The following is a 71,849-nucleotide window of genomic DNA, read 5'->3' on the forward strand; positions in this document are numbered from 1 at the left end:
GCTCACTCCATCGCTCAAGTGACTCCATGTTGAAAGCGTCTGGTCTGGTGCACCAGATGACATCAGGATAATCTCAGATCATTTTCAGATCGCATCGATACTCAGTCAGTGACTTTACCGATCAGGATGTTGTACGTGATCAAACAGGTCAGTGGGTAGGCGATCCCCCACCTCTTAGTTCAAGTATCTCTACGAGAACTCCCTTGCTGGACGGTCCCTTGGAGACACTTCAACTGGACTTCATTGAGTTGTAGAAATGAGTTGAGTTGCTATAAATATGTTTTGCTTATTGCTGATGTCTTTTCGAAGTGGATTGAAGCCTACCCTCCTCCTAACGCTACTGCTGAGACTGTGGTGAAGATTTTGTTTAAAGGAAATAATTCCCCCCTTCAGTATACCTGCGTGTAGTAGCTCAGACAATGGACCACACTTTGCATGTAATATTAACGGAGAACTCTGTTCCCAGCTTTGTATTTGTCGGCAACTGCACGGTGCTTATCATCCTCAGGCGGCCGGCCTTGTTGAATATTTTAACCAGACTCAAGACTAACCTTGCCAAATTAATGGCCGAGTCTGGCCTCTCCTGGTTATGCTAATCCCTGTGGCCTTATTCCAGATGCGATCCATGTCTGTGGGCAAGACACGACTGTCTCCAGCTGAGAGTCTCTCTGGTCACCCCCTCCGTACCCCTTGGAACGATTCAGCTCCCTTCTCAGTCCACGTCCACCACGTGACCGAAGCAATGATTGGTTATGTTCTTGCTCTAACCAATGTTATGTGTGCCTTTCACTCCCAGGAGCGTGTGACCTACAGCGATGTTCCCTCCCTTTCAGCCTCGTCACGGGTAAAGCCTGGTTCATTGGTGCTCATCAAGAACTGGACTGGCAAAGGTCTCCAACCTCGTTGAGATGGCCCCTTCCAGGTTTTACTTCCCACCCCTACGGCGGTCACAGTCACTGGGCGCTCAGCTTGGGTCCAACTGCACCGTTGTAAATTGATTGACTGCACCAATCAAAAGGGGGAGAAGAGGAGGAGAGAATCCTGGAATCTGAAAAAAAGGAGTGGACCCTGTCCAGTTGGGTTTTTGAATCTTGCTGTTGTTCTAATGTTAATCTTATTACAGATACTTGAACTAAGAGGAGGGACATGTGGGGGATCACTTATCTCCTCACCTCTCTGATCACGTACAACATCCTGATGGGGAAAGCCACTAAGTATGGATGGGACCGGGAATGATCAGAGGTTATCACCACCCATACTGAGGAGATGTCGTCCAGTGCACCGGACCAGACCCCTTTGACGTGTGGAACGTGATGAAGATTGATTATTGTAATGGACTCTTCCATCAGAAAGACCAGATGGTCCATCTGGACAGTAGAAATCAGGGGGAGTTACCATGTCTTTACCGAACCTGTCTTTTTGATCTTACCTGCAGACGCAAGCCTAGTGAGGATAAAAATGATCAACCCCGTCATTATGGTAAATATTTTAAGGGCACCCAGGAACACCATCCCTTTTTGTAGGACGGGCCGACTCGAGAAAAGGGAAGCCTGATAGGGGAAACTCCTCAATCCACAAGGAACTTCTTTATACAGGCCCACAGAACGCTCTTCACCCCAGAGGCAGTAGTATGTTACTCCTCTCTATCGGGAGATGACTTACTTGCCCCGTCCCCAGTCCCCGATTCCATTCTATTCGTCAGACTCCCTACTGCCGACCCTCCGCAGAGAAATACAGTATCGCTTTCCAACACTGTATGAGCCTCCTCCTACCTGTTTGCTGACATCTTTTCACTCTACTGCAGGGTCGTGTGAGAATTGCTTTAATGGAACTGGCTATGGGTGTGCAATTGTTCATGTTCCACATAACACCGCCAGCCTACTTGAGACCTGTCCCGCCCACTCGCGTAAGACAAAAGGAGCCTTATACCTCCTGCCCATGTCCAAAGATGGCTTGTGTTCCACTGGCTGGGGGACAACTTCTGCGTCGTAAGTAACTATACCCATCTCCATGTACACACCCAGAATGGAACCCTTCCCTTGTGCATTTATAGGTCTTTTCTCATTTCAGAATGTGATACTGTCGCCAAGACCATGTGCAATAAAGTTAAGGGAGAGCCCAATGAGAACAGCATTGTGAGGACCATACAGCACAGAAATAGTCCCTTCAGTCCAACTCATCCATGTCGATCAGATATCCTAAATCACTAGTCCCATTTGACAGCACTTAGCCCATATCCCTCTAAACCCTTTCTCTTCATATACCCAGCGAGATGCCTTTTAAAGGCTGTAATTGTACCAGCCTCCGCCACTTCCTCTGGCAATTCACTCCTTACATGCACCACCCTCTGAATATAAGGGCCTTAGGGCCCTTTTAAATCTCCCCCCAACCCTAAACCTATTACCCTCTAGTTCTGGACTCCCCCATTCCAGGGAAACACCTTGTCTTTTTACCCTCTCCATGCCCCTCCTGATTTTATAAATGTTTGTAGGGTCACTCCTCAGCCTCTGGCGCTCGAGAGAAAACAGCCCCAGCCTGTTCAGCTCAAACCCTGACAACATCCTTGCCAATCTTTTCTGAACCCTTTCAAGTTTCACAACATCCTTCCTGCAGCAGAGAGACCAGTACTGCCACACAATATTCCAAATGTGGCCTAACCAATGTCCCGGACAGCTCCAACATAATCTCCCAAATCCTGTACTCAGACGATTGTGGGAAAGTTTTCAAAGCCCACAAAAGACAACCAGGGAAAACATTGAGGTGTCAACACCCGGGGGGTTGTGAGGGGGAAGAGTGGAGAAGGGAAAGGAAGCCAAAAGTGCTGCAGCCAAGGCAGAGGCAGAACAGAGGATGCACAGCCGGCTTGAAGCTGCATGTGCTGTACTTATACCTGTTGCATTTACTTGTGGAAATTGGGTGCATTTTGAAAAGGAAACCGGTAAAGATATCTACTCCTCCCAATCTCTGTCCTCCTCACCTGGTATTAACTCCCATCCCTGAGCTGACAGGGTCTGCTCCCGCCCTGGATTCACTCCCATTGCTCCAAGTGAACAGATTTTCCCGCCCCACCATTTGCCCAGACGGAGGGATTTTCATTCATTCAGTGTCACTTCCGCGTTGTGACGTCACGGAAGGAGCGGATGGGCGGGGCCATATTTACATATGTTTAGGACACCTCCTCCTACTGCCCCCTTGACCATGACCCCACCTCCCACCACTGAACCATCATCTCCCCAGACCGTCCATAACCTCAGGGGATCTCCCACCCACTGCCTCCAACCTCATAGTCCCACAACCCCGCACCGCCCGTTTCTACCTCCTGCCCAAAACCCACAAACCTGACTGCCCCGGGACGACCCATTGTCTCAGCCTGCTCCTGCCCCACCGAACTCATCTCTGCATACCTCGACACGGTCCTGTCCCCCTTAGTCCGAGAACTCCCCACATACGTTCGGGACACCACCCACGCCCTCCACCTTCTCCATGATTTTCACTTCCCCGGCCCCCAATGCCCTTTCTTCACCATGGACATCCAGTCCCTGTACACCTCCATCCCCCATCACAAAGGACTCAAAGCCCTCCGTTTCTTCCTTTCCCGCCGTACCAACCAGTACCCTTCCACTGACACCCTCCTTCGACTGAACTGGTCCTCACCCTGAACAACTTCTCTTTCCAATCCTCCCACTTCCTCCAAACCAAAGGAGTAGCCATGGGCACCCGCATGGGCCCCAGCTATGCCTGCCTCTTCGTAGGATATGTGGAACAGTCCATCTTCCGCAGCTACACTGGCCCCACCCCCCACCTTTTCCACCTCTACATCGATGACTGTATCGGCGCTGCCTCGTGCTCCCACGAGGAGGTTGAACAGTTCATCCACTTTACCAACACCTTCCACCCCGACCTCAAATTTACCTGGACCGTCTCAGACTCCTCCCTCCCCTTCCTAGACCTTTCCATTTCTATCTCGGGTGACCGAATCAACACGGACATTTACTATAAACCGACCGACTCCCACAGCTACCTAGACTACATCTCCTCCCACCCTGCCCCCTGTAAAAACGCCATCCCATATTCCCAATTCCTTTGTCTCTGCCGCATCTGCTCCCAGGAAGACCAGTTCCAAAACTGTACAACCCAGATGGCCTCCTTCTTCAAGGACCGCAAATTCCCCCCAGACGTGGTCAACGATGCCCTCCACCGCATCTCTTCTACTTCCCACTCATCCCCCCTTGAGCCCCGCCCCTCCAACCACCACCAGGAGAGAACCCCACTGGTCCTCACCTACCACCCCACCAACCTCTATGTCCAACATATCATCCGCCATCATTTCCGCCACCTCCAAACGGACCCCACCACCAGGAATATATTTCCCTCCCCTCCCCTATCAGTGTTTCGAAAAGACCACTCCCTCCGTGACTCCCTCGTCAGGTCCACACCTCCCACCAACCCAACCTCCACTCCCGGCACCTTCCCCTGCAACCGCAAGAAATGCAAAACTTGCGCCCACACCTCCCCCCTTACCTCCCTCCAAGGCCCCAAGGGACACTTCCATATCCGCCTCAAGTTCACCTGCACCTCTACACACATCATCTATTGCATCCGCTGCACCCGATGTGGCCTCCTCTATATTGGGGAGACAGGCCGCCTACTTGCGGAACGTTTCAGAGAACACCTCTGGGACACCCGCACCAACCAACCCAACCACCCCGTAGCTCAACACTTCAAATCCCCCCTCCCACTCCTCCAAGGACATGCAGGTCCTTGGACTCCTCCATTGCCAGACCATAGCAACACGACGGTTGGAGGAAGAGCGCCTCATCTTCCGCTTGGGAACCCTCCAACCACAAGGGATGAACTCAGATTTCTCCAGTTTCCTCATTTCCCCTACCCCGACCTTGTCTCAGTCAAATCCCTCCAACTCAGCACCGCCTTCCTAACCTGCAATCTTCTTCCTGACCTCTCCGCCCCCACCCCACTCCGGCCTATCACCCTCACCTTGACCTCCTTCCACCTATCGCATTTCCAACGCCCCTCCCCCAAGTCCCTCCTCCCTACCTTTTATCTTAGCCTGCTGGACGCACTTTCCTCATTCCTGAGGAAGGGCTTATGCCCAAAACGTCGATTCTCCTGCTCCTTGGATGCTGCCTGACCTGCTGCGCTTTTCCAGCAACACATTTTTCAGCTCTGATCTCCAGCATCTGCAGTCCTCACTTTCACGAGTCAATGAAGGCAAGCATGCAGATACAGCAGGTAGTGACGAAGGCTAATAGCATGCTGGCCTTCATAACAAGAGGAATTGAGTATAGAAGCAAAGAGGTGCTTCTGCAGCTGTACAGGGCCCTGGTGAGACCACACCTGGAGTACTGTGTGCAGTTCTGGTCTCCAAATTTGAGGAAAGACTTTCTGGCTATTGAGGGAGTGCAGCGTAGGTTCACGAGGTCAGTTCCTGGAATGGTTAATGGACAGGGGGCACTCGGGGTGGGGGGGGGATAATGAATAGGGGGTGCTTGATTGGCAGGGCAGAATGAATGGGGGTGCTGTGGGTGGCAGGAGAGAAATGGACAGGAAGCGCTGTGTGTGGCCAAGATCAAAAGGGTTAATGACAGTCAACACTTATCAGATTGTTCCTAGAACAGAAAAAACTTGCACTGAAAGCTCCCAGAAGAGGGTTGTCTCATATGTATTCCTTCAATTAGTTTTGAAATATTATTGTGTATCTTAAGTGTTAAGGTATACTTGGCATATAGAGAGATGGCTTTGGTTGTTGGAGGTCAGTCATCTCAGTTCCAGGACGTCTCTGCAGGAATTCATAGGGTCGTGTCTTCTTAGGCTCAACCATCTTCATCAGTGACCTTCCTCCATCATAAGGTCAGAGGTGGAGATATTCCCCAATAATTGGACAATGTTCGGCACGATTCACAACTCCTCACAAACTGAAGCAGTTGAGTTTGAAATGCCACAAGATCTTAACAATATCCAATGGGCTCAGGAGTGGCAAGTAACATGTATGCCATGCCAATGACAAACAATGACTCATCCCCAAAAGAGATAATCTGACCACTGCCCCGTGATATTCAACAGTGTTACTGTCACTAAACACCCCACTATCAACATCCTTGGGGTTTACCATTGACCAGAAACTCAACTAGACTAATCACAGACACAATGGCAACAAGAGCAGGCAACAGGTCAGGCATACTGTGACCCCCCAAACTCTGTCCATCTTCGACAAGGCACAAGTCAGCAGTGTAATGGAATACTCTCCCACCAGCTTGGATGGATGCAGCTTCAACAGCATCCAAAAAGCTTGATACCATCCAGGACAAAGTCGCCTGCTTGATTGGCACCATCTCCACATACATCCACTCCCTCTGTCCCACTGTTCAGAAGCAGGAATGTGTACGATCTACAAGACGCAACACAGAAATTCTCCAAATATCCTTAGAAAATACCTTCCAAACCAACAACCACTTCCATCTAGAAGGACCAAGGCAACAGATGCTTGGGAACACAACCTCTTGCAAGTACCCCTCCAATCCACTCACCATCTTGACTTGGAAACACATTGCTGTTCCTTCAGTGTTGCTGGGTCTAAATCCTGGAATTCTCTCCCTCAGGACATTGTGGGTCACCGTACAGCGTGTGGACCACAGCAGTTGAAGAAGGTGGGTCACCACCACCTTCTCAAGGGGAACTAAATGCTGGCCAGCCAGCGAAGCCCATGTAACACGAGTAACTTTTAATAAATGATTGAAACGGAGAGTTGGAACCCGCAAACTAAACAAAAATCAACGTTCAGGTGGAACAGATTTCGGGCTTTGATTCTGTCCTGATGTGAGGACAGATAAAGAGCGATATCCTGACACTGAACTGGAAATAGTGTTTAGAGTTGAATGCCTGTTGTGTTTTAGTCAGTGTATCAATCTAACATCGATTAAAGATTAGTCCCTGACGTATACGTCACCAACATACAAAAAAAGACGGTTAAAAAGGCATATGGGACTCTTGATTTCATCTCTTTAATGGCGGATGCAGCACCCACAATCCCATGCGATCAGTAAACCGTTCTATCGGCCGTGAGCAGTGCTGATGGTGCGCATGTGTGGAATCGATTTGGGGGCCCCGCTCCTCATTGCTCTGATGGACGGGGAGACGAACCTTTGGGAAAGCCTGAAGGACCGGAAGGAGCCTGGTCCTCCTGCCAATCAGAGCCCTTCTATTGTCTGAATGCGGATGGTTTTGACCATGAGCTTCTGAAGTTGCTGCTCCACCTCTCTCTCTGAATGAAGGTTAAGCTTTATCCCAGGTTGCAGCTTCCTTCCTCTGTTTAACATCTGGGAGGACCGCACTCTCTTTTCTCACCCTCTTTCCCATTTCTTTTCTCATCCTTGGGTTCAGCTGTTGGTTTGTAGGAGCTGAGGGGAAAAAGAAAGTCAATCGAGGTGAAGGGACAGACTCTGGAAAAGGTTGGTCTAGATCTGTGTCTATTAATGTTTGACAGGCTTTGTTTCCTGAGCTTGAGACATTTACTTGTCTGGCAAAAAAGGATGGTGTCTTGATCCATGTTGGGGATGGAAGTGGATTATGCTGTGGGTGACTTGCTCGTAGTAGTCCAATAAGCATTAGGTAAGTAATCATGACACACAAACCTTGGGTTATTGACTGTTTATTCGGAGCTCACGGGGAGAGCCAAGTCGACCTCATGGTCACAAGTCACTCTGACGAGAAACAGAGAGTTGTATGATTATATAGGTTACAATCATTTAACAATTAGCAAACTGTTAATTGCAGGAAATTGAGCAAACTGCGGCACTTTGCCCAGTCACGTAGTGTCTGGACAGTGTTGGTTAGTAGCTGATGTGTACAATAGGTCCTTGCAAAGAGAAGGATATACCCATGCAAGGAAAGAATTTGTTTATCAGGTAGCAGTACAGCTGCAAGGCCGAGTGTCTCTGTTGAGCCTGGGAAACACAATCTTAGCCTGGGAAACATAAGGTTTGGCAAGCAGGCACTAAGCTGAGATTGAAAGTGGTTTCCAGGTTTTTAATATGCGACTAAATGGCTGACTAGAATATAATAATTCTCCCACAATTCCTTCCTTCTTTTCTTTCACCAAATCAGGAGGTCAGTTCAGAGGAACCGGCAAAAGGAGGGATGTAGCAGTCCCAGTGGGGTTTGTTGGCGATGGGGGTTTAGAGTCGCCAAGGTAACCGTCATAGTCCAGGTCACCAGGATCAGGAGAGAGAGTGTCAGTGAAACCATCCATTGGTGCGGAAATGTCAGAAATGAGAAGCGGCACAGGTTGGGAAGATGCTGGGATATTCGGCATCAGAAGGCAGCTGAAATGGGCACAGCACTGTTTCTGGAAAATAATACTAAGTGCTCGCAGAACGAAACCAGCAATGAGAAGCACAAGGCCCTGGAAGAGAGCGGGAGCCCAAAAGCCAAGCCAGCCACCCATCCATGACCAAAGGTCCCAACGGGGAGTAGTGTCATGGAGGGAGGAGGCCGCCTCGCCAATGTGGGCGGCAATGTTAGTAATGTTGTCACTGGAGTCGGGGATGTAGATACAGCAGTCAGAGCCGATAAGGGCACAAGTGCCTGCTTTCTCAGCTAACAGGGCGTCGAGGGCCATGTGACTTTGGAGAGCAATGGTGCAGACAGTGACCATCCCTGCACTGAGCAGGTCAAAGGCTGAAGGTGTGGCATTGGCAATCTCTTCCAGAGTGGTAACAATTCGCTAACCTTCACCCTCAAGGTGGAGGGTAGCATAGGGAGGGGAGAAGGTAGAGAAAAGGTGCTGTAAAGTTGTCAGCGCTCTCTTGATTTGCGGTTTGGAAGTCTCAAAAGGCAAAGTGTGGGAGTGGTAAAGGAAAGGGACAACATAACCTAAATACCAGCTGCCAGTCCAGGAGGTAGGCAGCCAGGGGTAAGCCGTATGGCCACAAATGAAATCAGTGCCGTTGGAGGGCAACAAATGATTGCATTGGGTTCCAATCCAAAAGGTGGGAAGTGAGGAATTGATGGCGGTCTTGTCAGGACCCCTGAGGTTAAGTATGCTCCTGTCTGCAGTGGGCTGGTAAGCAGTTGAAGTAAGGAGTAGGGAGTGCAGACACTTACTGAAACCAGCCTGCCATCCTGAGGGATGCTTGCTCTTGATGCAAGTACTTCCTAGATGTGGAGTCATGGCAGTGAGATTGGTGAGGAACAGGGAGGGGGGTGTTCGGGCAGGGTTGTATTTTTTTTCTCTTCTCTACCCCCCCACCCTACCACCTTGCTGCAGGAGTGCTTATATTTCCCCCCGCACCCATGAGACGTGTGTAGGTGTGAGACACAGTGAAAGACAATAAGTGCACAAATCTTTATTCCACTTTCACCACCAGGAAGAAAGGAAACACCTGAGTGGCCAGTGACGAGCAGTGCCCTTCTCAGAGGGCAATGCTGCATGATCAAACAGTGAGGGGGAGGGCAGGGATCAAATCCAAATAGAGTTGGAGGGGGAAATAATACACTCCATTCCCTGCGGTACCCACCTCTCCCTGAACAGCCCAAAGGTGTTGGTGGGCACCGCGTGCTCCTTCTCCAGAGACACCCCGGCTCTGACATACCCACAGAGGAGGGGCAGGCAGTCGCCCTAACGACCCCCTCCATGGCCTGCTGCCTGGACCTGTCTATGGCCAATTTGGCCAGGCCTAGGAGCAGAGGAGGTCCTGTGACCTGTCCTCCCCACATCGCACTGGGTGCCCAAACATGACAGGAGTGATAGTATTGAGGCTGGAACCAACCCTTGAATGTATCCATTGTATATCCCACTGATTGCCAGCGGAGGTGGGTATTATCCCCGTCAGAGTTTGGGGCGCTCACCCACTTAGGAAACCAGGGGGATGTGAAAAGTTGTGACAGCAGCAGAGCGACCCTGATACAGCCCCCCCATTCAGCAGGGTCAGATTCATTAAAAGGTATGGATCTCAGGGGGAGTCCCTCCCTTGGAGTGGATGGGAATATGGGCACAAACCCAGCAGCTCGAGCGGCTGTCCTTTTCTGCATAAAGGTATGTCCTGTAAAGAAAAGTATGACACTGTAATTCCCATTTACTACAGATTACCAGGCTATCCATTGTGGCCCAATCAAACATAGTCAGTGAAAGAAAGATAAGGAAGAGTGGAGTGAAAGGCAGAATGATCAGGCTGAACCATTCACGATGAAGACTGAAGATGTGTCTCTGACGGGGGTCTTCTGGTGTTCCTCCAGGAGGTGGCGCTCGTTTTCATTGTGTTGTGTGTGTGTCCATGCGGCCTCCCCATGACCTTGACTGTTGACCGGGGAACCCCAGCAGGGACTAGGAACGGGCCTTTCCATCTCAGCCCCAATATGCCCCGGTCCTACAGGCAGGGAGGATTGGAAATGAGGGGTCGGGGCTGGGGAGGGAGTTGGGGATGGGAAGTGAGGGTTATTTGAAATTGGAGAACCCAATCCTGAGTCCTCCGAGCTGTAGGCTGCACAGGCGGGAGATGAGGTGTTGTTCCTCCAGGTTGTGGTTTGGTGTGGTGTGGTAACGGAGGAGGCCAAAGGTGGTCATGCCAGGAATGGAGTGGGGGAGGGGGATTAAAATGGGTGGTGACTGGGAGGTCCGGTCGGCCTCTGTGGACCCGGCTGCGATGCTCGGCGAACCGTTCCCCAAGTTTATGCTCGGTCTCCCCGATGTAGAGAAGACCACCATTGGCAAACACATGGCAAATGGAGTACCACAATGTGAAGTGAGAGCCTTTCTGTAGAAATAAAAGCTGAAAGGAGGTGTATTGTTTAAATGGTGATGGATTGGGATGTGGAGAAGGTGAGGACTGAGATCAGAGTCAAAGTGTGGGACTGGAAAAGCACACTAGGTCAGGTAGAATCCAGGGAGCGGCAGAGTCGACATTTCGGGCACCAGCCCTTTATTAGGAATGATGTGTGGACATACCAAGGGGCCTCGGCGTCCTCCTACACCAGTCACTGCCAGTTGTCAGACAGGTGCAGCAAGCAGTCAGCAAGGCAAGTGTTATATTAGCAAGAGGAATTGAGCTCAGAAGTGAGAATGTCTTTCTGCAGTTAGGGGATCATTGAATATATTCGAGGCTGAGCTCATCTGATTTTAGAACAACCATGAAGTGGATGTTTGTGGGGGAAGGCAAGAAAATGATTTTAAGACCAGTACAGAACAGTTACAGGGTCAGACAGCACAGAAACAGACCCTTCAGCCCAACTAGTCCATGCTGACTATATTCACAAACTGAACAAGTCCCACCTAGATTGGCCCAATTCCCTCTGAACCTTTCCTATTCATGTACTTATCCAAATATCTTTTAAATATTGTTACTGTACCTGCATCCACCACTTCCTTTGGACATTTATTCCACACACAAACCACTCTCTGTGTTGTAAAAAAAGGTGCCCCTCCTGCCTTTTTGAAATCTTTCTCCTCTCGCCTTCAAATTTGCTGCCTAATCTTGAACCACCCACCCGAGGGAAACAATACCTGGCAGTCACCTCATCTATCCCCCTCATGATTTTATAAACCTCTGTGCGGTCACCTCTCAACCTCCTGTGGTCCACTGAACAAGTCCCAACCTATTCATCTAGATGTCGGCAGAATCACAACCAATCCGTTGAATGTTGGTGCAGGTTTGTAAGCCCAGATGGCCTACTCCTGCTTCCAATTCTCTCTCGCTATCCAGGACAGCAAGAGAACATAAGACATGGGAGCAGAAATTTAGGCCATTCAGCCCATCAAGTCTGCTCCATCATTCAATCATGACTGATACGTTTCTCAATCACATTCTCCCACTTTGTCTCCATAACCCTCCATCGCCTAGATACTCAAGAGCGTCTCTATCTCAGTCTTAAATATCCTCAGTGACCTGGCCTCTACAGCCTACTGTGGCAGTGAATTCCATAGATCCACCACTCTCTGGCTGAAGAAGTTTCTCCTTACCTCCATTCTGAAAGGTCTTCCCTTTACTCTAAGGCTGTGCCCACTGGTTCCAGTCCCTCCAACCAATGGAAACATCTTCCTAACTTCCACTCTGTCCAGGCTGTTCAACATTCTGTATGTTTCAGTTAGACCCTCCCCCCTCCCGAGTGTGGGCCCGTTAATCAGCATGAACCAGACCCTTCAGGATGAGGTACAGCAGGGATTAGGATCAGCAAAGTGAGAATGGACGGAGTATGTGTGGGATGGAGATTTTCAGCTTCTAGGGAATAAGAGAGGAAAGAGAGTTCACTATAAATTAGAATTGTCCGGATGGGCTGATGGGCCAAGGAGGAACAGATGGAGTTGAATTTGGAGAAATGTCAGGTTTGCATTTTGGTCAAGTAATCCAGGCAGGACTGACATAGTTAAGGGAAGTGTTGCAGAACAAAGAGACCTTGGAGTGCAGGTTCATAGTTCCTTGAGAGTGGAGTCACAGGTAGACAGGATAATGAAGAAGGCATTTGGGATGCTTTCTTTTATTGGTCAAAGCATTGAGTAGATGAGTTGGGAGGTCATGTTGTGGCTGTACAGGACATTGTTTGGACCATCTTTGGAATACTGCATTCAGTTCTGGTCTCCCTGCTACAGGAAATGTGTTGTGAAACTTTGAAAGGGATTGGTAAAGATTTGCGAAGCTGTTGCCAGAGTAGGAGGGTTTGAGCTATAGGGAGAGTCTGAATGGACCAGGATATATTCTTGGTGCATCGGAGGCTGAGTGGTGACCTAACATATTTATAAGGGGCATGCATAGGGTGAAGGTCTTTTCCCCAGGGTATGGGAGTCCAGAACTAAGAGGGGCATAGGTTTAAGGTGAATGGGGAAAGGGAAGTGAGGGGCAACTTCTTCACACACAGGGTGGTGAATGTATGGAACAAGCTGCCAGAGGAAGTGGTGGAGGCTGGGGCAATGACAACATTTAAAAGGCATCTGGCTGGCTCCATGAATAGGAAGGGTTTAGAGGGATGTGGGCCAAATGCTGGCAAATGGGACGCGATTAATTTAGGAATTCTGGTCAGCATAGACGAATTGGGATGACTGGTCTGTTTCTGTGCTGTATGACTCAAATTGTCTTCAGTGAAAGCAGAAATGTGGTTGTGAAGACTGGATTTGCAGAGCAGCTTTCAAGGATATTTTGCCCTTAATGGGATCAGAAGAAGTTAAAATGAAATCTTTCATTTGTGAGCCAGCAACTGAGTGAGTGAGGGCATCTGGGATTTTGTTGGAAAGTGGGAATTGATTGCACTGTGGGGATGAAGCCCTACCCTATCCAGTCATTTCTGCTGGTGGGTGAGTCTAGGCCTCAAGGTTAGGGGGAGTGGATTTCAGACAGAGATGAGGACAAATTGCTTATCCCAGACAGTAGTGAATCTATGGAATTCTCTGGTCAAGGAAGCAGTAGAGGCAGCTTCATTAAATATATTCAAGACACAGTTGGATGGGTTTTTGCATGGTACGGGAATTAAGGGTCGTTGGGATAATACAGGGAGGATGAGTTAAGACGATGGATAGATCGACCATGATCTTAATGAATGGTGGAGCAGGCTGGATGGGCCAAATGGCCTACTCCTGCTTCTATTACTCCAAAACTATAACCCTGCATTTCCCATGGCTAACCCACCTAACCTGCACATCCCTGGACGCTCTGGTCAATTTAGCATGGCCAGTCCAAATCAGGCCTGGTGAGCAGTGAGGTGATGTGGAAAATGAACATCAGAGAATGATAGAAAGGGACAAGGAGAGTAAATGTACCAGCAATCAAAACTGGATTCTGAAGATCACAAAAATTGAATCTAAAAATGGTGTCTGAATGTTTGCTGCATTGTAACAAAAGTGAATGAATTAACTGCACACATTGAAGTGAATAATTATGATCTGAGACTCCTTACAGAGACATGGCTTCAGGATGACAAGGATTGGATCCTCAATAGCGAGGGGGTAATCAAATGGGAAGCTAGGTAAAGGTAGAGGGTTGGCACTGCTAATCCAAACACTGATCACAGGGTAGTCTGGTGTCAGCTCAGGTTTCAGGTCCTGATTTCTTTGTCCTCTGTTGATCTCCCTGTTCCCCAGGAGTATGATGTCGGTCTGTTCTCAGCTCTGCTGAATCTCTGCTGAAGTCTTGACCCCACTTTTACACCTTCCGGAAGAGTAAAACAACCCACAATCTCCCAGCCTGTCAACCATCCAGACACAGAGTGTAGTCATAGCAAGGAATCAAACAAGAAAAATGAAACCAAATTCAAAATAAATATGTGCTCGTGTTTAATGTTTGTTCATGAGGAAGTAAACCAGAAATAGGACTCTCCCAGAATTCTTATGGTGCCCTACTTAAGGAATTCTCTCTCCCTTCCATCGAACTATTTGTACCCAGCTAAGATTTACAACAATATTTACATCAACAGAAATAAACCATCTGTTACAAAATAGTCATAGAAATATACAGCACGGAAATAGACTTTTTCTCTCATGCACACACGAGTCCATGGGGATGAATTTGTATTTGCAGAATTATATTTACAAATACATTGTATTGTGCATTTTTTGAGCAAAATCTGCAGGCAGTCAATCCATGTCATATTTTGTAAATTCCACTTTGGAAATAGAACCAGTCTGACTCAAGATTGGGATACAGACAGATCCTCACCTCACACCTTTAATGCATCGTCTGAGCGGAGATGGCACCTTTTGTTATAAAACTTTTAAGTTCTCTCGAGAAGGTGCCTTACAGGACGTATCTTAATGATACCTGCAACCCATTCTGAAATATGAAAGCCTTAACAATCCAGGTTTGTTCAATATATCATTTCAGTGGCAGGACATTGTCATGTTTTTCCATAAATTCTGTGCGTTCTGATCTTATACTCCACAACCACCTGATGATAGAGCAGTGCTCCGAAAACTAGTAATTCCAGATAAACCTGTTGGGCTATAACCTGGTGTTATGTGATGTTTAACTTTGTCCAGGTTCGGGTGGATTGGCCATGCTAAATTACCCATAGTACCCAGGGATGTCCAGGTTCGGGTGGATTGGCCATGCTAAATTACCTATAATGCCCAGGGATGTGCAGGGTAGGGTGGATTGGCCATGCTAAATTACCCATAGTACCCAGGGACCTGCAGGGGAAGGTGGATTGCCGTGCTAAATTCCCCATAGTGCCCAGGGATGTGCAGGTTAGGGTGGATTGGCTATGCTAAATTACCCATAGTGCCCAGGGATGTGCAGGTTAGGGTGGATTGGCCATGCTAAATTGTCCCATAGTGCCCAGGAATGTGCAGATAAGGTGCATTACTCAGGGTTAACTGTCGAGCAATAGGGGTAGGGGAATGGGTGTGGGTGGGTTACCCTTCTAAGGGTCGGTGTGGACTCGTTGGGCCGAGTGGCCTGCTTCCACACTTTGGGGATTCTCTGAAGAGAAGGGGTTTGTCCAAACTGTACAGTGCAGCGCAGGCGCAGCGTTGAGCGGGCCAAGGGCGAGGGGGGAGGAGGGGAGAGGGGAGGGAGGGGAGGGGGGGAGGGGGAGGGAGGGGAAGGAGGGGAGGGGGATGGAGGGGGAAGGGGAGGGAGGGGGAGGGGGAGGGGGAGGGGGGAGGGGGAGGGGGAGAGGGAGGGGGAGGGGAAGGGGAAATCTGTTCACTTGTAGCAACTGGAGTGAATCCAGGGAGGGAGGAGACTCTGCAAACTCAGGTATGTGTCTTAGTTACCCGGGTGAGGTGAGGAGGGGAGATAGAGATTGGGAACTGGGTGGGATAGATATCTTTTCTACCCTGGACTGACAGTGGTGACCTTTAAAATCCCTTTTTACAGAGTATTTGAAGATCTGAAGTTGGAAGTTTCAAACTCAACGGATGAAGGGCTTATGCCCAAAACATTGACTCTCCTGCTCCTCAGATGCTGCCTGACCTGCTGTGCTTTTCCAGCGCCACACTTTCTGACTCTGACTCTCCAGCGTCTGTAGTCCTCACTTAGACGTCAATGTCTGACAGTCACTCAATCCATCGGGACCACAACGGTTTTCAACTCTGATTCTGTGAGAAGGAGCAAAGCTTTTTGGTTCCTGTTTGGGTACATTTTCAGCATCAGTGGGACTGGATGAGAGACCCCACTGTTGCAGTGCACTGAGTGTGGGGCCTGGAACGAGGACTTCACGGTGGGGAGGGGCTCCACATGTGTTTGTGTGTGGCTGAAGCTTAGACCATGGAGAAACCCAAGGAATCCCGCCCCGTAGAGGAACCGTGGAAGTGGGGGGACTGCGGGAAAGGCTTCTGTTTCCCGTCTGCCCTGGAGACTCAGAGACGCAGTCACACCGGGGAGAGGCCGTTCCCCTGCCCTGAGTGCGGGAAGGGCTTCATCAATTCCTCCCACCTGCTGACACAGCAGCAGATTCCCACTGGGGAGAGGCCATTCACCTGCCCCGTATGTGGGAAACATTCAGTCAGGTGGGCAACTTGCGCAAACACCAGCGGGTCCACACCAGAGAGAAGCCCTTCAGCTGCCCCAAGTGAGGGAAGAGCTTCACCTGCTCCTCCCACCTGCAGAGGCACCAGCGGGTTCACATGCCATCGCAGGGGGATTGAAGGAGCAACGGTTGAGTGCCATTATTGATTGGACTATCAACCCAGTTCCAGGGACTCCTGGGTTTGAATCCCACTGTGGCAGATGGTGGAATTGGAATTCGGTCAGAAATCTGGAGTTCAGAACCTAACAGTGAAACCACTTTCGGGGGGGTGGGGGTGGAGAAACCGCCATCTGATTCACTCACGTCCTTTTTGTTTTGGGAAGGAAACTGTCGTTGTGGGAAAGGATTCACTCAATCGTCCCAGCTCCATCCTTTACCCGGTCTGGCCTATACCTGACTCCAGACCCACAGCAGTCTGGTTGACTCTACACTGCCCCTTCCTGGCGAATGAGTGGGGAGAAAATTACTTGGAGACAGGGTATGGATTTAAATTGGTGAGTGAGGCAACACTTCCTACAGGTTAAGGATGTACCAAGGATCCAATTACAAAGGGACAACTTGGTGGTGACCAATAGTAAAGGAGTTGGGGGGAGTGTGTGCACTTTGAGCTTGAGCTGTTTAAAAAATATAACCTACTTTTTCTACACCTTTTTGCTGGGGGGATCTGAAGCTGTAACTTACCGCCGGGCTCAGACTCTTATTGAAAGCTTTGAGCTCCCAAGAGGTTTTTGTTTTAAAGCTGCTCATTTCTTGCAGCCTCCTGCACTAAGTTTCCAGTGCAGTGTATCAGATGGAGCAGTGAATGAGAAGCTAGTATTGTTAGAAATGGTAAATTTTTTTGTGAGTGCAGGTACTGCATCATTTCGTTAGCATTGTAAAGTTTACTGGCAGCACCAGGAGCTGTGGGCTGTGTTCACTAGAAACGATGTGGAAGTGCCAGTGTTGGACTGGGGTGGATAAAGTTTAAAAATCTCTCAATACCAGGTTATAGTCCAACAGGTTTGTTTGGAAGCACAAGCTTTCAAGTGCTGCTCCTTCATTCGGTGGTTGTGGAGAATAAGTTCATGATCATAGAATTTATAGTCAAAGCAGTCGAGTGTCATGGAGATGTGATTCATTAAACAATTTTAGATTTAAATATTTCATGGTTTAGAATTGGCTTCTGTTCTTTGGTATGTTAATCCCAGAACATAGTTTAACTGCAGAGCTTTTCTAACAAGCATGTCAGTCTGACTCGACATTGGGACCCAGACAGAATTCACACCTCCTGTCAGAAAACCTCTGCATTTAAATGACGTTCTGAAATGGCTGATCTTAAACATTGAGAATAGCTACAATTATATATTCAGAAACATCATTGAAGTCTGAAAGCATGTTCAATTTTATTTTACAGGAGCTGCTGAAATCTTTCTGAAACTTGCACTAAAAAAGTGTGCAGTGAGGCCACAGCTTGAGACAGGCTGGAAGGGGTGTATGGCTTATTCCTTGTTTTGTGAAATTGGTTCCAACTATGTAGAAATAGTCACAGAGCGGGAAACAAACCCTTCAGTCTATGCCGACCAGATTTCCTAAATTAATGTAGTGACGCATTTGTCCCATACCCTATAAATTCTTCCTTTTCATATACCCATCCCGATGCCTTTTAAATGTTGTAATTGTACCAGCCATCACCACTTCCTTTGGCAGCTCATTCCATACACACACCACACTCTGTGTTAAAAGGTTGCCCCTGAGGTCCCTCAAATCTTTCTGGTCTCACCCTAAATCTATGCCCTCTAGTTCTGAACTCTCCCTACCCTGGGGAAAAGACATACAAAAGTTGAGTAGCCATTAAAATGCAAAAAGAAAACAATATTGAGCCACAGAGGGAATAAAAAATTGTGACTTTTGAACTTCTATTGGCATTTGGACACTTAAAATCTGTCAGTAACACGAGCATCTCCACAGCGAATACTGCGCATGATCTTCGGTGTCAGCAAGCACTGCACATGCTTCTCGCTGACCGCAGAAAGGGCGCGTGACCTTCTTTTGACGAACCAATAGGACGCCCTGGAGGACCGGAAGGGGACGGGTCCTCCTGCCAATCAGAGCCGCTGTATTGTCTGAATGCGGAAGTTGGACCTTGAGCTTCTGCTGTTGCTCCTCTCTCTCTCTGAATGAAGATTGAACTTTACTCCCAGACTGCAACCTTTTTCCTCCATACAATATCTGTGAGTATGGCCCTCTTTTCTCGCCCAATGTTTCCATTTCTTTTTCATTCTGGGGTTCAATTGTTGACCTGCAGCAACTGAAAGGAGTCAATTCAGGGAGGGGACACTTGGGCAATGTTGGTCCAGGTCTGTGTCTCAATTGGCAAACATATGGCAACTACAGTACCACCGTGTGAAGTTATAGACTTTGTTGTGATTTTTTAAAAATACACAAAGGAGGTGCATTATTTAAATGGTGATACATTGGGATGTGGAGAAAGTGAGGACCGCAGATCAGTCGAAAAGTGTGGTGCTGGAAAAGCACAGCAGGTCAGGCAGCATCCGAGGAGCAAGAAAGTTGATGTTTCAGGCACAAGCCCTTCTTCAGGAATGATGTGTGGATGGACAAATGGGTCTCAGCGTCCTCGTACACCAGTCACTGCCAGTTGTCAGACAGGTGCAGCAAACAATCAGCAAGGCAAGTGGTATATTAGCAAGTGGAATTGAGTTCAGAAGTGGGGATGCCTTCCTGCAGTTAGATTAGATTACTTACAGTATGGAAACAGGCCCTTCAGCCCAATAAGTCCACACTGATCCTTTGAAGCGCAACCCACCCAGACCCATTCCCCTACATTTACCCCTTCACCTAACACTATGGGCAATTTAGCATGGCCAATTCACCTAACCAGCACATTTTTGGATTGTGGGAGGAAACCCACGCAGACACGGGGAGAACGTGCAAACTCCACACAGTCACCTGAGGTGGGAATTGAGCCTGGATCTCTGGCACTGTGAGGCAGCAGTGCTAACCACTGTGCTGCCCACGTTAGGGGGGTTATTGAATGTATTCAAGGCTGAGTTCATCTGATTTCTGAACTGCAATGAAGTGGATGGTTACGGGGGAAGGCAAGAAAATGATTTTAAGACAAGTACATAACTGTTCAAGTCAGACAACACAGAAACATGATTAGAGTGGTGCTGGAAAAGCACAGCAGGTCAAGCAGCATCCGAGGAGCAGGAAAATTTACGCTTTGGGCAGGAGCCCCTCCTGCCCAAAATGTTGATTTTCCTGCCCCTCGGATGCTGCCTGACCTGCTGTGCTTTTCCAGCACCACACTAATCGTGGCTCTGATCTCCAGCATCTGCAGTTCTCACTTTCACCGAGCACAGAAACAGACCCTTCAGCCCAACTAGTCCATGCTGACTATATTCACAAACTAAACCAATCCCACCTGCCTGTCTTTGGCCCATATCCCTCCGAACCTTTCCTATTCATGTACTTCTCCAAATGTATTTTAAATGTTCACCTCACCTATACCCCTCATGATTTTATAAAACTCTGTAAGGTCACCTGTGCTCCACTGAGAGTAGTCCCAGCCTCTGCACCCCTATGTAGGGAGATCCATATCCATTTATGATCTGTTCAATGCTGGTGCAGGCTTGAAAGACCAAATGGCCTACTCCTGCTCCCAATTCTCACTCTGTGTCCAGGACAGCAAGAGACCATCAGACAGAGGAGCAGAAACACGATCTCCCAACTCCTGTACTCCTGGAGGGCAAAAAGAAGATGTAGCTTTGGCAAATATGGTGAAGGAGAATCCAAAGGGTTTTTACAAATACAATAAGGGCAAAAGGGTAACTAGGGAGAGAATAGGGCCCCTCCAAGATCAGCAAGGTGGCCTTTCTGTGGAGCCGCAGGAGATGGGGGAGATACTAAACGAGTATTGTGCATCAGTGTTTACTGTGGAGAAGGACATAGAAGATATAGAATGTAGTCAAATAGATGGTGACAACTTGAAAAATGTTCATATTACAGAGGATGTGGTGCTGGATGTCTTGAAACGCATAAATCCCCAGGACCTGATCATGTGTAACCTAGAACTCTGTGGGAAGCGAGGGAAGTTGCTGAGATATTTGTATCATTGATAGTCACAGGTGAGGTGCCAGAAGACTGAGGTTGGCTAACGTGGTGCCACTGTTCAAGAAGGGCAGTAAGGACAAGCCAGGGAACTACAGACCAATAAGCCTGATGTCTGTGGTGGGCAAGTTGTTGGAAGGAATCCTGAGGGACAGTATTTATACATTTGGAAAGGCAAGGACTGATTAGGGATAGTCAACATGGCTTTGCGTGTGGGAAATCATGTCTCACAAACTTGATTGAGTTTTTTGAAGAAGTAACAAAGAGGCATGATCTATGTGGACTTCAGTAAGGTGTTCGAGGTTAGATCTCATAGAACACAAGGAGGACTTGCTCAAAGGTCGAAGACAGAGGGTGATGGTGGAGGGTAGATTTTCAGACTTGAGGACTGTGACTAGTGGAGTGCCACAAGGATCGGTGCTGGATTCACTACTTTTCATAATTTACATAAATTATTTTGATGTGAACATAGGAGGTACAGTTAGTGAGTTTGCAGATGACACCAAAATTGGAGGTGTAGTGGACAGCAAGCAAGGTTACCTCAGATTTACAACAGGATCTTGGTCAGATGGGCCAGTGGCTGAGGAGTGGCAGATGGAGTTCAATTTAGATAAATGAGAGGGGCTGCATTTTGGAAAAGCAACTCAGAGCAGGACATGTACATTCAATGGGAAGGTCCAGGGGAGTGTTGCTGAACAAGGAGACCTTGGAGTGCAGATTCATAGCTCCTTAAAAGTGGAGTTGCAGGTAGATAGGATAGTGAAGAAGGTTTGCTTTCCTTTATTGGTCAGAGCATTGAGTACAGGAGTTGGGAGGTCATGTTTCAGCTGTATCACACCTCGGTTAGGTCACTTGTAGAATATTGCGTGCAATTCTGGTCTCCTTCCTTTTGGAAGGATGTTGTGAAACTTGAAAGGGTTCAGAAAAGATGAACAAGGATATTGCCAGAGTTGGAGGGTTTGAGCTATAGGGAGAGGCTGAAGAGGATGGAGCTATTTTCTCTGAAGCATCAGAGGCTAAGGGGTAACTGTGCAGAAGTTTATAAAATCATGGACAGGGTAAATTAGACAAAGTCTTTTCCTGGGGCGGGGGAGTCGAGAACTAGAGGATATTAGTTTAGTGTGAGGGGGCAAAGATGTAAAGTCCCCCACCATAACCACCGTATTATTCTTACTGATAACTGAAATCTCCTTACAAATCTGTTTCTCAATTTCCTGCTGACTCTTAGGGGGGTATATAATACCATCCCAATAAGGTGATTATCCCTTTCTTATTTCAGTTCCACCCAAATAACTTTCCTGGATGTATTCCCAAGAATATCCTGCTTAAATACAGCTGTAATACCAACCCTTATCAAAACACCACTCCCCACCTCGCTTGCCCCCTTTTGTACCCTTCCTATAGCATTTGTATTGTGGAACATTAAGCTGCCAGTCCTGTCCATCCCTGAGCCATGTTTCTGTGATTGCTGTCATATCCCATGCCCTGACTTCATCTGCATTTCATGTTCGGCCTCTTGCATTGAAGTAAATTCAGTTTAATTTACCAATCCTAACTTGTTCTCTGCTTTGTCCCTGCCTACCCTGACTGCTTGACTCACTCCTTTTCCCAATTGTACCCATCTCAGATTGATCTCTTTCCTCACTATTCCCACCTTACTAGTTTAAAACCTCCTGAGCAGCTCTCGCAAATCTCCCTGTCAGTATATTAGTCCCCTTCCAATTCAGGTGCAATCCGTCCTCCTTGTACAGGTCACTTCTACCCCAGAAGAGATTCCGAGATTCCAACATTCCAAAAATGTGAGCCCTTCTCCCCTACACAAGCTCCTCAGTCATACATTCATCTTCTCTATCCTCGTATTCCTACCCTCACTCGCTCATAGCACTGAGAGTAACCCAGATATTACGACCCTTGAGGACTTTCTTATTTCAATTCCTGCCTAATTTTCTTTGACACTTCAGAATCTCATCTTTTTCCCTTCCGATGTCGTTGGTTCCAGTGTGTACAATGACCACCTGCTTGTCCCTCTCCCCTTTTGGAACATTCTGCACCCTCTCTGAAACATCCTTGATCCTGGCACGAGGGAGGCAACACACCATTCTGATTATTCGCTGCTGGCTGCAGAAATGTCTGTCTGTGCATCTGACTAGAGGGTCCCCTGTCTCAATCAAACACTTGGACATCAGCATACTCCTCATCACATTAGACCCTGTCTCAATACCAGAAACTTGGCTGTTCATGCTACGTTCCCCTGGGAGTCCATCACCCCATACATTTTCCAAAACAGCATACTTGTTGTTTGAAACGGGGATAGCCACAGAAGATTCCTGCACTACCCGTTTACCTCTCCTACCTTTCCTGGTGTTCCTCCATCTATCTGATTGTATCTGCAGCTTTTCTCCCTTCCTATAACTATCTATCACACCCCCTAGCTCTTGTAAATTCCTCATTGTCGCTCCAACAGATCCAGTCGATCTGGTAGGATTCGTGACCAAGGACACTTGCTGCAGGTTATCCTCAGTAAGGTGGAAACTCTCCCTAATCTCCCATTTCCGACAGGAAGGGCGTATCTCTATATTAAAGGCCATCTTTGCTCAACCAAAATCTACAGACCCAGAAAATAACACTGTCTTTTTGCTCTTAAAAAGAAGTGCTCCAGGCTAAGTTAGCACTTATCACTTATACTTTTAAAATGTTAATCAAGAGACATTTTAATAAAACATTATAATCAAGAAAGGACCCATTCTGCTCACTTCTGAACAGGCTGAAAATTGAATAAAAAAACTACATCCGAACCCAAAAGAAACCCAACTTTGTGGTGGCTGGGGGCGGGGCAAAACTATCGCCCCGCCCCCTATTGTTTCCGAATCCTTGGAGGACTCCTCCAACCACGCCCCCTGAGCTGACGCTAACGTCACTCACCAGGACCCCGCCCCCTCTCCGAACAGGCGCACGCGCAGTGTAGCTCCCGCAGCGGGACGGGCGGCAGTGTGACTGATGGCGCCGGCGTCCGAAGGAACAAGGACAGAAACTGCTGGGAAAGGCTGAGCGGGTCCGGGGGGAGGCCGCGAAGTGAGACAGGGTAGGGTTGGGAACCGCGGGGGGGAGGGGGAGGGGGAGGTTTATAAACTCCTCGGGGAGGCCTGAGGCCTCCAATAAAAGCCCCACAGGCCCAGTGTTTACTTCACCAGCGAAGGACCCCTCGGGTTGCCTATGGCAACCGGCGGCCATCTTTGTGAAGGTCAGGCGGGAAGTTGCTTTCGGGCCTGGAGCGCCCGGCGGCCATCTTTGTGAAGGTCAGGCGGAAGTTGCTTTCGGGCCTGGAGCACCCTACGGCCATCCTTGTGAAGGTCAGGCGGAGGTTGTCTTTGGGCCGGCGTCGCGGGCGGCCATCTTGGTGAAGGCACCGTCCGCTGTCATTTCCGGGAGAGAATTCCAACCTCGGGGGCAGCCTTTGTGTCAACTAGAATTTCCTGATTTCACTCTGGGAGACCTGGCCCTGAGCTTGGTCTGTGTGTGCCCTTAAAACAGGAAAAGGAAGTGGGAGAGAGAGGTCCAGGGGAGAAAAAAAAACACTTAGATGGGCTGTGAATTTGAGGTGAATTAATGTGATAATCTGTGGCACTGGAACAGAATGTGGGTCCTTCCAAGGTGGCAGTGACCAGGAGAGCATTGACATGTTGATGTTAGTTACAGTTTGTAGACAAGAGAAAAGGGCGAACACCAGGAGTGGAGGAAAGACATGAGGATGGATTTGAACTTCAATGCAGGGGGAGGGATCATGTGTAGGATTCAAATTTAATACATTCAGTGAGCAGATAGGAAAAGTGTTCTGTAGGAAGTCGAACTGTCCCCTCAGTTGTTTCTTTAATCTTTTTTATTAGATTAGATTAGATTACATTACAGTGTGGAAACAGGACCTTCGGCCCAACAAGTCCACACCGCCCCGCCGAAGCGTAACCCACCCATACCCCTACATCTACCCCTTACCTAACACTACGGGCAATTTAGCATGACCAATTCACCTGACCTGCACATCTTTGGACTGTGGGAGGAAACGGGAGCACCCGGAGGAAACCCACGCAGACACGGGGAGAACGTGCAAACTCCACACAGTCAGTCGGGGAATTGAACCCGGGTCTCTGGCGCTGTGAGGCAGCAGTGCTAACCACTGTGCCACCGTGATGCCCTAATCTTGTGCTCATAGTGATGTCTTTTGTACATTTACAGGATGACGCAAGTTTCAGATGGGAAACTCAAGACAAACATCATAGCATGGAAACAGACCCTTCAGTCCAACTCATCCATGCTGACCAGATATCCCAACCTAATTTAAATCCATTTGCCAGCAACTAGCCCATATCCCTCTGAACCCTTTCTATTCATATACCCATCCAGATGCCTTTTACATGTTGCAATTGTACTAGCCTCTACCACTTCCTCTGGCAGCTCATTCCACACACGCACTATCCTCTGAGTGAAAAGGTTGTCCCCTCTCACCCTAAGTCTATGCCCTTTAGTTCTGGACGTCCCCCACCCCAGGGAAAAGACTTTGTCTATTAATCCTATCCATGCCCCTTATGATTTTATAAACCTCTATAAGGTCATCCTCCAACACTTCAGAGAAAACAGCCCCAGCCTATTCAACTTCTCCCTATAGCTAAATTCCTCCAACCCTGGCAACATTTTTGTAAACCTTTTCTGAACCCTTTCAAGTTTCACAACATCCTTCCGATAGGAAGGAGACCAGAATTGCATGCGATATTCCAACAGTGGCCTAACCAGTGTCCTGTACAGCCACAACATGACGTCCTAACTCCAGTAATTAATATTCCGACTAATAAAGGAAAGCATACCAAACACCCTCACTATCCTATCTACTTGCAACTCCACTTTCAAGGAGCTAAGCACCTGAACTCCAAGGTCACTTTGTTCAGCAACACTCCCTGGGACCTTACCATTACGTGTATAAGTCCTGCTAAGGTCAGCTCAAGATTTGACATTTGGATGACTTGGGCCATAGCCTGGGGTTTGGACCACCAGGTGCTGGGGATTTGTAAACTTTTAATCCCATCAATTTCCCCAACACCATTAGTTAGAGGGGAGTGAGATGGTGCTTTCAGTTTTGTGGAATAAAAAGAAAGGATTCCGTAGAAAGTAGAATTTCTACCCTGGACTGACAGTGATGACCTTTGTCATCTCTTTTTACAGAGTATTTGAAGATCTGAAGACGGAAATTTCAAGATCAACAGATGAAGGGCTTATGCCCGAAACGTTGACTCTCCTGCTCCTCGGATGCTGCCTGACCTGCTGTGCTTTTCCAGCGCCACACATTTCGACTCTGACTCTCCAGCGTCTGCAGTCCTCACTTTGACTTCAATGTCTGACAGTCACTCAGCCCATCGGGACCGCAACGGTTTACAACTGAGTCTGAGAAGGAGCAGAGCTTTTTGGTTCCTGTTTGGGTAGGTTTACAGCATCAGTGGGACTGGATGAGAGACCCTACTGTCGCAGCACATTGAGTGTGGGGCATGTAGCAGCTATACGGCCTGGAAAGAGGAATTCACGACGTGGAGAGCGTCTACACGTGTTTGTGCGCGGCTGAAGCTTCGGCCATGGAGAAACCCGAGGAATCTCGCCCCATGGAGAAACCGTGGAAGTGTGGTGACTGTGGGAAAGGCTTCCGTGCTCCGTCAGCCCTGGAGATTCATCGGCGCAGTCACACCGGGGAGAGGCCGTTCTCCTGCCCTGAGTGCGGGAAGGCCTTCAGCAACTCCTCCGCCCTACAGGCCCACCAGCAGGTCCACACGGGGGAGAGGCCGTTCCCCTGCACCGAGTGCGGGAAGATCTTTAGCAATTCCTCCATCCTGCTGAAGCACCGGCGGGTCCACACGGGGGAGAGGCCCTTCAGCTGCACTGAGTGCGGCAAGACCTTTACACAGGCGTCTATCCTGGTGACCCACCAGCGGATCCACACTGGGGAGAGGCCCTTCTCCTGCCACGAGTGTGGGAAGGGATTCAGTCAGGTGGGCAACTTGCGTACGCACCAGCGGGTCCACACGGGGGAGAAGCCCTTCACCTGCCCTGAATGTGGCAAGGCCTTCAGCTATTCCTCGGACCTGCTGAAGCATCAGCGCGTCCACACCGGGGAGAGGCCCTTCAGTTGCCCCGAGTGCGGGAAGGGCTTCAGCGATTCCTCCGACCTGCAGAAGCACCAGCGGGTCCACACGGGGCAGAAGCCCTTCAGCTGCCCCGAGTGCGGGAAGGCCTTCAGCGATTCCTCTGCCCTGGTGAAGCACCGGCGAGTCCACACGGGGGAGAGGCCCTTCAGCTGCCCCGAGTGTGGGAAAAGCTTTGCCCGGGCCTCCAACCTGCTGACCCACCGGCGGATCCACACGGGGGAGAGGCCCTTCAGCTGCCCCGAATGTGGGAAGGGCTTCACCCGCTCCTCCCACCTCCGGAGCCACCAGCGCGTTCACGTACCATCGCAGGGGAAATTGAAGGAGTGACGGCCGAGTTCCATTATCGACTGGACTATCAACCCGGTTCCGGGGACTCCCGGCTTCACTTCCCACCGTGACAGATGGTGGAATTGGAATTTGGTCAGAAATGTGGAGTTCGGAATCTAACGGTGAAACCATTTTAGGGGTGTGGGGGTGGAGAAACCCCCATTGGATTCACTCAGTCGTCCCAGCTGCATCCTTTACCTGGTCTGGCCTGTACGTGACTCCAGACCCACAGCAGTGCGGCTGATCTAGCAAATGGGTGAGGAGGAACTTACCTGGATACAGAGTATGGGTTGAAATTGCTGAGTGAGGCAAGACTTCCTCTGGGTTACAACTGTACCAAGGATCCAATTACAAAGGGACAACTCCGTGCTGACCAATATTAAAGGGAGGGGGGGGGATGTCTGTGTGCACTTTGATCTTGAGGTGTTTTTTTAAAAATCTGCTGTGTTTTCTCTGCCTTTTTGCTGGGGAGAATCTGAAGCTGTAACAAAGTTGGATCACAATAAAGGTTACCTGAACTTACCGCCGGGCTCAGACTCTCATTGAAAGCTTTGAGCTCCAAGAGGTTTTTGTTTTAAAGCTGCTCATTTCTTTCAGCCTCCTGCACTAAGTTTCCAATGTCGTGTATCAGGTGGAGCACTGAATGAGGAGCCAGTATCGTGAGAATTTTTTCAGGAGTGCAGAGTGTGCGCCATGTCATCAGCATTGTAAGGTTTCCTGGCAGCACCAGGAGCTGTGGGCTGTGTTCACTGGAAACGATGTGGAAGGGCCGGTGTTGGACTGGAGTGGATAAAGTGAAAAAATCTCACAGCACCAGGTTATCATCCAACAGATTTCTTTGGAAGCACTAGCTTTCGGACTGCTGCTCCTTCATCGGGTAGCGATGGAGCAGGAACATATAGCAACCGATCACAGTGTTATACTACTGATAGGATATATTGAGCAAATCAAGATTCTGGTTTAGTCTTTCATCTTCTAGAATGGGTTGCGGGTTTTGGTTCATTAATATGGAAAGCTTGGAAGTACTTTTGAGTCACATTCTTGAGATGACTTAAGGTTTTATAGAAATCAGTGACATCTCAGCTCAGTATATGAAGGCTGTGAGGTTTGACTCTGTCAGTATCCCAATCTTGAATCAGACTGGTTCCATTTCCAAAGTAGGAATTTATAAAATATTACATGGATTGGCTGCCTACAGACTGTGTGCTTTTTGGATCAAAATTGAATGTATCTGCGAATGCAAATTTACCCCATAGACCTGTGTGTGTCTGTGCATGTGACTGTGTGAGAGTTTGCCTCAGAGTATATGTTTGCCTGTGTGCCTGCTTGGTCATGTATGAGTGTGATGGAGTATAAGCCTGTGAGAGTGTTGGGTGGTGTGTGTCTGTGTCCGAGAGAGTACGTGTGTACGCGAGAGGTTTAGATGAAAGTGAGGAATTGCATTTTGCTTAAAAAAAAGGGGAGGACTTGTAGCAGTTAGTGGCAGGGCCCTGGGTTATGTTGTAGAACAGAGACATGGAGGTGTGGTTCAGGTACATAGTTCTTTGAAAGTTGCATCACCGGTAGACAGAGTGGTTAAGAGTTGTTTAGCCCACTTGCCTTCATTGTTCACACCGTTGAATGTTGGAGTTGGGACATCATTTTGAAATTGTACAGGATGTTGGTGAGGCCACTTTTAGAACACTGAGTACAGTTCTGGTCGCCCTGTTATAGGAAGATTACGATTAGAGAAGATTCGGTAAAGATTTACCAGGATGTTGCCAGGTCTGAAGGGTTTGAGTTATAAGGAGAGGCTGAGACTTTATTCACTGGAGTGGAGGAGGTTGAGGGGTGACCTTATTGAGATTTGTAAAATCATCAGGGGTGTAGGCAAAGTGACTGGCAAAAATAGTGAGGAGCATGTTTGGTTAGGTCGAGTCACGGGGAAAAATAAATATTGGCTCTACCGTCTCTTTTTCTCCTATTGGCATTTGGACACTTAAATTTGTCAGTAATTGCAGCATTGCCAGTGAGTGTACAGCGCATGCTCCTCGGTGTCAGCAAGAACGGCGGAAGCCTTGGAGGACCGGAAGTAGGGTAGTCCTCCTGCCAATGAGAACATCCACTATTGTCTGAATGCGGAAGTTGTCTTTTGAGCTTCTGATGCTGCTGCTGCTGCACCTCTCTCTCTCTGAATGAAGATTGAGCTTCACTCCAGACTGCAACTTCCTTCCTCTGTTTAACATTGTGAGTACGGGACTCTCTTTTCTCACCCTCTTTTCCATTTCTTTATTTCATTGTGGGCTTCAATTCTTGACTCGCAGCAACTGAATGTATAAAGGCAGTGAATCCAGGGAGGAGCAGACTCAGGAAATGTTGATTCAGGTCTGTGTCTCAATTGGCAAAAACAGTCCCACGGTGTGAAGTTATAGCCTTTGCTGTGGGGGAAAAAAACAGCAGCAAGGAAGTGCATTGTTTAAATGGTGATATATTGGGATGGGGGGGGGGAAAGTGAGGACTGCAGGTGTTGAAGATCAGAGTCAAAAAGTGTGGCACTGGAAAAGCACAGCAAGTCAGGCAGCTTCCAAGGAGCAGGAGAGTCGACGTTTCGGGCCCGAGCCCTTCATCAGGAATGCCGTGTGGATGTACAAAGGGGCCTCAGCGTCCTCCTACACCAGTCACTGCCTGTTGTCAGACAGGTGCAGTAAGCAATCAGCAAGGCAAGTGTTATCATTAGCAAGAGGAATTGAGTTCAGAAGTGGGGATGCCTTCCTGCAGTTAGGGGGTCATTGAATATATTCAAGGCTGAACTCATCTGATTTTTGAGCAACAAAGAGGTGGATGTTTCTGGGGGAGGGCAAGAAAATGGTTTCAAGACCAGTATAGAACAGTTACAGAGTCGGACAGCACAGATACAGACCCTTCAGCCCAACTAGTCCGTGCTGACTATATTCACAATCTAAACTAGTCCCACCTGCCTGTGTTTGGCCCATACCCCCTGAACCTTTCCTATTCATGTACTTATCCAAACATCTTTTAAACGTTGTTACTGCACCTGCATCCACCATTTCCTCTGGACATTCATTCCACACACAAACCACTGTCTCAAAGGAAAAAGGTGCTCCTCATATCTTTTTTAAAATCTTTCTCCCCTCACCTTAAAAATTTGCTCCTAATCTTGAAACGACACCTGCCATTCACCTCATCTATGCCCCTCATGACTTTATAATTCTCTAGAATGTCGCATCTCAACCTCCTGTGTTCCATTGAAAACATCCCAGCCTATCCACCGAGATGTAGGTAGATTAATATCCAGTTATGATCTGTTCAAAGCTGGTGCAGGCTCGAAAGACCAACTGATCTACTCCTGCTCCCAACTCTCTCACTATGTCCAGGACAGTAAGAGACCAGAAGACAGGAGCAGACATTTTGGCCATTCACCACATCAGGTCTGCCCATACCATTTCAGTTGTGGCTGATCAGTTTGTCAACCCCATTCACCTGCTTTCTCCCAATACCTCTCGATCCCCTTGATACTCAAGAACCTATCTATCTCCGTGTTAAATATCCTCAGTGACCTGGCCTCCACAGCCTCCTGTGTCAAGGAATTCCATAGATTCACCACTCTCTGGCTGAAGTTTTTCCTTTTCTCCATCCTAAAAGGTCCTCTGTTCCTCGTCTGTCTTACCAATTGAAGCATCTTCCCAATGTCCAGGTCGTTCAGTATTATGTATGTTTCAATTAGATCCCCCCCCCCCCCCCCCCCCCCCGGTGAGTGTGGGCCTGTTAATCAGCATGAACCAGACCCTTCAGGATGAGGTACAGCAGGGATTAGGTTCAGCAAACTGAGAATGGAGGGAGAGTGTGTGGGGTGGAGATTTTCAGCTTCTCTGGAATAAGGGAGGAAAGAGATATAAATCAGAATTGATCGGATGGGCTGATCGGCCTAAGAGTGGCAGGTGGAGTTTAATTCAGAGAAATGTGAGGTTTGCATTTTGGTCAAGCAATCCAGGCAGGATTGACACAGTTAAGGGGAGTGTTGCAGAACAAAGAGACCTTGGTATGCTTTCCTTTATTGGTCAGAGCATTGAGTACAGGATTTGGGAAGTCCTGTTGCGGCTGTGCAGGACATGTGGTTAGGCCACTTTTGGAATCCTGCATTCAGTTCTGGTCTCCCTGCAATAGGAAAGATGTTGTGAAACTTTGAAAGGGGTGGGAAAACTTTTATAAGGCTTGTTGGCAGAGTTGGAATGTTTTGAGGTACAGGGAGAGGCTGATAGGCCAGGGATATTTTCCCTGGAGCATCAGAGGCTGAGGGGTGACCTTATAAAAGTACAGAAGGGGCATGGATCAGGGCAAGGTCTTTTCCCCAGGGTAGGGGAGTCCAGAACTAGAAGAACATTGGTTTCAGGTGAATGGGGAGAGGGAAGTGAGCAGAAACTTTTTCACGCAGAGGGTGGCGGATGTATGGAACGTGCTGCCAGAGGAAATGGTGGAGCCTGCCATAATGACACAATATAAAAGGCATCTGGGTATATGAATAGCAAGGGTTTAGAGGGATATGGGCCAAATGCTGGCAAATGGAATTTAGGATTAATTTAGGATGTCTGGCTGGTGTCTGTCTAGGTTAGGGTGGACTAGCCATAGGATGTGCAGGTTAGGTGCATTAGTAAGGGTTAAATGCAGAGCAATAGGGGTTGGGGAATGGGTGTGGGTGGGTTACCCTTCGGAGGGTCAGTGTGGACTCCCTGGGCCGAGTGGCCTGCTTCCACACTATGAAGCTTCTCCAAAGGGAAGATGGGTTTGGAGACTGCGCAGGCGCACTGCGGACCAGACGGCCGCCGTCCGGAGCAGGCGCAATGTGGCGGGCCCCCCCTCGCTCCATTGGTGACGTCACAACGCGGAAGTGGCCATGTCAGTTTCAGAGTGTAACTCCCTTCCCTATGGGGATCTCTTCATCCAGGGAGGGAGGGGGGAATCTGTTCACTTGGAGCAACTGGAGTGAATCCAGGGAGGGAACAGACTCTGCAAACTCAAGGTGAGGAGAGACGGATAGATGGGGGGGGTGACCTGAAAGACTTTTATAAAATGAAGAGGTGGGGGGGAGAGGGTAATTAGACAAGGTCTTTTCCTTGGGATGTGGGAGTTAAGGGTAAGGACCGGGGGTGGGGGCGGTGGTGATTTAAGCGACCTGAAGGGGTATTGTTTTCATGCAGAGGGTGGTGCATGTATGGAATGAGCTGCCAGAGGAAGTGGCACAGGCTGGTTACAATTGCAGTATTTTAAAAGTCATATGGTTGGGGATATGAATAGGAAGGGCTCAGAGGGATATGGGCCAAGGGCTGGCAAATGGGACTAGATTAATTTCGGATATCTGGTCAGCACCGAAGAGTTTGATCCAAGTGTCTGTTTCTGTGCTGTATATCTGTGACTCTGGCTTTCCACAAACATTTGCCATATCTTTACGTTCAGTTTCTCTCTAATGTCGGTGTTAATACCTTGATGTCTCACTTTGCTCCCCCCCCTCCCCCCCCTCAACCTTCCTGGAGACATTAACCATTTTGTGTCCGGTTCTTCCTCAAGAAGCTGCATTGCAGGTTCACCCTGAATTGACACTTTTTTTTTGCTTCTCAAAATCAGACCTGCTCATTCTCAGCAGGATCCCAGTGTTGTGAAAGATATTAACTTTCAGATGGAGGTATCCAAAATTCAGAGAGATGTCAGTCTTGATGTTTTTGCTTTTCTGCCCCTGTAAGATCCTGAATCAGCACCTTCAGGGGAATTAGTTAGAGTGGAGTGAGAACAGAGGGGAAGGGAAGAGTGGGATGGTGCTTTCAATTTTGTGGAATAACAAAAAAATATATCGCAGAAAGTAGAATTGCTTGTTCTGAATTTCTACCCTGCACTGACAGTGATGACATTTTGTAATCTCTTTTTACATTTTGAAGATCTGAAGAGGGAAGTTTCAAAATCAACAGATGAAGGCTTTATGCCCAAAACGTCGACTCTCCTGCTCCTCAGATGCTGCCTGACCTGCTGTGCTTTTCCAGCGCTGTAATTTCTGACTCTGACTCTCCAGCGTCTGCAGTCCTCACTTTGACGTCAATGTCTGACAGTCTCTGAATCCATCGGGACCGCAACGGTTTTCAACTGAGTCTGTGAGAAGGAGCAAAGCTTTTTGGTTCCTGTTTGGGTACATTTTCAGCATCAGTGGGACTGGATGAGAGACCCTACCATTGCAGTGCACTGAGTGAGGAGCGTGTAACAGCTATACAGTCTGGAAAGGGGAATTCATGTTGGGAAGGGTCTCCACACGTGTTTGTGTGCAGCTAAAGCTTCGGCCATGGAGAAACCCGAGGAATCCCGCCCTGTGGAGAAACGGTGGAAGTGTGGCGACTGTGGGAAAGGCTTCCGTGCTCCGTCTGCCCTGGAGGTTCATCGGCACATCCACACGGGGGAGAGGCCGTTCTCCTGCCCCGAATGCGGTAAGGGCTTTAGCCAGGACTCTACCATGCTGACCCACTGGCGTATCCACACAGGGGAGCGGCCCTTCAACTGCCCCGAGTGCGGGAAAGCCTTCAGGAATTCCTCAAACCTGCTCAGGCACCAGCGGCTCCACACTGGGGAAAGGCCCTTCGGCTGCCCCGAGTGCGGGAAGGCCTTTGTCCGGGCCTCCCACCTCCTGACCCACCAGCGGGTCCACACGGGGCAGAGGCCCTTCAGCTGCCCTGAGTGTGGGAAGAGATTTACCCAGGCCTCCAACTTGCTGACCCACCGGCGGGTCCACACAGAGGAAAGGCCCTTCAGCTGCCCCGAGTGCTGGAAAGGCTTCACCTGCTCCTCCCACCTGCGGAGGCACCAGCGAGTTCACCTGCCACCGCAGGGGGATTGAAGGAGCGACGACCGAGTGCCATTATCGACTGGACTATCAACCCGGTTCCGGGGACTCCCGGGTTTGAATTCCACCGCGGCAGATGGCGGAATTGGAATTTGGTCAGAAATCTGGAGTTCAGAATCTAACGGTGAAACCATTTTCGGGGGTTGGGGGTGGAGAAACCCCCATCTGATTCACTCACGTCCTTTTTTAGGGAAGGAAACTGTCGCGGTGGGAGAGGATTCACTCAGTCGTTCCAGCTATCTCCTTTACCCGGTCTGGCGTACACGTGACTCCAGACCCACAACAGTCTGGCTGACTCTACACTGCTGACCCCCCCCCCCCCCCCCAACTGGCAAATGCGTGGAGAGAAACTTACTACCACACTCACCAATTTCAACCCATACCTTGTATCCAAGTATTTCCTCTGGGTTACGGCTGTAGCAAGGACCCAATTACAAAGGGACAACTCGGTGCTGACCAATAGTAAAGGAGAGAGGTGGAGGGGGGTGGCAGTGTGTGCGCTTTGACCTTGAGCTGCTTATTTTAAAAAAAAAGCAACTTTTTCTACGTCTTTTTGGTGAGGGGGGTGCGGGGGTGGAATCTGAAGCTGTAACAAAGTTGGGTCACAATAAAGGTTACCTGAACTTACTTCCTGCCAGACTCAGACTCTCATTGAAAGCTTTGAGCTCCAAGAGGTTTTTGTTTTAAAGCTGCTCATTTTTTTTTTTTTGCAGCCTCCTGCACCGAGTTTCCAATGTCGTGTATCAGATGGAGCAGTGAATGAGGAGCTAGTATCGTTAGAAATTGTAAATCTTTTGCGAGTGCAGGTACTGCGTTGTTTCATCAGCATTGTAAATATTCCTGGCAGCACCAGGAGGTGTAGGTTGTGTTCTCTAGATACGCGTATCTTTACAATTAAGAATACCTATAATGATACATTGAGAAACATAGTTGAAGTCTGAAAGCATGTTAAATTTTTGAAAAGAGCTGTTGAAACCTTTTCTGAAACTTGCACTGAATTATATGCAGTTTAACCACAGCTCAGCACAGGTTGGAAGGGGTGAATGGCCTGTTCCTGGTCTTGTGAAATTGGTTCTGACGATGTAGAAATAGTCATAGAGTTGTACAGCATGGACAAACCCTTCAGTCCACACCGACCAGCTATTCTAAACTGAAGGGCTTTTTCCTGAAACGTTGATTTCGCTGCTCCTTGGATGCTGCCTGAACTGCTGTGCTCTTCCAGCACCACTAATCCAGATATCCTAAATTAACCTAGTGACCCATTTGCCAGAATTTGGCCAATGCCCCTCTTAAACCCTTCCTATTCATATCCCCATCCAGATGCCTTTTAAATGCTGTAATTATATCGGCCTTCACCACTTCCTCTGGCAGCTCATTCCATAAATGCAGCACCCTCCCCGTGAAAAGGTTGCCCCTTAGGTCCCTCACAAATCTTTCACCCTCCCCCCACCCTAAATCTATGCCCTCTCGTTCTGGAGCCCCCCCCCCCCCCTTTACCCCCAAACCTGGGGAAAAGAGATACAAAAGTTCATTTACTCTCCCCACAGGATAAAGAGTTGCCCAGAGGGAGGGGGTTTCACTCTGAGCCTCACAAGACCAGTTCTGCGCAGTGACATCAACAATGGAGCGAGGGGGTGGGGTCAGGGTGTCTGGGTAATGGGGGTGGGGCCAAGGTGTCTGGGTAATGGGGGGGGGGTCAAGGTGTCTGGGTAATGGGGGGGGGGCCAAGGTGTCTGGGTAATGGGGGGGGGTCAAGGTGTCTGGGTAATGGGGGGGCGGGGTCAGGGTGTCTGGGTAATGGGGGGGGGCAGGTGTCTGGGTGAGGGGGTGTGGGGGTGAGGGGGTGAGGGGGTGGGGCCAAGCCGAATGCAGTCCCTGCACCATTTTCAAAAATCCCAATCCGAGGAATCCGCCCGAGGCAGATGGGAAACGGAAGCCTTTCCCACAGTTACCACTCTTCCATAGTTTCTCCACGAGGTGGGCTTCCTCAGGTTTCTCTATGGCTGAAGGGTCAGCAGTACACAAACGTGTGAGGAGCCCCTCCCCACCCTGAATTCCCCTTCCCAGGCTGTATAACTGTTTCAGGCTCCACACTCAGTGCACTGCAACAGTGGGGTCTCTCATCCAGTCCCACTGATGCTGAAAACATCCTCAAAAAGCTTTGCTCCTTTTCACAGACTCCTAGTTGAAAACCGTTGCGGTCTTAAAGGATTGAGAGACTGTCAGACATTGACGTCAAAGTGAGGACTGCAGACACTGGAGAGTCAGAGTCGAAAAGTGTGGCGCTGGAAAAGCACAGCAGGTCAGGCAGCATCCGAGGAGCAGGAGAGTCAATGTTTCAGGCATAAGCCCTTCATCCGTTGATTTTGAAACTTCTGTCTTCAGATCTTCAAATACTCTGTAAAGAGAGATTACAAAGGTCATCACTCAGTCCAGGGTAGAAATTCAGAACAAGCAACTTTACTTTCTATGGAATATTCTTGTGTTCTGTTATTCCACAAAATTGAAAATACCATCCCACTCTCCCTTCCCCTCTGTTCTCACTCCGCTCTAACTAATTCTCCTGAAGGTGCTGATTCAGGATCTTACAGGGGCAGAAAAGCAAAAACATCAAGACTGACATCTCTCTGAATTTTGGATACCTCCACCTGAAAGTTAATATCTTCCACAACACTGGGATCCTGCTGAGTGTGAGCAGGTCTGATTTTGGGAATCAAAAAAAAAGTGTCAATTCAGGGTGAACCTGCAATGCAGCTTCTTGAGGAAGGACCAGACACGAAATGGTTAACGTCCCCAGGAAGGTGGGAGCAAACGGAGACACCAAGACATTAACACCGACATTAGAGAGAAAGTGGACCTACTGACGTAGCAAATGTTAGTGGAAAGCCAGAGTCATCGAGATGTCCGGCACAGAAACAGACCCTTCTGTCCAACTGATCAGTACCAACCAGATATTCTAAATTAATCCAGTCCCATTTGTCAGCACTTGGCCTCTGTCCTCTAAACCCTTCCTATTCATATCCCCATCCAGATACCTTTAAAATGCTGTACTTGTACCATCTATCACCACTTCCTTTGGCAGCTCAATCCCTACATGCAGCACCCTCTGAATATCGGAGTTGCCCCTTAGGTTCCTTTTAAATCTCACCCTCACCCTGACCCTATGACCCATCCTGGGAAAAGACCTTGTCTATTTACCCTCTCCATGCCCCTCATGACTTTATAAACGTTTGTAGGATCACCCTCAGCCTTTGGCACTCGACAGAAAAGAGCTCCACTCTGTTCAGCTCAAACCCTGACAACATCCTTGTCAATCTTCTCTGAATTCTTTCAGGTTTCACAACATCCTTCCTCTAGCAGAGAGACCAGAACTGCACACAATATTCCAAAAGTAGCCAAACAAATGTCCTGGAGAGTGCACAACGTAACCTTCCAACTCCAATACTCAGAGGATTGGGAAAGTTTTCAAAACCCACAAAGGACAACTGGGAAAGAATGGAGGGACAAACCGAACCTTTGAGGGTCAGCTTGGAACATCAGGGCGGGGGGGATGGGAATGAGGGAAGGAAGCTGAATGTGCAGGAACGAAGGTGGAGGAAGAACAGAGGATGCAAAACCGGCTTGAAGCTGCAATGAGGAATATTGCATGTGCTGTACTTGTACCTGTTGCAGTTACTGGTGGGAATCGGGTGCATTTTAAACATCAAAACAGAAAAGATATCCAGCCCTCCCCCCTTCCCAATCTCTATCCTTCAGTCCCTCCTCACCCGGGTAACTAAGACACATACCTGAGTTTGCGGAGTCTGCTCCCTCCCTGGATTCACTCCAGTTGCTACAAGTGACCAATTTCCCCTCCTCCCATCTCTGTCTCCCTCCCAGGATGAAGAGTTGCCCAGAGGGAGGGAGATTCACTCAAACGGACAGGGCCATTTCCCTGCTGTGACATCAATATATCAAGAGGCGAGTCACAGTTTGCAAAACCCCTTCCCTTCAGGGAATCCTGACAGTGTGGAAGCAGGTCACTGGGCCCAAAGACTCCATACCGACCCTCTGAAGGTTAACCCACCCACACCCGTTCCCCTACACCTGTTGCTCTACATTTACCCTGACTAACCTGCACATCCCTGGGCACTTTGGGTAATTTAGCATAGCCAATCCCCCTGAACCTGCAAATACAAATTCACCCCCATGGACGTGTGTGTGTGTGTGTGTGTGTGTGTGTGTGTCTGCATGAAAGAGAAAAAAAAAATCTACATCAGTATATCTCTGCTGGGTGCTAATAGTTGGATGGAAGGGAGACAACATTCCCCAAGTTGGGCACCATGAGAATCCTGGGAGAGCCCTAATTCTGGTTTACTTCGGAATGAACAAACATTCAGCAGAAGCACCTATTTATTTCTAATGTTGTTTCATTTTTCTTGTTTGATTCCCTGTTATGACTACACTCTGTGCCTGGATGGTTGACAGGCTGGGAGATTGTGGGTTGGGGCTTGATTACTGAATGTTTTATTGTTCCAGAAGGTGTAATAGGGAACGGGGAGAACAACAGAGGACAGAGAGATCAGGACCTGAAATCCGAGGTGACACCAGACTACCCTGTGATCAGTGCTTTGATAAGCACAGCCAACCCTCTACCTTTACCTCGCTTCCTATCTGACTATCCCCTCGATATTCAGGATCCAATCCTTGTCATCCTGAAGCCATGTCTCTGTAAGGAGTCTCTGACCATAATTATTCACTTCAGTGTATGCAGTCAATTCATTCACTTTTGTTACAATGCAGCACACATTCAGACACACTGTTTTTAGTTTCAATTTTTGTGACATTAGTATCCAGTTTTGATTGCTGGTATAGTTACTCTCCTTGTCCCTTTCTATTGTTCTCTGATGTTCATTTTCCACATCACTACACTGCTCACTGGCCTTGATTTGGATTGGCCATGCTAAATTGGCCACAGTGCCCAGGGATGTGCAGGTTAGGTGGGTTAGCCATGGGAAATGAAGGTTATAGTTTCATAGTAATAGAAGCAGGAGTAGGCCATTTGGCCCATCCAGCCTGCTCCACCATTCATTAAGATCATGGCTGATCAATCCATTGTCTCAGATCCTCCTCCCTGCATTGTCCCAACTACCCTTCATTCCCCTACCATTGCAAAAACCCATCCGACTGTGTTTTGAGTTTAGAGTCATAGCGATGTACAGCTTGAAAACAGACCCTTTGGTCCAACCCTTCCATGCCGAAACAGATATCCCAACCCAATCTTGTCCCACCTGCCAGCACCCAAACCATATCCCTCCAACCCCTTCCTATTCATATACCCATCCAAATGCCTCTTAAATGTTGCGATTGCACCAGCCTCCACCACATCCTCTGGCAAGTAATTCCATGCACACACCAGCCTCTGTGTGAAAAAGTTGCCCCTTTGGTCTCTTTTATATCTTTCCCTTCTCACCCTAAACCTATGCCCTCTAGTTCTGGACTCCCCCACCCCAAGGAAAAGATTTTGTCTATTTATCCTATCCATGCCCCTTATGATTTTATAAACCACTATACGGTCACCCTTCAGCCTCTGACGCTCCAGGGAAAACAGCCCCAGCCTGTTCAGCCTCTCCCTGTAGCTCAGATCCTCCAACCCTGGCAACATCCTTGTACATCTTTTCTGAACCCTTTCAAGTTTCACAACATCTTTCTGATATGAAGGAGACCAGAATTGCACGCAATATTCCAACAGTGGCCTAACCAATGTCCTGGACAGTCACAACATGACCTCTCGACCCCTGTACTCAATACTCTGACCAATAAATGAAAGCATACCAAATACCATATTCACTATTCTATTGACCTATGACTCCACTTTCAAGGAGCTATGAATCTGCACTCCAAGGTCTCTCTTAGTGAAAATGCCTCTACTGCTTCCATGGGCAGGGAATTCCATAGATTCACTCCTGTCTGGGAAAAGCAGTTCCTCCTCATCTCGGTCCTAAATCTGCTCCTCCTAATCTTGAGGCCTGGTCTCATCCAGCAGCAAAAATGACTCGATAGGGTAGGGCTTCATCCCCACAGTGCAACAAATTCCCACCTTCCATCAAAATCCTGGATGTACTCACTTACTCACTCAGTTGCTGTCTCACAAATGCAAGATTTCATTGTAACTTCTGCTCCCATTAAAGGCAAAACATCTCTGAAAGCTGCTCTGAAACTCCAGCCTTCACAATCACACCTCTGCTTTCACTGAAGAAGATTAGAGTCATACAGCACGGAAACAGACCCTTTGGTACAACTCGTCCAGGCCGACCAGATATCCGAAACTAATCTTGTCCCATTTGCTAGCATTTGGCCCACATCCCTCTGCGTCTGGATGGGTACATGAATAGGAAGGGTTTTGAGGAATATGGGCCACATGCCGGCAAATGGAATAGATTGATTTCGGATATATGGTTGGCATAGACGAGTTGGGCCGAAGGATCTGTTTGTGTGGTGTATGACTCTAACTGTCTTCGGTGAAAGCAGAAGTGTGGTTGTGAAGGCAGGGCTTTCCGAGCAGCTTTCAAAGATGTTTTGCCCTTCTTAGGACCGGAAGAAGTTAGAATGAAATCTTTCATTTGTGAGACAGCAACCACTAAGTGAGTACATGCGGGAATTTGGGAGAAAGTGGGAATTCATTGCACTGAGAGGATGAAGCCCTACCCTATCCAGTCATTTCTGCTGGTGGCTGAGACTAGGCCTCAAGCTTTGGGGGGAGTAGGTTTAGGACCGAGATGAGGAGGAGGAAGTGAGGGCTGCTGGTTTTCCCAGAGAGTAGTGTATCTGCAGAATTCTCTGCCCGAGGAAGCAGGCTCCAAAATGCCCCGGTCCTAATTCTTCAGCTTGACATACCCGTGACTGTAAACTTTGAAGTGTTTTGGTTAACTGATGCAAATATTTCCCACTTGTCCAACAATACAGTGTCAGCTGTTTCAGTCATTTGAGATGGTTTTGATTCATCTACTAAATACATCTACTCTTATTAGACAATATTCATAACAATGTATGGGAGGTGATACTATATATGCAAGTTGTAGACAAGTAAAAAAGACCGACCAGGCAAGGAAGTGGTTAACAAACACAGGGCATCCCTCTTAGAGGATGCACCTTGTTTGTTCACAAATTAAACACGCTTCAGATCTTTTCCTAGCTGCTTTCCCAAAATCTGAGTGCCACCAGTTTTGTGAGCGTGTACAATAATGTACATCATCAACTGAAATAGGCAGCAGCAAAGAGTGAACACAAACCAGTCCAGCAGGGGGCACCCATGTTTTGGTTTGAGTATTGAGGGAGTGCCCTTTTTAAGGCCCCTGTGATATCAGTATCATACCCAGGCTAATGTGCATTGAAACCAGATTATGAAGTGTTAACTTTCCTGCAAACTTCTGCCTGTGTGTGTCTCTCTCTAACATTTTCCAACTTTCCTCATACCTGTTTGTCAGCTCTTGTTTATTCCTTCCTTCCAGGGTTAATGAGGCACTCACATTCCAGAACAGCCCAAGTTAGGGAGTTGAGCCTCCTAAATCCTGGCTGTGACACTTTGCTGCTTTGCCAAGTGTGCAAACTCTAAATCCCTCTCAGCTGTTCCATTTGCAAATCGAACACTGTTTTCAACACAAGTTGTTTGTGTCTCTGCATGAGTCCACAACCCGGGGGAAGTACAACGGAGTCTTTAATAGTTGCCCAATGTGTCCTGTATGGGTCCAGGGCTTCTCAAATCGGGTTTCACCTCTCATAACCCTGCGGTAAGCAAATTATTTATGAATAATTTTGTAAAGCACAAGTGCTCTCAGCAACATTACGTCCTGACGCTAGGACCCTGTTGAGTTCTCTGACTAGTATCTTGTGGCTGAGTAGGGAGAATTGTATCAACATTTCTAACAGCATTTTTGTCCCTGGCCAGCTTTCCTCTTTATTTTGGACACAACAAAAACAGCAACCACCCTCTATATTTCATCTCTCAAAGGATATCGGCCGGTGACCTGAGAGGACCAGGGTATCTCCTGCCTGACTCGCCAACTGTGGTGGGTGGAAATAAAGCCCCATGTCAGAAAAGAATTTGTTTATCAGGAAGCAGTAAAGCTGCAAGGCCAACCGTCTCCGCTGACCCTGGGAAACACAAGCTTTAGCAAGCAGGCACGAAGCTGAGATTCAAAATAGTTTCCAGGCTTTAATATGTGACAAAATGGCTGACCCAAATCTAATAATTCTCCCACATCATCGCAGGGAATTAAACAAGAAAAATGAAACACAATGAGAAATAAATAGGCGATCGTGCTTAATGTTTGTTTATTACGAAATAAACAAGAAATAGCAGTCTCCCAGGACTCTTATGGTGCCCTACTTGAGAAATTCTGTCCAACAAGTTTAATTGGAAGCAGTAGCTTTCAGAGTGCAGCTCCTTCATCAGGGGGTTGTGGAATATAAGATTGTAAGATACAGAATTTATAGCAACAGTTTATAGTGTGATGTTACTGAAATTATAGATTGAAAAAGATCCGGATTGTTTGTTAAGTCTCTCATCTGTTCGAATGACCACGATAGTTTCAATTATTTCAAATGTAAATCACAAAACCTTTTAAAATAGTTAAATCCTCAAGTGAATGTTACCAATTGGTGTCACGTCAGTCCAGATAATGTATTGAAGGTGTGAGCTCCCCTGTGTGAGACTGTCTGTGCCACAATGGTTAAACTGATTTACAGAATCTTACATGGATTCATGCAATTTTTTTAGCAAAGTAAGGCATAATTCTGCAAGTACGAATTCACCCAACAAACTTGTGTGTGTATGTGTGTGCACATGTGGGGGGGAGGGGGAGGGGATGTATATTTGCAGATAGAACATAGAACATAGAAGAATACAGCGCAGTACAGGCCCTTCTGCCCTCGATGTTGCGCCGATCAAAGCCCACCTAACCTACACTAACCCACTATCCTCCATATACCTATCCAATGTCCGCTTAAATACCCATAAAGAGGGAGAGTCCACCACTGCTACTGGCAGGGCATTCCATGAACTTACGACTCGCTGAGTGAAGAACCTACCCCTAACATCAGTCCTATATCTACCCCCCCTTAATTTAAAACTATGCCCCCTTGTAATAGCTGACTCCATATGTGGAAAAAGGTTCTCACTGTCAACCCTATCAAACCCCCTAATCATCTTGTACACCTCTATCAAGTCACCCCTAAACCTTCTTTTCTCCAATGAAAACAACCCCAAGTGCCTCAGCCTTTCCTCATAGGATCTTCCTACCATACCAGGCAACATCCTGGTAAACTTCCTCTGCACCCGTTCCAGTGCCTCCACATCCTTCCTATAGTATGGCGACCAAAACTGCACACAATATTCCAGATGCGGCCGCACCAGAGTCTTCTACAACTGCAGCATGACCTCAGGACTCCGGAACTCAATTCCTCTACCAATAAAAGCCAGTACGCCATATGCCTTCTTCACTGCACTATTTACCTGGGTGGCAACTTTCAGAGATCTGTGTACATGGACACCAAGATCCCTCTGCTCTTCCACACTACCAAGTATCCGACCATTAGCCCAGTACCCCATCTTTTTGTTACTCTTACCAAAGTGAATCACCTCACACTTAGCTACATTGAACTCCATTTGCCACCTTTCTGCCCAGCTCTGCAGCTTCTCTATATCCCGCTGTAACCTGCCACATCCTTCCTCACTGTCTACAACTCCTCCGACTTTCGTATCATCCGCAAACTTGCTCACCCAACCTTCTAACCCTTCCTCCAGGTCATTTATAAAAATGACAAACAGCAATGGTCCCAAAACAGATCCCGCTAGTGACGGCACTCCAAGATGAACCTTTGCCTTCAACTACTACCCTCTGTCTTCTTCCAGCCAGCCAATTCCTAATCCAAACCTCCAACTCACCCTCAATGCCATATCTCTGTATTTTCTGCAGTAGCCTACCATGGGGGACCTTATCAAACGCCTTACTAAAATCCATATATACCACCTCTACCGCTTTCCCCTCATCTACCTCCTTAGTCACCTTCTCAAAGAATTCAATAAGGTTTGTGAGGCACGACCTGCCCTTCACAAAACTATGCTGACTATCCTTGATCACATTATTCTTATCCAGATGTGCATAAATCCTATCCCTTACAATTCTCTCTAAGACTTTGCCCACAACAGAAGTGAGACTCACTGGCCTATAGTTACCAAGATTATCCCTACTCCCCTTCTTGAACAAGGGAACCACGTTTGCTAGCCTCCAGTCCTCTGGCACTACTCCTGTAGACAAAGAGGACACTAAAATCAAGGCCAATGGCTCTGCAATCTCCTCCCTTGCTTCCCAGAGAATCCTAGGATAAATGCCATCAGGCCCAGGGGACTTATCTATTTTCACCCTTGCCAGAATTTCCAACACCTCTTCTCTACATATCTCAAAGCCATCCATTCTACTTATTCGTGCCTCAGTATTCATATCGACAACAATGTCCTGTTCCTGAGTGAATACTGACGAAAAGTATTCATTCAGTGCCTCCCCAATCTCTTCAGCCTCCACACGCAATTTCCCATTACTATCCTTGATTGGACCTATTCCTACCCTAGTCATTCTTTTATTCCTAACATACCTATAGAAAGCCTTAGGGTTTTCCCTAATCCTACCAACTAAGGACCTTTCATGTCCCCTCCTTGCTGCTCTTAGCTCTCTCTTCAGGTCCTTCCGGGCTACCTTATAACTCTCAATCGCCCCTATTGAACCTTCACGCCTCATCTTTACAAAGGCCGCCCTCTTCCATTTAACAAGGGATTCCAATTCCTTATTAAACCACGGCTCCCTCACACGACCCTTTCCTCCCTGCCTGATAGGTACGTACTTGTCAAGGACACTCAATAGTTGCTCCTTGAACAAGTTCCACGTATCAATTATGCTCTTGCCTTGGAATCTACTTTTCCAATCCACACATCCTAAGTCATGCCTCACCGCATCATAATTTCCCTGCCCCCAGCTATAACTCTTGCCCTGTAGTACACACTTATCCCTCTCCATCACTAGAGTAAAAATCACCGAATTGTGGTCACTGTCCCCAAAGTGCTCACCTACCTCTAGTTCTAATACCTGGCCTGGTTCGTTACCCAGAACCAAATCCAGTATGGCCTCACCTCTTGTTGGCTTATCTACATATTGTGTCAGGAAACTCTCCTGCACACACTGGACAAACACTGACCCATCTAACTTACTTGAGCTATAGCTTTCCCAATCAATATCAGGAAAGTTAAAGTCCCCCATAACAACCACCCTATTACTGTCACTCTTCTCCTGAATCATCTTCGCAATCCTTTCCTCAACGATTCTAGGACTATTAGGAGGCCTGTAAAAGACTCCTAACAGGGTGACCTCACCTCTCCTATTCCTAACCTCAACCCAAACTACCTCAGATGGCAAATCTTCGTCCATCTTCCTTTCCACCGCTGTAATACTATCTTTGACAAGCAAAGCCACACCCCCCCCCCCCTCTTTTACCCCCCACCTCTGACCCTACTAAAACATTTAAACCCTGGAACCTGCAACAGCCAATCCTGTCCCTGATCTAGCCATGTCTCCGTAATAGCCACAACATCGAAGTCCCAGGTACCAACCCACGCTGCAAGTTCACCTACCTTATTTCGTATACTTCTGGCATTAAAGTATACACACTTCAAACCACTCTTCTGTTTACAGGCACCCTCCTTTAAGATTGATGCCATATTCCTAACCTCCCTACACTCCAGGTCCTGCACCCTAAAGCTACAGTCTGGGTTCCCATGCCCCTGCAGAGTTAGTTTAAACCCCCCCCCAAGAGCACTAGCAAACCTCCCCCCAAGGATACTGGTGCCCCTCAGGTTCAGGTGCAGACCATCCTGTTTATGTGCAATTTTTAAAGCAAAACTCTGTAGGCAGTCAATACATGTAATAGTGTGTAAATTTGACTTTGGAAATAGAACCAGTCTAACTCAAGTTTGGGATACAGGCAGACTCTGACCTCACACCTTTAATGCATTGTCTAGTTTGAGATGTGAGCTTTTACTATAAAACCTTGTTATCTCGAGAAGGTGACAACAAGAAGTTCAGGGATTCACATTGTAATGAGACCTGCAACCTATTTGAAAAGGTGGAAGACTTAACAATCCAGGTTTGTTGAATATACCATTTCAGTGGCAGGACGCTGGAATGTTTTGCTCTAAATTGTGTCTCAGGATCTTATCCCCCACAACCACCTGACGATGAGGCAGCACTCCAAAAGTTACTGCTTCCAAAGAAGCCTGTTGGACTCCAACCTGGAGTTGTGTGATTCTAGAATCTGGTCTCCAGCATCTGCAGTCCTTGTTTTTACCTCGTTGATTTTAACCCTAAAGCGAATCCTCTTGCAAGGATGCCTGCCTTTCCTCCTCTCTCTACAAGTTTTCCTCCTCTGTCTACAAGAATCTCAGGGAGTCCCTCTCCCACTGCAACTCCCAGGTCATTTCCGCTGCCCTGAAGCTCTTCAACCATGTCCTGAAACAGACTCGCTACCACAGCCACATTTGCTTCCTCAGTGCCAGCCTCCGTAACCAGCTCATCCTACACAGACTCTGGACCACCTTTAACCAAACAGAGTTCTGATCTGAACAGGCCACTCCACCCTCCTGTCTGACCTATCACCTTCATCCCCACCCCTATTCACCTATTGTACTCTATATTACTTTCTCCCCACCCCCCTCTCATTTATCTCACCACCTTGCAGGCGCACTGCCTCTATTGCTGATGAAGGGCTTTTGCCCAAAATGTCGATTTTCCTGCTCCTCGGATGCTGCCTGAACTGCTGTACTTTTCCAGTACCTAATCTAAAGTGGATTGGCCATGCTGAATTACCCATAGTGTCCAGGGATGTGCAGGTTAGGGTGGATTGGCCGTGCTAAACTACCCATAGTGCCCAGGGATGTGCAGGTTAGGATGGATTGGCCATGCTAAATTACCCATCGTGCCCAGGGATGTGCAGGTTAGGGTGGATTGGCCATGCTAAATTCCCCATAGTGCCCAAGGATGTGCAGGTTAGGGTGGATTGGCTGTGCTAAATTACCCTTCGTGCCCAGGGATGTGCAGGTTAGGGTGGATTGGCCATGCTAAATTCCCCATAGTGCCCAGGGATGTGCAGGTTAGGGTGGATTGGCCGTGCTAAATTACCCATAGTGTCTAAGGATGTGCAGGTTAGGGTGGATTGGCCATGCTAAATTCCCCATAGTGCCCAGGGATGTGCAGGTTAGGGTGGATTGGCCATGCTAAATTCCCCATAGTGCCCAGGGATGTGCAGGTTAGGGTGGATTGGCCGTGCTAAATTACCCATAGTGTCTAAGGATGTGCAGGTTGGGGTGGATTGGCCATGCTAAATTACCCATAGTGTCTAAGGATGTGCAGGTTAGGGTGGATTGGCCGTGCTAAATTCCCCATAGTGCCCAGGGATGTGCAGGTTAGGGTGGATTGGCCGTGCTAAATTACCCATAGTGTCTAAGGATGTGCAGGTTAGGGTGGATTGGCCGTGCTAAATTACCCATAGTGCCCAGGGATGTGCAGGTTAGTTTGAATGGGCCATGCTAAATTAGGCATAATGTGCAGGTAAGGTGCATGACTCGGTTAAACGTAGAGCAGTGGGGACAGGGGGAATGGGTGTGGGTGGGTGACCCTTGGGAGGGTCGGTGAGGCCGAGTGGCCTGCTTCCACACTGTGGGGATTCTCTGAAGGGAGGGGGTTTGGAAAGTGAGTTGTCCTCCCTGTCTGCTGCTGGGGCCGCGCATGCGCGGTGCGGCGGCCCGCTGAAGGCCTCGCCCCGCCTCCTGTCCCGTCACGTTTCCTCGCCCCGCCCCTAGTTCCTTTGTGACGTCACAACGCGGAAGTGGCCCTGTCCGTTTCAAAGTGAATCTCCCTCCCTCTGGGCGACTCTTCATCCTGGGAGGGAGACAGAGATGGGAGGAGGGGAAATTGGTCACTTGTAGCAACTGGAGTGAATCCAGGGAGGGAGCAGACTCCGCAAACTCAGGTATGTGTCTTAGTTACCCGGGTGAGGAGGGACTGAAGGATAGAGATTGGGAAGGGGGAGGGCTGGATATCTTTTCTGTTTTGATGTTTAAAATGCACCCGATTCCCACCAGTAACTGCAACAGGTACAAGTACAGCACGTGCAATATTCCTCATTGCAGCTTCACGCTGGTTTTGCATCCTCTGTTCTTCCTCCACCTTCGTTCCTGCACATTTAGCCTCTTTCCCTCATTCCCAACCCCCCGCCCTGATGTTCCAAGCTCCATTCTTTCCCGGTGGCGCCCATTACTCTTGTCTATTTCTTGCCTTATCTGGCCTTGTGTGTGAACAAAGTGTTAACGTATATCCTCTTTCACTGCCAGCTGCTTCCTTGTTTGCGAAAGCAACATTTCCTCCCATTTTTCGCCGACACTGAGCTCTCTAACCTCCTTGATTGTGTGTTTTTTGTTTTTGCAGAAGCAGGAAATAGATGGTTATAACTGTTTGTACGAGCACATCTAGTTTAATCTAAACCCCCTCCCCTCACAGCACCTTTCTCTGTTTGTCTGTAACATTGTTTGCAGGCACATTTCATGTATGCACATTTTAGCTAATACAAAAGCAATTATATATTTCCTTCACATAGCTTTCATTCTTGTTAACTCCACTGTTGGCTGAAACAATTATACCCTGGTGTTAGTTCATTTACCATGCAGAAGCAATTATGGTTGCAGAAGTAACAGTGCTTTACCTATATCCCACAGGGGTGACCCTACAACCTTGTATAAATAATGTGGGACATGGCGAGGGTAAATAGACAAGATCTTTGATCTGGGATTGCTCATAGGTTTAGGGTGAGATTTAAAAGAAACCTAAGGAGAAACTCCTATGTACAGAGGGTGGTGTGTGTAAAGAATGAGCTGCCAGAGGAAGTGGTGGCTACAATTATAACCTTTAAAAGGTATCTGGATGGGTATATGTTGGGAAACATTTAGAGGGACATGGGCCAAGTGCTGGCAAGTGGGACTAGATTGATTTAGGATATCTGGTCAGCATGGACTGAAGGGACTGTTTCTGTGCTGTACATCTGTGATTCTGGCTTGCCACTAATGTTTGTCACGTCTGTATATTCAGGTTCTCCCTGGTGTTGGTGTTAATGCCTTGTTGTCTTATTTGCTCCCCACATCCTGGGGACATTGACCATTTCCTGTCTGGCTGTTCGGACTGCTAGTCCGGATCTTCGGATTTCTGGGATTGGTCAATAAACACACCTGGAAATGACTCTTTGTCAATCATACAAGCAATAGTTTATTCTTTGATACAGCCGGGTCGCTAGACTCTGATCAGCCGAGAAGGATTCCCAACAGTGTGGAAACAGGCCCTTCAGCCCAACCAGTGGGGAATGTGGGGCCTGTCCTGTCATAGTGACATTTTACACTCACTTTCCATCTGCTTTTACTGGCCCTTGGGCTGTTTACTCCCCTCACTGTCTGTTTAATCCTTGGGCTGTTTACCCCCCCCTCACTGTTTGTTTAATCCTTGTGTTGTTTACCCCCCTCACTGTTTGTTTAATCCTTGGGCTGTTTCCCCCCTCACTGTCTGTTTAATCCTTGGGCTGTTTACCCCCCTCACTGTCTGTTTAATCCTTGTGTGTTTATCCTTTGCTGTTACTTGTGCAATTGCTGAGGGTAGTGTGTAAATCCTAGTGAAGGAGATTATACACCAGCATGTATATGTTCCTCAGTTATTGAAGGGGCAGGACCTGTTGAGAATGGTTAGTAAATGTGGTGCACTAAGCCTTATTAACATGGATAGAGTTTATTATTTGGAAAAGTAGACTTTATTATTTAGAGTCACCGATGTACAGCACGGAGCCAGACCCATTCGGTCCAACCTGTCCATGCCAACCAGATATCCTAAATTAATCTAGTCCCATTTGCCAGCACTTGGTTCCTATCCCTCTAATCCCTTCCTGTTCAAATATCCATTCAGATGTGTTTTAAATGCTGTAATTATACCGGCCTCCACTACTTCCTCTGGCAGTTCATTCCATACATGCACCACCCTCTGTATGGAAAAGTTGCTCCTTAGGTACCTTTAATATTTTTCTGCTCTCACCCTAAACCTATGCCCTCTAGTTGTGAACCTCACCCCTACACTGACAAAAAGACTTTTTTTTTTAAAAAAGTGAGCAACCAGACAAAATGCAAAAGCTATCCAGTCATTTCTGCTGGTGGCTGAGACTAGGCCTCAAGCTTTGGGGGGAGTAGGTTTAGGACTGAGATGAGGAGGAGGAAGTGAGGGCTGCTGGTTTTCCCAGAGAGTAGTGTATCTGCAGAATTCTCTGTCCGAGGAAGCAGGCTCCAAAATGCCCCGGTCCTAATTCTTCAGCTTGACATACCCGTGACTGTAAACTTTGAAGTGTTTTGGTTAACTGATGCAAATATTTCCCACTTGTCCAACAATACAGTGTCAGCTGTTTCAGTCATTTGAGATGGTTTTGATTCATCTACTAAATACATCTACTATTATTAGACAATATTCATGACAATGTATGGGAGGTGATACTATATATGCAAGTTGTAGACAAGTAAAAAAGACTGACCAGGCAAGGAAGTGGTTAACAAACACAGGACATCCCTCTTAGAGTATGCACCTTGTTTGTTCACAAATTAAACACACTTCAGATCTTTTCCTAGCTGCTTTCCCAAAATCTGGGTGCCACCAGGTTTGTGAGCGTGTCCAATAATGTACATCATCAACTGAAATAGGCAGCAGCAAAGAGTGAACACAAACCAGTCCAGCAGGGGGCACCCATGTTTTGGTTTGAGTATTGAGGGAGTGCCCTTTTTGAGGCCCCTGTGATATCAGTATCATACCCAGGCTAATGTGCATTGAAACCAGATTATGAAGTGTTAACTTTCCTGCAAACGTCTGCCTGTGTGCGTCTCTCTGTAACATTTTCCAACTTTCCTCATACCTGTTTGTCAGCTCTTGTTTATTTCTTCCTTCCAAGGCAAATGAAGCACACACTTTCCAGAACAGTGCAAATTAGGGAGTTGAGCCTCCTAAATCCTGGCTATGACCCATAGCTGCTTAACCATGTGTGCAAACTCTCAATATCAGTCAGCCGTTCCATTTGCAAATCGAACACTGTTATCAAAGTAAGTTGTTCTTGTCTCTGCATGAGTCCACAACCCAGTGAAATACAACGGAGTCTTTAATAGTTCCCCAATGTGTCCTGTGCCAAATTCATTCACGTCTGGATGTCCTGAAGCGAGCAATTATACTTCAGATTTCTACTACCCAATTAAAACTAATGTTGGGCCCTCTCATGGATCGGGGGCATTTTATATAAATAATTATTCCCTCCGGAGTGGAAACGGGCCCTTCAGCCCAATAAGTCCACACTGACGCTCCGAAGAGCAACCCACCCAGACCCATTCCCCTACATTCACCCCTGACGAATGCACCTACACTACAGGGCAATTAAGCATGGCAAATTCACCTAACCTGCAATTCTTTGGACTGTGGGAGGAAACCCGCTCAGACACTGGGAGAACATGCAAATGCCGCACAGTTGCCCGAAGCGGGAATTGAACCCAAATCACTCCAAAAGTTAGTGCTTCCAAAAATAGATTAAGTCTTTTCCCTGGGGTCGGGGAGTCCAGAACTAGAGGGCATAGGTTTAGGGTGAGAGGGGAAAGATATAAAAGAGACCTAAGGGGAAACTTTTTTATGCAGAGGGCGGTACGTGTATGGAATGAGCTACCAGAGGAAGTGGTGGAGGCTGGTACAATTGCAACATTTAAAAGGCATTTGGATGAGTACATGAATAGGAAGGGTTTGGAGGGATATGGGCCAGGTGCTGGCAGATGGGTTTGGGTTGGGATATCTGGTCGGCATGGACAGGTTGGACCGAAGGGTCTGTTTCCATGCTTATGTCTCCTGACACTCCAAAGGTTACTGCTTCCAGAGGAGCCTGTTGGACTACAACCTGGAGTTGTAATTTTAACCTTTATCCAAGTTAAGGTGGATTGGCTATGCTAAATTACCCATAGTGCCCAGGGATGTGCAGGTTAGGGTGGATTGGCCGTGCTAAATTACCCATAGTGCCCAGGGATGTGCAGGTTAGGGTGGATTGGCTGTGCTAAATTACCCATAGTGCCCAGGGATGTGCAGGTTGGGGTGAATTGTCCATGCTAAATAACCCATAGTGCCCAGGGATGTGCAGGTTGGGGTGGATTGGCCATTCTAAATTAGGCATAATGTGCAGGTAAAATGCATGACTCAGGGTTAAATGTAGAGCAATGGGGATAGGGATGTGGGTGTGGGAGGGTCGGTGAGGCCGAGTGGCCTGCTTCCACACTGTGGGGATTCTCTGAAGGGAGGGGGGTTTTGGAAAGTGTGTTCTCCTGCCCTACTCCCCAAGGAGCAGCGCATGCGCAGTGCAGCGTCCTGCAGTCGGTCTTGCCCCGCCCCCTCAACCTCCACTTTTCCTCGCCCCGCCTCCTGTACCGACACGTTTCCTCGCCCCGCCCCTAGTTCCTTTGTGACGTCACAACGCGGAAGTGGCCCTGTCCGTTTCAAAGTGAATCTCCCTCCCTCTGGGCGACTCTTCATCCTGGGAGGGAGACAGAGATGGGAGGAGGGGAAATTGGTCACTTGTAGCAAATGGAGTGAATCCAGGGAGGGAGCAGACTCCGCAAACTCAGGTATGTGTCTTAGTTACCCGGGTGAGGAGGGACTGAAGGATAGAGATTGGGAAGGGGGAGGGCTGGATATCTTTTCTGTTTTGATGTTTAAAATGCACCCGATTCCCACCAGTAACTGCAACAGGTACAAGTACAGCACATGCAATATTCCTCATTGCAGCTTCAACCCGGTTTTGCATCCTCTGTTCTTCCTCCACCCTGGCTCCAGCACATTCAGCTTCCTTCCCTCATTCCCATCCCCCCGCCCTGATGTTCCAAGCTGACCCGCAAAAGATCGGTTTATCCCTCCATTCTTTTTTGTGGGTTTTGAAAACTTTCCCAATGCTCTGATTATAAAAGTTGTGAAGTTATGTTGTAGCTGCACCAGACATTGGTTAGGCAACTTTTGGAATGTTGTGTGCAGTTCTGGTCTCCATGCGAGAGGATGGATGTTGTGAAACTTGAAAGGATTCAGCGAATAAGGTCATTGAATATATCCAAGGCTGGTTTCATCTGATTTTTGAACAACAAAGAAGTGGATGTTTGTGGGGGAAGGCAAGAACACATCTGTCGTCTGCAAGGTGTTAGAAAGGATTCTGAGGGATAGGATTTATGACCATCTTGTGATTGTGAAGGCTGGACTTTCAGAGCATGTTTTGCCCTGACTGGGAGCAGAAGAGTTTGACTGAAGTGCGTCGGTGTTAATGCCTTGATGTCTCATTTTGCTCCCACGTTCTCGTGGTCAATAACCATTTTGTGTCTGGTCCTTCCTCAAGAAGCTGCATTGCAGGTTCACCCTGAATTGACACTTTTTTTTTATGCTTCCCAAAATCGGACCTGCTCACTCTCAGCAGGATCCCAGTGTTGTGAAAGATATTAATTTTCAGGTGGTATTATCCAAAATTCGGAGAGATGTCAGTCTTGATGTTTTTGCTTTTTCTGCCCCTGTAAGATCCTGAATCAGCACCTTCAGGGGAATTAGTTATATCGGAGTGAGAACAGAGAATGGGATGGTGCTTTCAATTTTGTGGAGTAACAATAGACCAGAATATTCCACAGAAAGTAGAATTGCTTGTTCTGAATTTTTACCCTGCCCTGGCAGTGATGACTTTTGTAATCTCTTTTTAAACAGTGTACTTGAAGATTTGAAGATAGAAGCTTCAAAATCAACGCATGAAGTCCTTACACACGAAACATTGACTCTCCTGCTCCTCGGATGCTGCCTTACCTGCGCTTTTTCAGTACCACACATTTTGACACTGACTCTCCAGCGTCTGCAGACCTCACTTTGACGTCAATGTCTGACATTCGCTCAATCCATCGGGACAGGAAACAATTTTCAACTGAGTCTGTGAGAAGCAGCAAAGCGTTTTGGTTCCTGTTTGAGTACGTTTTCAGCATCAGTGGGACTGGATGAGAGACCCTACTGTTGCAGCGCATTGAGTGTGGGGCATGGAGAAGCATCTACAGCCTGGAAAGAGGAATTGACGGCAGGGAGGGGCTGGAAACGTGTGTGTGCACGCAGCTGAAGCTTCGGCCATGGAGAAACCTGAGGAATCCTGCCCCGTGGAGAAACGGTGGAAGTGTGCTGATGGCGGAAAAAGCTTCCATTTCCCGTCTGCCCCGGAGATTCATCAGCGCATCCACACAGGGGAGAGGCCGTTCTCCTGCCCCGAGTGTGGGAAGACCTTCAGCAAATGCTCCGACCTGCTGAGGCACCAGCGCTCCCACACGGGAGAGAGGCCCTTCAACTGCCCCAAGTGCGGGAAGAGATTTACCCGGGCCTCCCACCTGCTGAGACACCAGCTGGCCCACACGGGGGAGAGGCCGTTCTCCTGCCCTGACTGTGGGAAGAGATTTGCCCAGGCCTCCAACCTGCTGACCCACCGGAGGGTCCACACCGGGGAGAGGCCCTTCAGCTGCCCCGAGTGCGGGAAGGCCTTCAGCAGTTCCCCCAACCTGCTGAGGCACCAGCGGGTCCACACGGGGGAGAGGCCCTTCAGCTGCCCCGAGTGTGGGCAGGCCTTCAGCGATTTCTCTTCCCTGCTGACCCATCGGCGGGTCCACACGGTGGAGAGGCCCTTCAGCTGCCCCGAGTGCGGGAAGGCCTTCAACAATTCCTCTTCTCTGCTGACCCACCAGCGGATCCACACGGGGGAGAGGCCCTTCAGCTGCCCTGAGTGTGGGAAGGCCTTCAGGCATTCCCCCAACCTGCTGAGACATCAGCGGGTCCACACGGGGGAGAGGCCCTTCAGCTGCACCGACTGCGGGAAGGCCTTCAGCAATTCCTCCAACCTGCTGACCCACCAGCGGATCCACACGGGGGAGAGGCCCTTCAGCTGCCCCGAGTGTGGGAAGGCCTTCAGCAATTCCTTCAACCTGCTGACCCATTGGCGGGTCCACACGGGGGAGAGGCCCTTCAGCTGCCCCCTGTGCGGAAAGGACTTCACCCGCACCTCCCTCCTCCAGAGGCACCAGCGAGTTCACATACCACCGCAGGGGGGATTGAAGGAATGATGGCTGAGTGCCATTATCGACTGGACTATTAACCCAGTTCCAGGGATCCCAGGTTTGAATCCCGCTGCGGCAGATGGCGCTATACAGGGTATGGGTTGAAATTGCTGAGTGAGGCAATAATTCCTCCAGGTTAAGGCTGTGCCAAGGATCCAATTACAAAGGGACATCTTGGTGGTGACCAATAGTAAAGAAAGTGATGGGGGATGGTGGGGGGGTTGAGGGGGTGTGTGCGCTTTGACTTTGAGCTGTTTAAAAAGCAACTGCTTTTTCTCTGCCATTTTGCTGAGGGGGTTTGAAGCTGTAACAAAGTTGGGTCGCAATAAAGGTTACCTGAACTTGCTGCTGTGCTCAGACTCTCATTGAAAGCTTTGAGCTCCAAGAGTTTTTGTTTTAAAGCTGCTCATTTCTTTCAGCTTCCTGCACTAAGCTTCCAATGTCGCATATCAGTTGGAGTCGTGAATGAGCAGCCAGTATCGTGAGAACTTGTCAATTTTTCAGGAGTGCAGAGTGTGTCATTTCATCGGCGTTGGAAAGTTTCCTGGCAGCATCAGGAGGTGTGGGCAGTGTTCGCGAGAAATTATGTGGAGAGGCTGATGTTGGACTGGGCTGGATAAAGTTAAAAATCACACAACACCAGGTTATAGTCCAACAGGTTTATTTGGAAGGATGAGCTTTTGGAGCGCTGCTCCTTCATCATGTAACTGTGGAGCAGGATCATAAGACCCAGATTTTATAGCAAAAGATCACAGTGTCATGTAACTGAAATGACTTATTGAACAAACCAAGATTGCTGTTAAGCCTTTTAGACTGAGTTGCAGGTTTCAGTTCATTAATCTGTAAATCCCAGAATTACTATTAATTCACGTTCTCGAGATGACTTAAGGTTTTTTTTTTAAAAAAGGGGCATCTCAGCCCAGACAATGCATTAAAGGTGTGAGGTTCGAGTCTGTCAGTATCCCAATCTTGGAACTAGAACCAGTCGGATTCAAACTGGGAATTTATAAAATATTACACGGATTGATTGCCTGCAGTTTGTGCACTTTTTTGAGCAAAGTAGAATGAGTCTGCAAACATATTTCTGCCAATACAAGTTTGCCCAAAAAGTGATGTGAGTTTGTGCATGAGAGTGCACGTAAGTGTCTGCGCATGTTTGGTAAAGTGAGTGCGTGATGGAGTATACGCTGAGAGAGTGTTGGGGGCGTGTATGTGTGGGTGTCTGGAGAGAAAGCGTGTGTATGAGTGAGCTATCAAAAGCGAGGGCTTGCGTTTGGCTAAAACAAGGAAGGGAAGCCCATGAACAATTAAGGGTCCAACCCTTTGTCGTGCTGTAAAAGAGAGACAGGGTGGGGTTCAGGTACACAGTTCTTAGAAAGTTGCATCGCTGCTAGACAGGGTGGTCAAGAAGGCGTTTAGCACACTTGCCTTCATTGTTCACCCCACTGAGTCTCGGAGTTGGGACATCATGTTGAGGTTGTACAGGATGTTGGTGAGGCCACTTGGAGAGTACGGAGTACGATTCTGGTGACCCTGTAAGAGAAGTCTTCCGATGAGAGAGGGTTCGGTAAAGATTTCCCAGGAGGTTGCCAAGACTAGATGGTTTGAGTTATAAGAAGAGATTTGGACTTTATTTATTGGAGCACAGGAGGTTGAGGAGTGACATTATTGAGGTTGATAAAATCATGAGGAATGGAGGGAAGGTGAATAGCGAAGGGCTCTTCCTTAGTGTAGGGGAAGTCAAGGCTCAGGGGCATATATCTTTAAAGTGAGAGGAGAGAGATTTAAAAGGAACCTGAGGGACAATGTTTTGACAGAGGGTGGTTTGCATGTGGAATTTGGATGAGTATATGCATAGAAAGGTTTAGAGGGATATGGGCCAAACACAGGCAAGTGGGACTAGTTTAGTTTGGGAATCCTGGTCGGCATGGATGAATTGAACCGAACGGTCTGTTTCTGTGCCGTCTACCTCTCTGAACCAGAAGTGATCTTATTGAAACCAGTAGAATTCTGAAAGGGGCTTGACGGGATAGATGCCGATAAAATGCTCCTTTGTTGGGATTCTATGACTCCCCCGACAATGTGGAAGCAGGCCATTCAGCCCATTTATTTTACTCTGGCCCTCCGAAGAGTTTCACCCATATCCATTCCCATCCTCCGTATTTCCCATGGACAATCCACCCTAAATTGCACATCCCTGGTCATTATGGGTAATTCGGCACAGCCAATCCACCCAAACCTCTACACCCTAATCTAGAAATTACCTCCTCAAAAATGAAATTTAAATGCAGAGCTTTTCTCTAAGAAAAATGTCACTCTGAATCAATATTCAGACACAGACTGAATTCACACCTATTGTTAGAAAAGCTCTACATTTGAATGATATTCTTGAGAAGGTAATTAAAATCAAATTCTGGGATTAACATAGCAAAGAACAGAAACCCATTCGAAAGGTGAAAGATTTAATCTAAAATTGGTTGATGTGTCACATTTCCGTCACGCTAGACTCCTTTGGATATAAATTGTGATCATGATCTCATTCTCCACAACTACCTGATGAAGGAGCAGCGCTCCGAAAGCTAGTGCTTCCAAATAAACCTGTTGGATTATAACCTGGTGTTGGGTGATGTTTAACTTTGTCCATGGGAAACACATGAGTTGTGGGACTGGTAACAGTTCTTATTTTGTGATCTATTCCAAGTGAAATTTCTCCTCTGTGCAGGCACGGGTCAACAGTTTGTTTTTTGTACTTTGTGCGAGGTCGGGCGAGCAGCTTTTAAATCCTTACGTTAAGCAGTTCAAGTAAACTGTCAATCAGCAATTGTATTCAGAGAGTGGGACTTCCAGCTCTGGTAATCCTGTTGCATCAACACAGAGAGGGAGAGGATGTCACATCTAAAGAGCAGACAGAAAAGTTATTTCGCTTGTTCAGTCAGTTCCTCACTCAGATGAGACTGGATACTGCTTTTAATGGATCATAATTAAATGCTACAATGGAACACGTTAAATTCGAGGAATTTTGAAAGGGCAAACGAACAGTAACTTTGAAGAGAGATGTTCTTCCATTTTTAACCTTGGGTGACCCATATGAGGCATTTTTATTGATAGCTCCATAATCGTCTTCCTGCTGGATTTTTTTCAATGCAAACAATTTCTGGTGGGAGAAATTCTGCATCCTGGGGAGGCAGGGAAATGAAAATAAAAACAGGTTGTTAAAAGCATTTGAACTATGGGCCCACGAGCTCTCGTGGGAGCAGTGCATTTGCCAAAAACATTTCTGAGGAATTCTGTCTAACTGTTGGACTGAAAGTAGTTTCCCCACTGAACATTAAACAGGTATTGAGAACGTTGTGCATTATAGAGTGTGTTCCTGAGGACCGGAGGAGGATTGAACTTGCCAACGTGAACCAAACTTTGCAGAGAGAAGAAATTTCTCCGGATGGAATAGGTTGATAGAAGTCAACAATTGTCAGATTATTTCATGAAAATAACAGCTGGTATGGGGATCCCAGAAGAGGGGCGTCTGTAATGACACACAGAAACAAACCCTTTAGTCCAGGCCAACCAGATATCCTAAATTAATCTAGTGACCCATTTGCCAGCATTTGGCCCATATCCCTCTGAATGCTTCCTATTCATGTCCCCATCCAGATGTATGTTTTTCTTCGGAGAATACTTGGGTGAGAGCCTAGATATGCTATTACTCAGCCTTTCCCCATTGAGCTTCACCTTTCCTTCGTGCTAATTGTAACTGGAGAAGGCTGAAAGCTGAAAAGGATATCCTGGGGGGAAAAAAAACATTTATTCCAGATTGGGCTCAGTGATGGATTTTCTAAAGCTTGGCTATTGTAGATTTCAATCAGACAAAAAAAAACTTTCAGTTGTCCTTGTCCAAGGCAGAGTAGATATTCTTTTAAGGTACAATTGAGATATCTACATTCTTTACAATGTTTTTCCATCATTTGATTTATTGAGCATCATCTTCTTGTGATTCACCAGAGATGCTTTGAAGTGAATTCTGTAAGATGCTTTTCTATTTTATTTAACTTTACTTGGTTCTTTAAGGCAAAAATTTCCTTTTCATGTGATTGGTATTAAAATATCTCAATGTATAATAATGAAGCAGCTCGTTTATTCTGAAATTATTTCAATTAGTTGGTCAATTGCCAAATAATAGCTGCACAACTGTTGTCAATATTGATACCCAGGAAAGCTATTTTGTTTAATATATTTCCTTAGTAAAGATCTTATGAAAATACAATCATTTTATAATTTGGATATGAAATAAAGTTTGCAGTGTCTTATTAAATAGTTGAAAGTAACTTTGTACTTAATTGCTCCGTTTGGGATTCAACATTGTGACTTTTATCAAAGTGATCTTTCACAATTTATGGTGAGTTTATTAACAAACGAACGTTGCCATTTGCTCTTGAATTGCCACAAATTCAATTTGAAATTCTTGAATGAGTTGAATAAGGGGTTAAAAAGTGAATATTTATTGCATTTTTTCTGAAATTCTCTGCACTGCCATTGTATTTGGTTAAGTGTATGTAACCCTCTTCAAAACTTTGTATTTCTTTGATATTGCATTTGTCAGTGCTACTGCCCAAATAGCCTAAAAAAAATGTTTTGGCACTTGGTGAAGTTGTGAATTTTTAGTCTAGTAACATTATTCAATTATGAAACAATCTGAGGATTAATTTAGGCACCTACAAGAACGTCAAAGAGATTGTGATGATAGAAAGTCAACATGTAGAATTGCCAAAGAAATGTCAACTGTGGCTGCTCTTAATTTGGTACAGACTAAGTAGAGATAATGGCACTGTACTCTGACAAGACAGAGACTTTGGGAGGAGAACAAAAATAGGAATTTCTACTTCAATATTGATGCTCCCATTTATATCTCTCAAAAGGACAGTGTTTGGTCCAAAAAAATTAATAATGGCTCTTTAGTTGAATTATTTCCTTGCATCCGCATATATCTGGAATCGTTTTCTTTTCAAGAATTTTGCAATTACCTTTGTCATTTACTGGTTACATTACCCCTTCACGATCATTTCAAATCGTAATAACTTGCTTATTTTCTTAAAAATTAACTATCTCAAGGTCACCTTAAACCCCTTTTTCAAAGTGGCTGCACTATTTCCAATATGGTCATGCTTTGTAAATATTAGCATATACCATTAATTATGTCCAAGTCTCCTTAGATTTCAATGTATCGTTTTAAATATAAAAATGCCCCGTTACTTGTAGCTCAGCCCTTTAAATGTGTTATGTGTTCTCCCCCCGCAGCTGCAGAGTGAGACAGGAGAGTTTGTTTTTGTGAATGAACAGTTGTAGCGCGAGGTGGCTGTGACTTGGTGAAGGTGAGGCTCCCCGGGCCCCGCCCATCCCTCCCCCGGCCCCGCCCATCCCTCCCCCGGCCCCGCCCATCCCTCCCCCGGCCCCGCCCATCTCCCACGTGCAGACGTCACGCGGGGGTGAAGGCGGTTGGGAGGAGAAGTCGCTCGAGCGAGGAAGCGGCGGGAGGGCGGCCGTTAGGAAAATCCAGATATCCTGAATTAATCTAGTCCCCTTTGCCAGCGCTATATCCCTCTAAACCCTTCCTATTCATATACCCATCCAGATACCTTTTAAAGGCTGTAATTATACCAGCCTCCTCCACTTCCTCTGGCAGCTCATTCCATACCTGCACCACCCTCCACATGGAAACGTTGCCCCTTCAGGAACCTTTTATATCTTTGTGGCCTCACCCTAAACCTATTCCCTCTAGTTGTGAGTCTCACCCCAACATTAAGGAAAAGGCTTAAAAACATTGCTTTTGTATTTTTCTGGCTGCTCAATCAAATATCGAACCACATTGGGGGGGATATTATGGCTCTGCCCTTTTTGTTCTCCGATAGGTATTTGGAAACTTAAAATCTGTCAATACCATCAGCATTGCTACAGAGCACGTTGTGTACACTCCTCAGTGTCAACAAGCAGGGCACGTGTTTGCCAATGTCACCAAAACATTGGGCATGTTCCTCGCTGTCGGCAGAAAAGTTGCGAAACCTACTTTTGATGGACGAATAAGGAGCACTGGAGGACCAGGGGGAGACTTGTCCTTCTGCCATTCGGAGCTCCCCTATTGGTGAATGTGGAAGTTGGACCATGAGCTTCTTAAGGTCCTGCTCCTCCTCTCTCTGAATGAAGATTGAGCTTCACCTCAGACTGCAACTTCTTTCCTCCGTCCAACATGTGAGTACAGCACTCTCTTTTCTCACCCCCTTTTCCATTTACGTTTCATTCTGGGGTTCAAGTGTTGACTTGGAGCAACTGAAAGGAATAGGAGTGAATCCAGCGAGGGGACAGACTCTGGAAAAGTTAGTCCAGGCCTGTGTCTCAATTGGCAAAATAGACAGACAGGAGACTGGAAGAGCAAGCCAGGCAGTATCAGGAGGTGGAGAAGTCGAGGTATCTGGTGTAACCCTTGTTCAGGACTGGGGGTGGGTATAGGGAGAACTGTGGAACAAGGGTGTGCTGGGGGCAGGGTATTGAAGTGGGGATAGGTGGAGACAGGTAGAGGGTACAATAGACAATAGGTGCAGGAGTAGGCTGTTCTGCCCTTCGAGCCAGCACCACCATTCATTGTGATAATGGCTGATCATCCTCAATCAGTATCCTGTTCCTGCCTTATCATCATAACCTGGTACGACCTGGTTGGTGAATGGGAGGAAGGAATCTAGTTGGCAGGGAAGAGTGGAAGGGGCAGGGAAGTGAGTTGGGGGATGGGATGGGATGGGAGATTATTTGAAATTGGAGAACTCTGTGTTGAGTCCTCTGGGCTGTGGACTGCTCAGACAAGATGAGGTTTTGTTCCTCCAATTTGTGGTTTGGTTTGTTGTGGTAATGGAGGAAGCTAAATATAGTCATGTCAGAAGGGGAGTGGGAAGGGGCATTAAAATGGGTGGAGACTGGGAAGTCCGCTCAGCCTCTGCGGACCCGGCTGTGATGCTCAGCAAACCGTTCCCCAAGTTTACGCTCGGTTTCCCCGATGTAGAGAAGACCACAATTGACAAAGCACAGCAGGTCAAGCAGCATCTGAGCAGTAGGACAGTCGAAGTTTGGGGCACGAGCCCTTCATCAGGAATGATGCGTGGATGTTCAGAGGGGCATCAGTGTCCTTCTGTGCCAGTTGTCAGACAGGTGCAGCAGGCAATGAGCAAGGCAAGTGGTGTATTAGCAAGCGGAATTGAGTTCAGAAGTAGGGATGTCTTCCTGCAGTTAGGGGGTCATTGAATATATTTAAGACTGAGTTCATCTGATTTTTATGTGAATGTTTATGGGGAAGGCAAGAAAATGGTTTAAAGACTAGTATAGAACCAAGTTACAGAGCCATACAGCACAGAAACAGATCCTTCAGTCCAACTAGTCCATGCTGACTATGTTCTCAAACTAAACCAGTCCCACCTGCCAGTGTTTTGGCTCATATCCATCCAAACCTTTCCTATTCATGAACTTATCCAAATTTCTTTTAGACGTCGTTACTGTATCTGCATCCACCACTTCCTCTGGACATTTAGTCTGCATGTGAACCACTCTATAAAAAAATTGTGCCCTTCAAGTCTTTTTAAAATCTCTTTCTCCTGTCACCATCAAAATTTGCTCCCTAATCTTGAAGCCCCAACCCTAGGGGAAGAACACCCGTCGTTCACCTCATCTCTCTCCTCATGATTTTATAAACCTTGATAAGGTCACATCTCCTCCTCCTATGCGCCAGTGAAAAAGTCCCAGCCCATCCACCTAGATGCAGGTAGATCCATATCCAGTCATGATCAGTTCAATGCTGGTCCCAATTCTCTCTCTCGGTGTCCAGGACAGCAAGAGACCACAAGACACAGGAGCAGAAATTAGGCCACCAGGTCTGCTCATTCCATTCAATCATGGCTGATATGTTTCTCAGTTACATTCTTCCGCTATAAGCAAAGTGAAAATGGAGGGAGTGAGTGTGGGATGGAGATTTTCAGCTTCCAGGGAATAAAAGAGAAAGAGTTCATTATAAATTAGAATTTATGGGATCGGCTGATGAGCCGAGGAGTGTCAGTTGGAGTTTAATTTAGAGAAATCAGAGGTTTGTATTTTGGTCAAGCAATCCAGGCAGGACTGACACAGTTAAGGGGAGTGTTGCAGAATAAAGAGACCTTGGAGTGCTCGAGTCTCAGGTGGATAGAGTAGTGAAGGCAGCGTTTGGTTTGCTTTCCTTCATTGCTAATAGCATTGAGAATAGAAGTTGTGAGATCATGTTATACACACTTCCCACTCGAACGTGTTATCTACCTGCTGAACTGTTTTTAGTGAATATAATCCACACCTCCCGCTGCTGCCATAACGTGGTTTGTTTGGAAGCCCTAGCTTTCAGAGTGATTAGATTTATTTTAGATTTTATTACTTACAGTGTGGAAACAGGCCCTTCAGCCCAAACCGACCCTTCGAAGAGCTACCCACCCAGACCCGTTCCCCAACATTTACCCCTTCACCTAACACGACAGGCAAATTAGCGTGGCCACTTCACCTAACCTGCACATCTTTGGACTGTGGGAGGAAACCCACGCAGACACGGGGAGAATGTGCAAACTCCACACTGACAGTTGCCCGAGGTGGGAATTGAACCCGGATCTCTGGCGCTCTGAAGTGCTGCTGCTGCTTCAGGTGGTTGTGGAGAATAAGATCATGATTCGACTATTTATAGCCAACGGAGTCCAATTCATGGAGATGTGATACATTAAACAATTTAGATTCAATCTTCCATCTTTTAGAATCTGTTCTTTGGTATGTTAATCCCAGAACCTGTTTTCAGTAACTTTCTCAAGAACGTAATTTAAATGCATAGCTTTTCTATCAAAAATGTCAGGCTGACTCGACATTGGGACCAAGACAGAATTCGACCCTATTGGTGGGTAGGCTGGGACTTTTTTCACTGGAGCACAGGAGGTTGAAAGGTGAAGGTATCGGGTGCCTCATTAGCAAGTTTGCAGATGACATTCAGATTGATGGAAAATCAGATAGTGAAGGGGACTGTCAGACGCTTCAGCAGAATATAGATCGGAGAGTTGGGAAGAGAAATGACAGATGGAGTTCAACCCAGACAAATGTGAGGTGATGCATTTTGGAAGATGCAATTCAAGAGCGAGCGATACAGTAAATGGAAAGGTCCTGGGGGAAATTGATGTACAGAGAGAGCTGGGTGTTCAGGTCTATTGTTCTCTGAAGGTGGCAAATGCGTGTCAGTAGAGTGGTCAAGGCAGCATACAACACACGTTCCATCATCGGACGGATTGAGGAAAAGAGCTGGCAGGTCATGTTAAAGTTATATAAGATTTTGGTTTGGCGCATTTGGAATACTGCGTACAATTCCGGTTGCCAGATTTCCAAAAGGATGAGGATACGTTTGGAGAGAGTGCAGAGGGGGTTCACCAGGATGTTGCCTGTTATGGAGAGCGCTAGCTATGAGGAGAGGTTGAGTAGATTAGGATTATTTTCACTGGAAATAAGGAGGTCGAGGCGGGGTGGGGGGGTTCCTGATTGAGGCCGAAAAACCATGAGAGGTGTAAACGGGGTGGATAGGGAGAATTATTTTCCCAGAGGAGAAGACTTAATTACTCAGGGTTACGAGTTCAAAGTGAGAGGGGAAAGGTTTGAGGGAGATCTACATGGAAAGTTCTTTACAGAGAGGGTGGTGGGTGCCTCGAATGCATCGCCAGGGGAGGCAGTAGGGGTGGGATCGATAGTGTCATTTAAGATGTATCTAGACAGATACATGAATGGGCAAGGAGCAGAGGGATACAGATCCTTAGAAAATAGGCGGCAGGTTTAGATAGAGTATCTCGATCAGCATAGCCTTGGAGGGCTGAAGGGCCTGTTCCTGTGCTGTAGGGTTCTTTATTCTCTTTATAGAGGTTTCCAAAATCAGGCTCACTGCCTTTATTCCTGATGAAGGGCTTTTGCCCGAAACGTTGATTTCGCTGCTCGTTGGATGCTGCCTGAACTGCTGTGCTCTTCCAGCACAACTAATCCAGTGCCTGCAGATTGTGCAGTCTTTCAGCAAAGTAGAATGTTTAGGGTGCAGGTTTGTTCGCTGAGCTGTAGGTTTGATATCCAGACATTTCATTACCTGGCTAGGTAACATCATCAGTGGTGACCTCCAAGTGAAGCGAAGCTGTTGTCGCCTACTTTCTATTTATACGTTTGTCCTGGATGGGGTTCCTAGGATTTGTGGTGATATCAAAGTTATGAAGAGAGATACATATTTTGTTTAACCAACTACAATGGCAGTGCAGAGAATTTCAGAAAAGTGCAATAAATATTTACTTTTTACCCCTTATTCAACTCATTCAAGAATTTCAAATTGAATCTGAGCTAACTTGAGAGCAAATGGAAACATTCGTTTGTTAATAGACTCACCATATATTATGAAAGATCACTTTTATCTAAGTCACAATGTTTAATCCCAAACAGAGCAATTAAGTGCAAAGTTACTTTCAACCATTTAATAAAACACTGCAAATTTCATTTCATATGAAAATACAATCATTTTATAATTTGGATAAGATCTTTACAAAGGAAATATATTAAACAAAATAGCTTTCCTGGGTATCAATATTGACAACAGTTATGCAGCTATTATTTGGCAATTGACCAACTAATTGAAATAGTTTCAGAATAAATGAGCTGCTTCATTATTATACATTGAGGTATTGCATATCTTGGCTCTCACCCAAGTATTCTCCGAAGAAAAAAATGTATCTGGATGGGGACATGAATAGGAAGCATTCAGAGGGATATGGGCCAAATGCTGGCAAATGGGTCACTTGATTAATTTAGGATATCTGGTTGGCCTGGACTGAAGGGTTTGTTTCTGTGTGTCATTACAGACGCCCCTCTTCTGGGATCCCCATACCAGCTGTTATTTTCATGAAATAATCTGACAATTGTTGACTTCCATCAACCTATTCCATCCGGAGAAATTTCCTCTCTCTGCCAAGTGTGGTTCACGTTGGCAAGTTCAATCCTCCTCAGCAAAAAGGCAGAGAGAAAGTAGCTGCTTTTTAAACAGCTCAAGATCAAAGCCCACCCCACCCCCCTCCCCCTCCCCCTCCAACCCACCTCACTTCTATACTATTGGTCACCACCAAGTTGTCCCTTTGTAATTGGATCCTTGGTACAGCCTTAACCTGGAGGAAGTATTGCCTCACTCGGCAATTTCAACCCATACCCTGTATCGCACCATCTGCTGCAGTGGGATTCAAACCCGGGACTCCCCGGAACCGGGTTGATAGTCCAGTCGATAATGGCACTCAGCCATCGCGCCTTCAATCCACCTGCGATGGTACATGAACTCCCTGGTGCCTCCGGAGGTTGGTAGAGCTGGTGAAAGCCTTCCCGCACTCTGGGCAGCTGAAGGGCCTCTCTCCTGTGTGGATCTGCTGGTGAGTCAGCAGGTTGGAGGCCTGGGTAAATCTCTACCTGCACTCAGGGCAGCTGAAGGGCCTCTTCCCCCCGTGTGGACCCACTGGTGCCTCAGCAGGATGGAGGAATCACTGAAGGCCTTCCTGCACACTGGGCAGCTGAAGGGTGTCTCCCCAGTGTGGATCCGCTGGCGGGTTAGCTGAAGCCCTTCCCGCAGACGGGACAGGAGAACGGGCGCTCCCTGGTGTGGCTGCGCCGATGATTCTTCAGGACAGATGGGAAACGGAAGCTTTTCCTGCAGTCGCCACACTTCCACCATTTCTCCATGGGGTGGGATTCCTCGGGTTACTCCGTGGCCGAACCTTCAGTTACACACAAACGTGTGAGGAGCCCCTCCCCACCCTGAATTCCACTTCCCAGGCTGTAGACCTGTTTCAGGCTCCACACTCAGTGCGCTGCAACAGTGGGGTCTCTCATCCAGTCCCACTGATGCTGAAAACATCCTCAAACAGGAACCAAAACACTTTGCTCCTTCTCTCAGACTCAGTTGAAAATTGTTTCCGGTCCCGATGGATTGAGCGACTGTCAGACATTGACGTCAAAGTGAGGTCTGCAGACGCTGGAGAGTCAGTGTCAAAATGTGTGGTATTGGAAATGGCCAACAGGTCAGGCAGCATCCGAATCGGAGGAGAGTCAATGTTTTGGGCATAAGGCCTTCATCTGTTGATTTTGAAGCTTCCGTCTTCAGATCTTCAAATACACTGTTAAAAACAGATTACAAAAGTCATCACTATCCGTGCAGGGTAGAAATTCAGAACAAGCAATTCTACTTTCGGTGGAATATTCTTTTCTTTTGCTGTTCCACAAAATTAAAAGCACCATCCCACTCTCCCTTCCCCTCTGTTCTCACTCCACTCTAACTAACTCTCCTGAAGATGCTGAAAAGCAAAAACATCAAGACTAACATCTCTCTGAATTTTGGACACCTCCACCTGAAAGATAATATCTTTCACAACACTGGGATCCTGCTGAGAGTGAGCAGGTCTGATTTTGGGAAGCAAAAAAAAAAGTGTCAATTCAGGGCGAACCTGCAATGCAGCTTCTTGAGGAAGAACCGGACACAAAATGGTTAAGGCCCCGGGAAGGTGGGAGCAAAATGAGACATCAAGGTATTAACACCAATACACTTCAGTCAAACTCTTCTGCTCCCAGTCAGGGCAAAACATGCTCTGAATGTCCAGCCTTCACAACCACACTTCTGCTTTCACTGAAGACAATTAGAATCACACAGCACGGAAACAGATTCTTTGGCCCAACTTACCCGGATATCCTAAATTAACCTAGTCAGATTTGCCATCACTTGCCCCCCTATATGGGCCGGGTGCTGACAGCTGGGACTAAATTGGGTTGGCTCTCTTGTCAGCAAGGACGGAGTTGGACCGAAGGGTCTGTTTCTGTGCTGTACATCTCTATGAGTGCAGTTGCATTTGCCATCACTTGGCCCTGACCCATCTGAACCCTTCATATTCAGATGTCCATCCAGGACCCTTTTAACTTGTCATCGTACCAGCACCCCCACCACTTCCTCTGGCAGCTCACGCCATCGCTCAAGTGACTCCATGTTGAAAGCGTCTGGTCTGGTTCACCAGATGACATCAGGATAATCTCAGATCATTTTCAGATCGCATCGATACTCAGTCAGTGACTTTCCCGATCAGGATGTTGTACGTGATCAAACAGGTCAGTGGGTAGGCGATCCCCCACCTCTTAGTTCAAGTATCTCTACAAGAACTCCCTTGCTGGAGGGTCCCTTGGAGACACTTCAACTGGACTTCATTGAGTTGGAGAAATGAGTTGAGTTGCTATAAATATGTTTTGCTTATTGTTGATGTCTTTTCGAAGTGAATTGAAGCCTACCCTCCTCCGAACACTACTGCTGAGACTGTGGTGAAGATTTTGTTTAAGGAAATAATTCCCCGCTTCAGTATACCTGCGTGCATTAGCTCAGACAATGGACCACACTTTGTGGGTAATATTAACGGAGAACTCTGTTCCCAGCTTTGTATTTGTCGGCAACTGCACGGTGCTTATCATCCTCAGGCGGCCGGCCTTGTTGAATGTTTTAACCAGACTCAAGACTAAACTTGCCAAATTAATGGCCGAGTCTGGCCTCTCCTGGTTATGCTAATCCCTGTGGCCTTATTCCAGATGCGATCCATGTCTGCGGGCAAGACACGACTGTCTCCACCTGAGAGTCTCTCTGGTCACCCCCTCCGTACCCCTTGGAATGATTTGACTCCCTTCTCAGTCCACGTCCACCACATGACCGAAGCAATGATTGGTTATGTTCTTGCTCTATCTAATGTTATGCGTGCCTTTCACTCCCAGGAGCGTGCGGCCTACGGCGATGTTCCCTCCCTTTCAGCCTCGTCACGGGTAGAGCCCGGTTAGTTGGTGCTCGTCAAGAACTGGACTGGCAAAGGTCTCCAACCTCGTTGGGATGGCCCCTTCCAGGTTTTACTTCCCACCCCTACGGCGGTCACAGTCACTGGGCGCTCAGCTTGGGTCCAACTGCACCATTGAGAATTGATTGACCGCACCAATCAAAAGGGGGAGAAGAGGAGGAGAGAATCCTGGAATCTCATGAAAAGGAGTGGACGCTGTCCAGTCGGGTTTTTGAATCCTGCTGTTGTTCGAATGTTAATCTTATTACAGATACTTGAACTAAGAGGAGCGAGTGGTGGTTTATGGAAAATATTCAGCCTGGTGTCTGGTTACTAGTGGTGTGCTACAAGGATCTGTTTTGGGACTACTGCGGTTTGTCATTTTTATAAATGACTTAGATACAGGCATAGGTGGATGGATTAGCAGAATTGGACAGAGAGGTGGCAAATGGAGTTCAATGCAGCTAAATGTGAGGTGATTCACTTTGGGAAGAATAACAGGAAGGCAGTGATCTTGGAGTCCATGTGCATAGATCCCTGAAAGTTGCCACTCAGGTAGATAGTGCTGTGAAGAAGGCATACGGTATGTTAGGTTTCATTCGTAGAGGGATTGAGTTCCGGAACCGCAATATCACACTGCAACAAAACCAAACACGGGTGCGGCCACATTTGGAATATTGTGTATAGGTCTGGTCCCCATATTTCAGGAAGGATGTGGGAAGCATTGGAAACGGTGCAGAGGAGATTTACCAGGTTGTTGCCTGGTCTGGAGGGAGGGTCTTATGAGGAAAGGCTGAGAGAGGGTCTGTTCTCATTGGAAAGAAGGCGGCTAAGGCGGGGATTTGATAGATTCATATAAGATGATCAGAGGACGAGATAGGGTAGACAGTGAAAGACTCTTTCCTAGGATGGTGACGTCAGCTTGTACGAGGGGGCAGAACTACAAATTGAGGGGTGATAGATTTAAGACAGATGTCAGAGGCAAGTTCTTTATGCAGAGAGTGGTAAGGGGGTGGAATGCCCTACCTGCTAAGGTAGTCAACTCAGCCACATTAGGGAGATTTAAACAATCCTTAGATAAGCACATGGATGATTTTGGGATAGTGTAGGGGACAAGCTGAGAACAGTTCAAAGGTCAGCACAACATAGAGGGCTGAAGGGCCTGTTCTGCGCTGTACTGTTCTATGTTCCATGTTCTAAACTTAGTGCAGGAGGCTGAAAGAAATGAGCAGCTTTAAAACAAAAACCTCTTGGAGCTCAAAGCTTTCAATGAGAGTCTGAGCCCAGCGGTAAGTTCAGGTAACCTTTATTGCAACCCAACTTTGTTACAGCATCAGATCCCCCCAGCAAAAATGCAGAGAAAAAGCAGTTGCTTTTTGAACAGCTCAAGGTCAAAGTGCACAAACCACACCTCCCCTGTCCCACCCCCCTCACTGTCTTTACTATTGGCCAGCACCAAGTTGTCTCTTTGTAATTGGATCCTTGGTACAGCCGTAACCTGAAGGAAGTATTGCCTCACTCAGCAATTTTAACCCATACCCTGTCTCCAAGTAAGTGGCTCCCTGCTCATTTGCCAGGAAGGGGCAGTGTAGAGTCAACCAGACTGCTGTGGGTCTGGAGTCAGGTGTAGGCCAGACCGGGTAAAGGATGCAGCTGGAACGACTGAGTGAATCCTTTCCCCCAATGGTGGTTCACTTCCCTAACAAGGGAGAGAGTGAATCAGATGGGGGCTTTCTCCCCCCCCCCCGACCTCCCCCTCCCTGAAACGGTCTCATCGTTAGATTCCGAACTGCACATTTCTGACCGAATACCGATTCTGACATCTGTCGTGGCGGGATTCAGACCCGGGAGTCCCCGGAACCGGGTTGATAGTCCAATCGATAATGGCACTCGGCCGTCACTCCTTCAATCTCCCTGCGATGGCACGTGAACTCGCTGGTGCTTCCGCAGGTGGGAGGAGTAGGTGATGGCCTTCCCAGACTGAGAGCAGGTGAATGGCCTCTCCCTGGTGTGGACCCGCCGGTGCCTCAGGAGGGAGGAAGATGTGCTGAAGCCCTTTCCGCATTTGGGGCAGCTGAAGGGCCTCTCTCCCGTGTGGACCCGCCAGTGGGTCAGCAGGTGGGAGGTATACCTGAAGCCCTTCCTGCACTGAGAGCAGGTAAATGGCCTCTCCCCCGTGTGGACCCGCTGGTGGGTCAGCAGGTGGGAGGAGCAGGTGAAGCCCTTCCTGCACTGAGAGTAACTGAACTGGCTCTCCCTGGTGTGGACCCACTGGTGGGTCAGCAGGGTGGAGGCCTGGGTAAAGGCCTTCCCACACACGGGGCAGCTGAAGGGCCTCTCCCCCGTATGGACCCGCTGGTGGGTCAGCAGGCTGGAGGAATCGCTGAAGCCCTTCCCGCACTGAGAGCAGGTGAACGGCCTATCCCCGGTGTGGACATGCTGGTGGGCCAACAGGGTAGAGGAATTGCTGAAGGTCTTTCCGCACTCGGGGCAGCTGAAGGGCCTCTCCCCGGTGTGGACACGCTGGTGCCTCAGTAGAGTGGAGGCCTGGGTAAAGGTCTTCCCGCACTCTGGGCAGCTGAAGGGCCTCTCCCCCGTGTGGACCCGCTGGTGGGTCAGCAGGCTGGAGGCCTGGGTAAAGGCCTTCCCGCACACTGGGCAGCTGAAGGGCCTCTCCCCCGTGTGGTCCCGCTGGTGGGTCAGCAGGTGGGAGGAATGTATGAAGGCCTTCCCGCAGTCGGTGCAGGGGAATGGCCTCT

At 47.7% G+C, this 71,849-nt stretch overlaps 2 protein-coding genes across 2 annotated transcripts in view; one reads left to right on the forward strand and one right to left on the reverse strand.

Annotated features, from left to right (window-relative positions):
- The first annotated feature begins 23,547 nt into the window (after window positions 1-23,547).
- LOC140460017 (uncharacterized) lies at window positions 23,548-55,544 on the forward strand. Its single transcript, XM_072554423.1, has 5 exons — window positions 23,548-23,656; window positions 25,786-27,080; window positions 33,331-33,948; window positions 34,674-34,766; window positions 54,179-55,544. The coding sequence occupies exons 2-5, from the start codon at window positions 26,190-26,192 to the stop codon at window positions 55,202-55,204; spliced, it is 2,628 nt and encodes an 875-aa protein (XP_072410524.1). The 5' UTR covers window positions 23,548-23,656; window positions 25,786-26,189; the 3' UTR covers window positions 55,205-55,544.
- Window positions 55,545-70,380: 14,836 nt separating this feature from the next.
- Window positions 70,381-71,849, reverse strand: part of LOC140460018 (uncharacterized) — a 30,995-nt gene continuing 29,526 nt past the window's right edge. The window contains exon 2 of the mRNA XM_072554424.1: window positions 70,381-71,849. This exon is cut by the window's right edge and continues 352 nt beyond it. Coding sequence (XP_072410525.1) covers window positions 70,996-71,849 — 854 coding nt within the window. The 3' untranslated portion in view covers window positions 70,381-70,995.

The sequence above is a fragment of the Chiloscyllium punctatum genome, chromosome 36 (genome assembly GCF_047496795.1).
Source record: "Chiloscyllium punctatum isolate Juve2018m chromosome 36, sChiPun1.3, whole genome shotgun sequence".
NCBI lineage: Eukaryota > Metazoa > Chordata > Chondrichthyes > Orectolobiformes > Hemiscylliidae > Chiloscyllium > Chiloscyllium punctatum.

What these genes read in the sequence shown, in the direction of transcription:
- LOC140460017 (XM_072554423.1), top strand. Translation starts at nt 26,190, where the DNA reads ATGGAGAAACCCGAGGAATCTCGCCCCATGGAGAAACCGTGGAAGTGT. An exon ending in CGCAGGGGAAATTGAAGGAG is followed by an intron (nt 27,081 to 33,330) that starts TGACGGCCGAGT and finishes AGCGTGTAACAG; the next exon opens with CTATACAGTCTGGAAAGGGG. An exon ending in TAAATCTTTTGCGAGTGCAG is followed by an intron (nt 34,767 to 54,178) that starts GTACTGCGTTGT and finishes AGGAATTGACGG; the next exon opens with CAGGGAGGGGCTGGAAACGT.